The sequence below is a fragment of the Canis lupus genome, chromosome 5 (assembly GCF_011100685.1).
Source record: "Canis lupus familiaris isolate Mischka breed German Shepherd chromosome 5, alternate assembly UU_Cfam_GSD_1.0, whole genome shotgun sequence".
In the NCBI taxonomy this organism is placed as follows: Eukaryota; Metazoa; Chordata; class Mammalia; order Carnivora; family Canidae; genus Canis; species Canis lupus.
Genome location: NC_049226.1, coordinates 14,035,039 through 14,106,954, shown reverse-complemented (window position 1 = coordinate 14,106,954; position 71,916 = coordinate 14,035,039).

Below are 71,916 nucleotides of genomic sequence, written 5' to 3'. Positions count from 1 at the left end.
TCCTGGGATCGAGTCCCCCATCGGGCTCCCCGGCAGGGAGCCTGCTTCTCCCTCTGCCTGTGTCTCTGCCTCTCTGTGTCTCTCATGAATAAATAAATAAAATCTTTTAAAAAAATTATGCAGTGATATATGTAGTTACATTAAAAAATCCATGCAGTACGGATATAGCCTAAGCGCCCCCTCCCTCCCCCCACCCTCTCCCAAGTCTTCCCTAGTGGCAGCTGGGGGATTGGTGTGCATCCTTACAGCCCGTCACCTGTCTGTTTTACACATACACATGCACAAAAAGAAACATGCTGGGTCTTTGTTTTTTTATGTAAGTGGTAAAATGTGGTATTATGGCTTACAGTTCATTCTTTTCACCTTTTTGCTTAACCATATGACTTGGAGAGATTTCAATTTCACTACCTATAGAACTACCTTATTTTTTAACAGCTAAATAATATGACATTTTATATTTATGTGTATATGTCTATACTTTACATATATGTATAGATATTGATGTGTATATTGTTTGACATATATGCGGACATTTGGGGCATGTGTTTTTCCACTGTTAAAAACAACATAACAACAGAGCAGCCTGGGTGACTCGGCAATTTAGCGCCGCCTGCAGCCCAGGGCCTGATCCTGGGGTCCCGGGATCGAGTCCTGTATCAGGCTCCCTGTATAGAGCCTGCTTCTCCCTCTGCCTGTGTCTCTGCTCCCCCACTCTGTCTCTCATGAATAAATAAGTAAAATCTTAAAAAAAAAAACCCACAACATAACAACAACAACAAAGAAACAACCTAACAAAGGACATCTTTGTCCATGCTTTTCCATACACATAATTGAGGAATTCTCTAGAGGACACACCCAGAAGTAAAATTCCTGATAGAAAGGAAAGTGCACATTTAATTTGAATGAATCTTCTGCCAATTTACACTCCCAACAGCAGTGTTTCAGACTTCCCATTTCCCCACACTCTCTTGAACACTAGATATTATTAATATTATACTTTTTTGCCAAAATAAAATATTTCATTTGACTTGATTCGGATGTCCCTTATTTCTAATAAACATTTTTCATATGTTCACTGCTTATTTATCTTTCCTTTCCTATGAATTACTTGTTCCTATTTTTTACTTATTCTTATCATTTTTGTGGAAACTCTTTATACCTCCTGGATATTAATTCACATCTGTTATGCATGTTTCACGTATTTCTCCCAGCCTGTCAATTGCCTTTTAACTTTGTTTATAGGTTTTTTTTTTGTCAGACAGAAACAATTAGTTTTGACACAGTCGATTTATCAATTTTTTCTTTTATGGTTTTGTTTTTATTGTATCTTCCCTAAGAAGCTCTTTGCTACCCCAAGGTCATATTTTTTTCTAATTTTCTTCTAATATGTGTATTGCGTTCCCCTTGCTTATGAAGCCTGGTCAACTTGAAATTTATTATTTTGTTATGGTGGAAAGTGGGCTCTAACTACTTTTTCCAAATCGATAGCTTCCATTATTAGTGGCTCACCTATTGCTTATTTCCACTTTCCATAGATTTTCATTTAGGCATTCACCCCATTCCCGTCTATCCCTTGGGCTTTGGGGCTGGGCCTCTTGAGTTTAGGGGTAATCCCATACGTCTTGCCAAAACACCAGAGCATGGCGTTGCATTGGTCATGATGATTAGTTCAGGATCAGCAATATGACCAGATTAAGGTGAGGGGAAGTTCATTGAGTGCACCTTGGTGACATACTGTGCTCACTTCTAAAAGATAGCACTTGGAGGGGGGAAAAACTGCAATAACACCCTTTCTTCCTTTGGACACCATGGTTTGTGGCTATGGATTCAGGGGTTACTATGTCTCCTTGGCTACCATGAGAGAAGCCAACCTGAGGGTGAGGACACCTGCAGAGATGGGCATGGCTATGAATGAAGCCTGGAGAATGGACTCAGCACCACTGGGTTGAGCCATCCTTGAAGCCTTGCTACCACCGTATCTACCCCCCGGCCCTTTGGAGGTATGCAAGCAGTATGTCTCCTTATGATTGAAAACTAATTGAGTCAAGATCTGTGTTAAGGGCGACAGGCAGCCACTTGATACAACAAATAGTTGCTTCAGTGCTACCCGTGACCTGTCAGTCCACCCCCAATCATTAGTTAGAAATGCTATCATGTCATCATAGACACCTGTATGGGCGCATTCTCCAGCTGACATCTTGTCATTCTCAGGACTGTGGCTGATGTAATTATAATATATTTTCCACTGGTACAGTAGATCCCTCTTGCTCATACTCTTTTTCAAAAGTGCCTGGCTATTCTTGTTCTTCTCTCGAATGAAATTCAAGAGAATTTCATTGAATGGAATTGAAATTAAGTCGATTAAGTTCTATAGAATTCAGTTGGGATTTTGATGGGAAGTGGATTTGAATTTGGGGAGGATTGTCACCTACACAATGTTGAGCCTCCCCAGCCGGGAGCATCAGATGTCTCTCCATTTCTGTAGATCCTCTTCAGTGACCCTCAGCAGAGTTTTATAGTTTTTCCATAAAAGCCTTGTTCATATCTCACTGGATTCATTCCGTGGGACTTTAGAGGCATTTGTTGTTGCTGTCGTTGGTTTGGGGTTTCTATTTTGCATATCTGTTTTTTTAAGTGGTGGCATGGAGGGAAGCTTTGGGTTTTGGCCGTTGTTTTGATACTTAACCATCGTGCCGTAATCTTATTATTTAACAGTGTGTCATTTCGTTCTTTTGAATTTCCTAGGTAGATAATCATATTCTCTGAAAATAACATTTTCCTCATTTATCCTTCTTTTGTTTGTTCTCCATCCTTCTTTTTCTTCCCTTGACGCAACCTCCAGAATCTTGTTTGAACAAAACGGGCATCCGTGTATTGTTTCCAGGCAGAATGGAGATGCTTCTAATGTTTTTTGGAAGTTCTGGAATTAAGGAAGTTTAATTTTCTTCCTGCATTGCTGAGATTTCTTTTTTAAGTGAGGAAAATAGAATTTTATCAAGTGCTTTTTTGGTGTGTATTGAGACAACCACATAGAATTTTCCTTTATCATGCAGTGAATTATATTAACACATTTTATGATGTTGAATCAGCCTATATTAGTAGGATAAGCCCAAATTGTTTATGAGGTATAATTCTTCACTCATTGCTCAATTTGATTTGCTAATATTTTATTTTGGATTGGGGCAGCAATATACAAAAGTGAGATGAGTCCTTAGTTTTTCTTTGGTGGTTGTACCCTCCCTATCTGGTTCCAATACTTCCCGGACACTGCTTCTCAGTCCCTTTGATGGACCTAACCTGGCATGCTCTAGGGCTCAGGCTTTGATCCGCTCTCCCTCCACACCTGCTCCCAGATGATCTCCCCCGGACCTGTGGCTTTAGTACCACCTATATGCTGGCAGCTCCCAGATGTATAACTTCGGCCCAGTCTTTCCCATTTCCAGACTCCTATAACTAGCACTCATATCCACTGAGCACGTCCAGAGCGGAATCTCTAATTTCCCCTCTCAAAGATGCTCCTCCCACAACCCTTCTCAACCGCAAATGGCAACACCATTCCCTGGTTGCTCAGGCCAAAAACTTTGGAATCAATCTTAACTTCTCTTTGTCTTTCATACCTCACATCCCATCTATCAACAAACCTTTTGGTTTCACCAGGATCTGACTGCTCCTCATTGCCTCCAGCCAGCCCAAACTGCCATCTCATCTGCATCATTGCCATAGCTTCTAACTGGTCTCCCAGCTTCCATTCTTGCCCTCCTTCATTCTGTGACACAGCATGGTGTTCCCCAACCCCTCCATCCCGGTCACTCTTCTATCCATGTCGGCCTCCATGTTTTGTCTCCACCACGCCCAGCATGCTTCAGCCCCAGGGCTTTTGCACCTGCTGCATCCTCTCCCTGGATCACCATCTGTCTTTCTTCCTTACTTCCTTCTGGCCTCTGTTCAAATGATTCCTTATCCTGAGGACTTCCGCAACCACCTTACCAACACCTCACTTCCTCACTCCCTGCATGCCTCATACTGCTTATTTTTGCCCTGTGGCACTTACCTCCGTTTGACATACCATGTATTCATTTGTTTGTTCATTGTCTGTCTCCTCCAAATCAGATGTCATCTCCATGAAGGCAGAGGCTTGCCTGTTTTGTTTGGTGCTGTATCCCCAGCACCAGCATTATTCCTGCGCATAATGGGTTGTCTCATAAACATTTGTTGAAGTAGAGAATAATTTTTCTTTTGCATTTGTGGATTGACTTTAATGCCAGAGAATTCTACACGTATATCTCACTTTTATCCTTGAAAAATATTTGCAATGGAAACGGGGACAGAATCATAGAATCATGCTTTTCTTTTCTCTTCTTTTTTTTTTTCCTCCACAGATGTGAAAGCTGAAGCCCAGAGAGCCTAAGGGATTTCTCAAGGTCAAGAGCCAGTTGATGGTCGTGTTGGGGTTGAATCTGTACCTCGTGTAGACCTGAGGGACTCCCAGAGTATCAGGAGCTGGGGAGCTGTCGGGAGCTGGAAGCACGGATCAGGTGAGATGAGAAGACTCTGTGATCTGTCCTCCCTCACCTGCTGTCCTACTTTCCTAGAGATAAGCCATTAGACAAGCCATTAGAAAGAGCATGGGTGTAGGCTCTGGCTTCGTAATCAGTTGTTGACTCTGGGCTCTTGTAAATGAGGATGTTCCTATCTTGTGTGTGCTGACCACCTGCCGTTGGCCTCTCCGGGCCCCTCTCCACCCTTCTTCACCCTGCTTGGGCCCACCCCACCCCACCCCTAGGCTTGCCCACTTGCACAGAATCAATGAGCTTCCTTGCTCTCCGGTCCCTGATTGCTCTCTGGCGGGTGGCATCTGTACAATATTGGAGGACAGGAGAACAGTAAGGTCAAGGACTTATTCCCCAAATGCCTACCTTGCAGGATCCCCACATAAGGGCTGTGTCCCTCGACCCATGGCCACAGCTCCTAACACTACCCGAAAGCTACTCTCTCCCAGTGCCCAGTAACTATTCCCTCTGTTGTCCCTTCAGGTCCAGGGGAGGTGAGGGACCCTGCAGGATCCTTGGTTAGTTTCCTTAACCTGCCTGCACCTCTGTCAGCGGTTGTCAACTCTCTTCATAATATGGAGGTTGACTGTGTCACTGCCCCCTTGGGGTCCCCGACTGTCATTACAGCTCCAAGGACTCCACGAGGTAACCTAAGAGCCAGAGACAGCCCTTGACACAATGCAGAGGCTCTCCAAATGATAGTCCCTCCTCTTCTCTTCTGGGAGAGCCAAAAAGGATTGCTGACAGGCAGGACAAGGGAGACGAGGCCACAGTGGGACACCTGGGCTCTGTAGTGCAGCGTAGGCACCACGGAGGAGACATGACCACTCCCAGGGCAGCGCAAGTGATGCTCTTGTCCCCTCTTCCTCCTTACCTGTGTCCTGCAGTTGGGAAGACTCTGTAGTTGGTCTCAGGGCTGGAGGTGCATGTTGAGGGAGGCAGGTGGGGGGACAGGGGAGGGTGGAGGTAACTTCTAGCAACCTGCTCTTTTGCCATCTTATAGCAATTTACAGCTCCTCGGTCCCACTGGCCTTCCCCTAGGCCACCCCCCGGGCTGAGACACAGCTGCCCGTCCCCACCCCACCCTGCCCAGAGCAGTAGCCTGGCAGCCTCTGTCCATGCCCCAGCCTGGCAGCGGAAGACAGGGCTGTCAGATTGCATCACATCAGTGCTTGCGCTGGAACTCCAGCTGGGCCAAGTGACCTTGTAGGTTTTGAGGAACATGGGCGGCGGAGAAGGAGATAAATAGCCTGGTTGGATTTATAGCATCTTTCCAGGCAGGGGGAGGTGGGAGCCAGCCCTCCCTTGAACACCAGCCACCCCCACCCACCCAATCTTGCAATCACTCTTTGCCATCTGTACCTTCAGGGGTCTTGCAGCAGGTGGGAGTCAGGCTAGACTTCAGAGTGACCATTCTGATTCTAAAGGCGATAAAGCACTCGTTAACAAGGAAAGGAGAGATTTCTTGTTCAGAGTAAAGAAAGTTCAACTCCTCTTGGAGCCCGCATTTTCCGATGAGTGCCTGAATTACCACAATCTACTTCTGCCAAGCACTTTGGTGTTTTAAATGCAGGATCTCCCTTGAGCTTCACAACACCCCCACAAGGCAGGAATGTTTAGCTGTATTTACTATGGTGGAGGAACCAGAAGCCCAGAGAAAGCTAAATGAACTGTCCAAGAGGCAGAGGGGAGACTCAAATCCAACTTGGCTGACTCCATAACCAGATGAAGACTTTCCCTGCAGGTTATTTTCAGTGATGAGATCATTCATTTGCCCTTTTCTCCCTCCTCCCTCCAGCTCACTGATGGTGGGTAGCATGGAAACCAAAGCTAAGTCAAGATTTTGGTCTAATCTCATCTAGGTCACCTTCCTGGAAGAGGTGATAGGAAGGAGGTACCATTGAGAATAATGCTCTCTGTAGATGGGGGATCTTGAAAAGGAACGACCATTCTGAATCTCGAAGGGCTGCCCCAGAGAGGCCACTGATCATCCTGAAGGATGACCCTTCCCCACCTCGCCTCTCCCCTGGCACAGGCATCATTTTCCTTCCCCCACCTCTTTGGTGTCTTGGCAGCAGAAGGGACTTCAGTTAGACTTTGGGAAGGATTTCCCCATTCTTCCATTGAGAACCGTCTTATACAGTTGTATATCCACCCAGAGAGATCACAGTGCGGATCCCGTTGCTGTTTCTTGCCATTGTGCTTGGGTTCAGCCAGTTGTACTCCTTTTGTCTTTTGTTTTTGCTTTTTTATTCCTCCCCTAGTTGTCTACAGGCTTCCCTGATGCAGAGCAATCACCTCATGGAGCATGGCCCCGAAGCTGAGGGGTGGAGTGGAAGCTGTGTTTGGGGGTGACGGTGACATAATCTTGAAAAAGCTCCATCTGTCATCTCTGGCCTTTTACTGTTATAACAGCACTTATGGTCCTAGCCAACTGCTGAGGAATCTGTCTGTGGTTTAATTAGCCTATAACTCCAGCCTCCCCCACCATGCAAGAATGCAATAAACAGCTTCCATCCTCTTAGTGGGGCTGGGCAGCCACAGCAGGGGCAGCCACATGAGGCCTTGGGGCCAGTGAGGTCTTTGAGGGCAAATGAAGGACTCAGGGACCTGCAGGGAATGACTCTTGACTGGTGCCTCCCCTCCCTGCTTGGGCCACAGGAGACCAGTTGGTGTGCTCAGAGGAAACAACAATGACAATACAACAATCCCTCAGATCTACAGAGTTTTCCATTCAGCAAGAGCTTTCTCGGATGCTTTCTCATCACGTACCCCTCTGGACTTCAGTTTCTTCTTCTCTGAAACAAGGGCATTGGACTCAATGATTCCCGAAGACTTTTCCCCATCCAGGCTGTCCGTTGGTTCCATTATCCTAACAAAACCTCAGGGACAAGACTGGAGCTGGTGTCCATTAGCCTCATTTTATAGTTGAGAATACTGAGGAGCAGAGAAGGGAAGTGATTTGCCCTACGTCACTCAGAGAACCCTGCCAGGGCCAGGCCTGGCATGTAGTGAGGTGGGGAGAGGAAGGAGACACACCTTGACTTCTCAGGCAAGGAGAAAGGAGGCAGAGGTGTGCTTAGAGGCTGTTCCTGGGCCTGCCCTACCGCCCTGCAGGGGAGGGTGGCTGGTGAGCTCTGGGTGGTGCCGGGTGCTGTATCCCTACGGCCTAGAACAGTGCCTGGCATGTGGGAGATGCTCCAAAAATGCTGGTCAGTGAACACATGAGCAGATGGGCCTGGCCCCCGTGATCTCAGGGCCCCCAATCACAACGCCCCGTGGTGCTGGTGTGGGGCCCAGACACGGAGCCACGTGTGTACTGTCAGTAGAAGATGCTGGACCGCGGAGGGTTCCAGGATCAGATAAAACTCCCGCACTTCTCTGGCTGCATGGGAGCACCCCTTGACTTCCTGCTTGCTTCCCTCGCTTCACCCAGTCCCCTCAGAGCATGTGATGGATGCTCTGCCAGGGAGGAAGGGTTCGATCTGGGTTTCCAATCTCCTCTGGATACACCACCGCCAAAATACAATACACAATTACGGGGACACGATACATCAGTGATCACTGAGGGAAAGAAACCCCATTTGGGCGGCAGAGCTAACGGCTGGTATCTAAACTTATGACTAGAGTCAGCTCAGAGCCCCTCTGGTTCTGCTGCAGGAAGCCAGCAGTCGCCCACGGTGACAACTCAGCGCCCCTTCTCCAATCCCAGCCACGCCCTGGGCCCCACTCCCCTCCCACCCCAGTCCCTCCTTCCAGACCTCAGAGCCCCAGCTCTTTCCCTTCTGCTCTGACGGGGCTGCCACCACTCTATGCCCTGGGCTTCCCTGTCCTCCAGCCCGGCTGTTGCAGACCCTCAATCTTCCCAATTACCCCTCTTTGCTGCCTTCCAAAGCCAGAACGAAAGCCCCCCTCCTTCCAGGAGATCGTCTGCTGGGCCATTTGGAGAACAGATTGGAGGTGACCAAGATCCTACAAGACAAGAGGCAATTGTGCGGCACCTGCACGCACCCGAGGGCCACGGTTTCTGGCTCCTACCTGCCACCACTGGCTTCTGGCTCTGCCACCAGAGACTTGAAATCACAACCAGGGGAGCCCAGGAGATAAAAACTAGTGCCTACTCCAGAGTCCACCTGTCTCAGAAGCTGAGCGGCTTCTGGGAGGCCTCCTGCTCGGCCACACCTGCCCCAGTGGGGGTACACCCAGGATCAGTCCAACAGAGCAGTTCCTCCCTTCAACATCCCCTCCTCTTAGGAGCTTTGAAACCTGGGGTTCATGCTCAGGATGTGTGAACCCTTGAAACCGCACCACAAGTTGGGTACGTGTGTATGTCTGTACTTCTTCGGAAAGAGTTTTCATAGCCTTCATCAGTTCCCCCATCCCTTTAGAATAAAAACTCTGCCTATGCCCTATCTGAAGGTGAGCATGAGGGCAGAGCTACCTTAAATCGAGTAGGAGTTTTGAAGTTTATTTTATGGCCTTGAGTCTTGAGTTACATTTTCTTGGCATGTGGATGGGTCCTCTTTTTCTGGTTTGATAAGCACGTTGGTCACTTAGGTACATGCATAGAAGTAACCTGCCCCAGAGCCAGGGTCACAATTCAGCCCTAGAACAATGAGGACATGAGTTAAACAGCATCAAAGTGGAACCCAAGCCCCATCATGGCCCATCCAGCCCGAGTTCTCAGCATGCAGTTGATAACCAGACTGGACACCCACCGGGGATGACCGCCGTCCCAGGTCAGGGTTCCTTGGAGCACACCCTCTTTCTCCAAGCCTGTGGGCTTTCAGGGAGACCTAGCTGAGCCCCACTGCTAGCCAGCCCATGAAAACCCCAGGCAAATCTGCTCATTTGTTTATGATAAGGCCCTTCAGCTTCTGGAGTTTTCAGGAAGGCAGTGCTGAGCTCACTTGTCTCGCTGAGAAAACAGAAAGGCCTGTAGACCAAGAAGCATCCTCGAGGTCTGTTGATAAATACCACAGCTTTTCAGCCTGCTGAGACTGTATGATCTTTGTTGAATCACCTAATCTACTCGGCTAATTATGCCCATTTTCTCTTCTCGAGCTCTCTCTCACTCTCCCTTCCTCGTCACAATGTGGCACTTCAGAAACTCTCTCGGAGGAATTTCAAGGAGCCGGCTGGGTCTCTGTGGAGTACACTGCATTATCTCATTACCGTCCTGCCTGGTGATCGGATTCCGTTAGCTGACTCTCTTTATTAGCAGGCAAAGGCAAACTTATGAAATACCTTTAAACCTGGATTTCCTTAACAATATATCATTGGGGAACTGACAGCCCTCGCTCGCTTCCCTCTGCCAGAAAGAATTAAGATTGTTCCCAATTTAATCTCTCTTCCGCATCGGAGGCGGATATTTGTTGTTTTAGCAGTAAACTTGTAGTAGAGGTTCTGGGGGAGGAGGCTTCGGGTTGTCGCAGAATAGCTTTGATAGGTGTCCCATGTCCCTCTGTGTGGACGGAGCTGACCCTGGCTTCAAGGAGCCTGGACAGAGGTCCCCGGTTCCAGCCTGGATGGAAATGGTCACTGTCTTTGTAGTTCCAGGGACAGGTGTTGGCGTGGCGGCCAGGCTGTCATGGACACTGCTCACTGTAATGCCATCTAGTTCCTTGGCCTTCTGGCTTCCTGAGAACAGAGTCACCTGGCTGGCTCTTGATGGGGTTCAGCGCTACCCTGGCTGGATACCCAGGGGTATGGTGCAGGGGTTGGGTGCCCTGCTCGGATCCCCTTGGTTGGCCCGGTGCACTCACTCCCCCAGCTGAATGTCAGTGGCTAAAGCTCACAGCTGCCCCCTTCTTTAGAGAATGAGCCTTAGACGAATAGGAGCCACCTGACCCCAGAGGGTAACAACACCCTGCCCTAGTCACCTTGCCTGAAGCCATCAACTTCTGACTGACTCAGGAGCACAGAGGACCAGTCCCCCCTCCCTCCCCTGCCCGCCCCCCCAACCTCCCTGCCTCAAGGTGAGTCTGATTTTTCGGTATAACCCACACTCCTGGGCCCCAGGGGAACCAGGCTGAAGCTGATCTCAGCCCAGACCTCATTCCCTCATCTGCTTCTCTTCTGCTTCCCCAGTAACTCACATTCCCTGGGTTCAGCCTCTAAGAAATGGTTGCCTTTGGGCTGCTTGGGTTTCCAGGCTCTGCTGGGCCTCCTCTGGAATCACTTGGTGTGCCTGGCAAGGAGTCCCCCCCACAGACAGTCAAGGCTGGCAGGACCATGCAGTCAAGCCATGAGCAGTCACTGAGGCCTCACGTTCACTGCCTGAGCACCCTCTGGCCTCAAGGGACAGGCGTGGCTGGGAGTGCATGGACCCATACCGCCTGCCTGGCAGGGGCTGCCTAGGATGCTCTTCCCCCCTCTCCACCTGCTAGCCGAGCACATAAGCCGCCCTGGGAGGCTGCTCTGAACCATGGCCTGTTAGATCTGCGTGGCCCCACCAGAGCCGTGGAACCTGACCAGGGTGCACACTGCCAAGCACATCGCATCCCTCCAGGCGCTCTGCATGGAGATGTGCAAGGCTGCAGAGGAGAGGAGGGGAGAACTGTGTTGGAAAATCCTATTATCTAGCCAGGCCCCCATTGACAGCCCATGCATGAAACCCACTTACAAAGTGTTGAGTCAAAGCCTCACGGACCGCCTGTTCTCACGGGAGCCCGCCCATCACCCTGCCCACCGCCTCCGCACGCAGGATGCCAGGCCGCCCGCTGTCCGCGCTGGCTTGCTCTAGAGCTGTCAGTGCCCTGGGCCGGCCAGCCCCCTGGCTCCTGCTAATGTCGGGAGAATTTATTACAGTGACAGAAGAGAAACACTTTGAGGAAAGCATGATGGTTTTCTGATCGCCACTTTGCTGATGGCTTGAGTGCACCCAAGCGAGATTCTTGGAACTGTGAGGATTTTTTGAAGGTCCTACTGTCTGTCCATCTTCCGGCACCAGATGCAGGCAATGCCACAGAGGCTGGGGTGGCACTTGTAATCAGGGGGCAAGGCACTTAACCTCCCTGAGCCTTGGCTTCCTTCTCTGGAAAAGGGAATGCCCTTTCCAGCTGAGGTCAAGTGCCCATATTAAGTGCCCAGTGCATAGTAGGTCCTCAGATACACTTTTATTATTATTTTTCACCTCAGCCAAAACAGTTCATACAATGGGCCAGGGAAGGAGAGGCTACTGCTTTTCTTTGTAGACTACTTTGATAGCTTTTTTTTTTTTCAAAGATTTTATTTATTTATTCATGAGAGACACAGAGAGAGGCAGAGACACAGGCAGAGAGAGAAGCAGGCTTCATGTTGGGGAACCCGATGTGGGACTCGATCCCAGGACCCCAGGATCACGACCTGAGCCAAAGGCAAACACTCAACCACTGAGCCACCCAGGAGTCCCTGGTAGGTCTTACATGTGTAACAGTCAAGAAGCTCATTTACTTAGCCACAGTACCTCCTAATAGAAATTATTCTGGTCTCAAAAGAGACGACTACTACTCCTTCCAGCTAACTCCAGTATAGTCCTGATGGCGTGCCAGGCACTGTTCTAAGTGTTCTGCTCACATTAAACTGCTCCAGCCTCACCACGACCCTATATGCTGGATCCTGTTATTATCCTATTTTACAGAAGGAGAAAATGAGGAACAGCTATTGCCCAGAGTCAGAGCTATTAGTGAAAATGGAATAAGAAGATGTAGGAAAATGTTAACAGGGAGACACTCTAAGATGCTCATGGTAAATTTGTTTAGCTGATTCATGAGCTTTTCCCTTTTTTGTGGGACCAGGGTGGGAGAGTTTCTGCTCTGCTTCACCTTGAGAAGTGGACCCGCTGTCCCCTCAATACACTGCTTTGAGTGTATTTGATTAGATTGGCACAGAAATCGGGCCACCTCATCTTTGACACTTACCCCTTCCTAAAACGTCCTGGTGAAGAAGTGGGGAGGAGCTCAGGGAGAAGGGCTGGTCCAGGCCTGTAAACCTCATCTCCCTGCTCCAAACTGGGGCTCTGATCACTAGGCCATATTTTGCCCACCAGTCAACAAGGCTCCTCTTCCCCAGTCTCCCACTCTGGGGGTCCTGCTTCCCAGCGGGGTGTATCCATCCCCCAGGGAGAGGGGCTCTGGTGCCTTCCCAAGGCAATAAGAGTGTGTCTCTGATCTCAGCGCTGAGGATTCTGGAGCTGACACAGAGGAACACATTGATGAAACAGGCAGGCTCTTGACGCAAGGCAATGCCAGAGCCTCAAATTCTCCATTTGTGAAATGGGCATGAGAAAATAATAGTACTATTAGGGGACTGGGAGGATTTAATGTGTAAAATGCAGTATCTGGCACATAGGTTAAATAAAGCTTGGCTATTACAGTGGCCAGACTCAAGATTACAAACTGCCTTGGCTCCGCTGTTCGGGTCATCCAATTTATCCGTAGGAAAGTTCACTTTTTTGTTTAAAACAGCCTTAAAATTCAGTGCCTCGAAATCAGTGTGAGGCCTTTCTCTCCCTGCTTGGTGTCCAACTCCATGCCAAGCAGAGAGGAGAGGGGAAGGGAGGAGGGACTGGAGTGAGTGGGCAGGCCTGGGTACAGACGGGGGAGATGTCCTTGGAGCTAAGATGTTTAGCGGTCTCCAGGTGAGTCTGTGGAGACCAGAGCTTGTTAGAAGCCTTCGCCAGCTGGCAGCAAGCCAGGCCCCGTTACCTAACTAGGCCATCTCTGATGGGGCTTCCGGGGGGCGGCACTGCCCCGTCTGAGTGAATGGCATCCTCTAGATGCAGGTATGCTGCTCTGGCCCTAGATGGTGGTTTGCAGACTGTGGGTGCAGGACCCCCTCCTGGTCCTCCCGCCTCCCACAGCCACCTGGGATGGCCCAGGAGTGGAGAGCCCTCGGAGACTGAAGAAGGAACATGACTGCTGGCACGTTCCCAGCACCGTGACACTGCTCCGCAATCCACGGAACCGGAGCTAGCCTGGAACACAGAGGGGGCGCCTGGGTGGCTCAGTCGGTTGGGCACCTGCCTTCGGCTCCGGCCATCAGCCACAGTCCTGGGACAGAGTCCCGCATCGGGCTCCCTGCTCAGCGGGGAGCTGCTTCTCCCTCTCCTTCTGCTGTTTCTCACTCGCTCACTCTCTAGTAAATAAATAAATAAATCTAAAAAAAAAAAAATAGAAGGACCGCATCGCTGGGGGATAACAGCTTCTAACAAAGGGGATGCTGCATCCCTTCTGTGACCAGGGGAGATTTCCATCAGCCTCTCAGCCTGGTGGTCTGCCCCCAGAGCTGGGCACCAGCCTCTCTTCTCTGTCCCAAGGGCACTCAGAATGGACCCCCGACTCCATCAGAAGGCTGGCACAGACCTGGGAGACCTCGTGAAAGGTTGCTGACCTGGACGGACACCGTGGGCCTCTTTGTAAATAAGCCAGGCAGGCCTGGGGAACTCCCGGGGACCACCGAGGGTCATCTGACCCACATGAAACGTTGATCTGCTTTGAAAGGAGTTTTTCAGCCACGCAGACAAGAAGGCATTTGTGCCTGTGGCAAGCAGGTAGCTGAAAACGAAGGCCTCCACGGATGGCTAGCACGACTCCTGCCCCTCCTGGCCTTGGCTTTGAGGAATGAGAAAAGGCAGAGGACAAGCCACTGGAGACTCATCCTCCCTTGGAGAGTGCTGTGGCTCTTGCTGAGCTGAATTCAGAGCCAGCAGGTCAGAAAGAGCTTCAGAGTTTCTCTCTACCCGAGCAGGGCCCTTGGGTGCCTTCACACTCTCACAGGCCAGCCACCACCTATGAGACTGGTTGGAATTTAAAAAATACTGGGGGCTTTAAAAAATACTGATGCCTGGTCCCCGTCCAGAAATTCTCGTTTTAATTAGAATGAGGTGGGGCCTGGGTACTGACTTTTTTTTTTTTTTTTAAGATTTTATTTATTCATGAGAGACACACAGAGAGAGGCAGAGACATAGGCAGAGGGAGAAGCAGGTTCCCTGTGGGGAGACCCATGCGGGACTCAATCCCAGAACCCCGGGATCATGACCTGAGTCAAAGGCAGATGCTCGACCACTGAGCCACCCAGGCATCCCAGAGCACTGAGATTTTTTAAAAGCTCCCTGGCCACATTTAATGTATAGCCAAGTCTGAGAACCACTGGGGTCTACACACACATAAAGACAGCGAGGGTTCTGGATTCTGGCTTTGTAACAGAGTAGCTATCTCATCTCAAAGGTTGTCCTCAACTTCCCCAAATAGTGTCAGGATACCTTACTTAACAAGGATGTATTTTTTTATGAGATTATTTTGGAGGATATTGAAAAATTAAGCCAAGAAGGAATGCCTTTCATTAATAACAGAGAATTAATTTATAATAATTAAGTATATAATTAACTGTACTCAACAGACAACCTCTGTGGATTGTTGATGTCTCCAGACGGTGAGGTTAATGTTGGGAGACAGGTGGTCTGAAGCAAATCACAAGTGCACATCCTTGAGGCTTTGAAAAAACAAGAGAGTTTTATTTGTATTTATTTCTTTTTTGAAAGAGAGAATATGAGTGGGGGTGCAGAGGGAGAGGGAGAGAAAGTCAAGCAGACTCTCTGCTGAGCTCGGAGCCCAGGGGCTCCATCTCATGACCCTGAGATCATGACCTGAGCCGAAATCAAGAGTCAGATACTCAACTGACTGAGCCACCAAGGCACCCCCAAACAAGAGAGTTTAAAAAAAATCTATTTACTTTGAAAAAATTATGGATTCACATTATATAACCACATATAATATAAAAACTAGGAAATTCATTTTGGTGAAATCCACAGACCTTATTAAAATCACAGACTTTTTGTTGACCTTCAATTCGTTGGTTTCTTCATTCCTTCAAAAGACTTTTATCAAGCCCTGGGCATAGTTTTATCAAAGTGTGGTCTGTGGATCACCTGTATCAGATTCACCTGAGAAACTCATGGGAAATGCAAATTCCCAGGCCCCCAGGCTCAGACCTACTGAATCCGATGGCACAGGATTGGAACTGGAAAGTTAACACTTTTAGTAAGTTTCCCAGGTAGTTCTGAGGATCACAAAAGTTGGAAGGCCTCTAAGCTGCTCTCTGGTGGGCACTGAGCTTAGTACAGAAGATACACTTAGGAAAGACTAGTGATTGCCTTACTGGGTAGAGGAGACAGGTACTAACAGCAGTGACAGGGGCTGAAATAGAGCCATGGAATATAGCCATGTGTTGTAAGAGCATAGGGGAAATAGCTCTGGGTGGGGGGTGGATGGGCAGGAGCTATGTAGGTCAGGCATATTTAAGTTGGGTTTTGACAGATGAGTAGGAGTTCAAGAGTTGGTCAAGATTGTAAAATCACAACAAGAGCTTTGGCATATTGTCTCCCTTTGCCTTCAAGCTCATTCTCTGCAATGTGAGCTCCTTCATAGCAGGGAGGTGTGGTATCCACCTATGTCTCCCGGATGCCTGGTACACTGAAGGTGCTCCATAAATATTTGGCGAATCAAAGCATGAAAGCTCTGGCTGGCTAGATAAACAAGGGGCAGGAGGATGGTGGGTGACCAAGTGGACAGGTAGATGAGTAGCTGGGGGGTGGCTGGGTCCTTGCATGAGCAGCGAGAGTAAGGGTCCTTTCCGGCAGCTGGAAAGAGCTGTTTTCTGGCCTGAAATGCTCAGTGGTTCTGTCCCCTGGAGCCCTCAGGGGAGGAGCCGGAAACCATGTGAGAAGATGCAGCGGGGCTGTGTGCAGAACAGGCTCATCCTGTACAGTTAAGCCCCGCACACCCCCAGAACCCATGGAGACAGCTGGCTTTGAGTTTGAGCTAAGTGGCCTTCACCCTGGGGAAAAAAATAAAAAAGACATTTACCCTGAAAGCACTCTTCTGCTCCTTAATAAGTATATTAATTTTAAATGCCAGAGGCAGACTCGTAAACTCTTTCTTGGGGGATTATGGCCACAGCCCCGCTTGCAGGGAGATTGCTGAGCCGGCCACTCCTGCTCCCATTAGCAGAGAGAGTGGGAATCCGCTGTTTTACAGGCAGCCTTGCAAAGGTCATTCCTGCCATGTGTTGGACGTGGAAGGAGCAGACGAGCTCTGCTGGCTCTTTATCTCCTTTGCTGGTCTTCCCAGGCCCGGGGAGTTGTGAAGGAGTGCCTCTGGGTTCCAGCACTGGATCAGAAGATGCTGGGAGGCGGAAGAGGAGCTCTCTGTTCTGAGGAACCCAAAGCATGGAGCTTCTAGAAGATGCAAACGTCCTGCTCTTGTCTGCAGTGCCACTAGATCGGATGCCTGGGGGGTGGGCACCCCAACACCGCTTGTCTGCCATGCTTCTCAAGTAAATCACAGGCCCGCTGGAGTTTGAGCTCTTTGCTGGGGAGACTGTCTCACCAAGGCTCTGTCTATACAGCCCCAGAGGCAGCTGAGTTTTCCAGCAAAGGATGCAGGTTGTGAAACCAGCACCCCTCAAGCTTTTCTTTTTTAAAAGATTGTATTTATTTATTCATGAGAGACACACAGAGGCAGAGACACAGGCAGAGGGAGAAGCAGACTCCCTGTGGGGAACCCGATGTGGGACTCGATCCTGGGACTCCAGGATCACACCCTGGGCCAAAGGCAAGCGCCCAACAGCTGAGCCACCGGGGTGTCCCCCCCTCAAGCTTTCTGAGACTCCATTTATCCATCAATAAAATGGGAATAATGCTCCCAACCTCAGAGTGTTGCATGCATATTAGGGGGAAGTTCTGCGCAGAGCGCCACTGCAGAGAGACCCCCAGTGTGAGCGGAGACTGGGCCAGGTACTGAAAAGTACCACTGGTTCCAGTGCTGGTGACTGGACCTGCAAGATGCAATGTGAGTTTCAAGAAATGTATGCAGTGCCCCCAGACGCCCTGAAATTTGTGATCTGCCTTCCATACATTTTTTTTTTTTTTTTTTTTTTTTGCTAGCTGGGTTCTCTTTACGGATTCTGTTCTGTAGGTGATCTATTCCCGCTTGACCCCAAGCCACCTACTCGACATTTTTCAATTAAGCGTTTCATTAAGCGTGTTGTTTTACTTAATGATCTCGTGTGCTTGGTCTAGGAGGGCCCTGGTGCCTGACCAGTAAAGAATGTAGGAAGTTTTGTTGCGATGTGCAAAGCCCAGGCGCTTCTCTGATGAGGTTCCTGCAGGGAAAGAGAAAGAAAGAAGGAAGGTTTCAACAGTTATTCCAGTGAAAAGTGTATTAACCGTCAAAAGAGTCTGTGTTGCTAACTTTTTGAGACAGGTTTATTGCATAACATATTGGGGAATGTTATCAGGATGGTTTATTTGCTTCATTCTTGTGCCAATCCCATTGCTGAGTGGAGGACACTTGTCAAAGGAACTCACCAGAATGCTTTCTCAGCATGGAGAGGCCCATGGGGTTGGATGCCATGTAATTCATTACCTTCTTTTTTTTTTCCCCTGAGGAAATCTGAACACAGAGAGCTTAAAGCTGTGGGGGTGAGGGGGGGGTTGCGGGGAGACTTCTGATTTATTCTGGGACATATAGACATTTAGACTCAATGGGGCCAAGAGGATTGGGCAGGTGACAAAGAGAGACTGTACTTAATTCCCATCGATGAAATGCCCAGCTCAGTAGAATCTCATATTTTAGAGAATTGCAGAGCTATTTGGCAATAATAAAGTCACAATTTCAGAAGCGATTCACAGACTTGGATGAACGTGAGGCGTGCTTTTAGGTTTTGGGGTCATCCTTTGGGGTCCAGCGTCAGGACATTCTGATGTGTCATAGCTTGTCACCAGGACTCCACAGTATCTCCAGAACCGTGGACTCACTGTGAGGTGCTGAGGCCCATCTCTGCACAATGGCAAGTTCTAGGAAAGCATCTTCTTAAACCTAGAGGCAGAAATGAACGCATTCCACCATTCTTCTAAGAGTTTCAGGCATTAAAAAACAATATTCTCAGCAGCTTGATCAAAACTGATCGATGACCCGCACCAGGCCTATAACTGAGCACTTCGATAGGAATAAAATTAATTAAATGGGGTGTGCGTTTTTTCACCCTTCAACATTTGTATTGCTGCTAAAAATCCATACTTTTAAATATACTTCATTGTTATTCATTAAAACTGCGTGCAATCTGTACTTACAGCGCTTCAATCACATAGGCTGTAACCGAAAAAAACTGGGCATCTCGGGCTAATGTGCCTCCAGCAAGCAGATTGCTGTGTTCCCCAAACTGAGCAGCATTCAGCTTGAAGAGACAGAGCAGTCATAAGGCTGGGCTGAGCTGGCTCTTTCATAAACCTGGCAAAACATGATCAACGGACCCCAGAGGACTCACTGTTAAACTGGGTCTGCAATAAAGTGGCGGGCGTAAATCAGTGCCAGGGATTTAGAGAGGTCGCTTTCACATCCCGTGATGGGCCATCATTCCCCTCCTTGCAGCTCCTGCTCCCTCCCTGGCCTGCGGCTGCCCCTGGGTCCCCAGCCCTCTGCAGGACTCTCAGTACATTATTGTCCCTTAGCCCTTGCTTTAGGCCCTCCCATCCCACATCCCCAGGTCCTCATTATTCTCCAGGTCTGGCCCCTGTCCTAGCAGGTGCCCCTCTCCCCTGGCCGGCCTCCTCTAGCCTGTGCCGGCTTCTTCCATCCTCTCCTCTGAGTCACTTCCAGGATATTCGCTGTCTGGGGGAACGTATCCTTTGATGCTCTTGGTTTTTCTAGGATTCTGTCAAAGATGAGATAGAGGGATCAAATACATGTGGTCACAATCAGAAGAGAAGCTCACAGGCAAAGTGTGCCCCAGAGAAGCAAAGCCTAGAATGATCCATCTCAGGCAATGGATTAATATCCACGCTTGCTCTGGGCCTCGTGTCCGAGAGGGAGAGCATTCCTGCTGCACTGCGCTTGGTGGTTCAGCGGATGCACGCCCAGTGACAGCCAAGCAGGAAGCCCGACCCAGAGATCTGGGGCTGTAGCCAAAGAGTTGCTAGCATTACAAAGAATCTCTTTGATGTTTCCTATTTTGCCTTTACAATTCATTAAAATGATACACGTGTCTCCAGAATATCTTTGTGGAACGTAATCCTTTCCTCTAAAATCTTTGGGTAAAATTTTATGCTTTGGGAAAAGATGCACCTCCCACCCTATCACCCTGTAGGCCCAGGGTCAGGGCTCCCTGTTTGAGAAACATAGACGTTCATTATCAAATTAATCTTCACCAGTAATTGAGTCGTGCCCATGAGGTGAGTGAGAGAACAGAGACTCGTGAACATCAAATGACTTTTTTGAGGTCATCCAGGGCTTGGATTAAAAATGTAGTCCCAAATCCCTATGCCCACCCATTCCCATCCAACTGAAGTACTTTGCTCTCCTGTCTGGTGAGCTGCCCTTGTCACTTGAAGAAGCAGCCTCAAACCTCGAAGCTGCTCGGGACATCCAGTTTTCAGAGTGTGGAGTGTGACCCCCACCCTTGCCTCCACCCCAAACCTCCCTGCTCCACATGTCCCTACAGCTACACTGACAGCACACAGCTGGCTTGTCACTTAAGAGCAGCAGCTGGAAGTTCAGAGGGAACGGAGCCTCAGTACCTCCCCATCCATATAATTGGATTGTGGATTCAGCTGTTGCCATTCAGGAATGACAATTGTCAGAGTCACAGGGGGCTGGGTAAGTGGGGTGGCCTTAGCAGAGAGGGGCTGTCTGGAAGCCCTGGGGGCCCCCCTGTGGAGGCTCCAGCAGTCCCTGGCAGCCTGGACCAAAGCCCAGGCTCCTGCAGGCGGGAGCCAGGTCACGGCTGGGGCCCTTTCTCCTTCGGACATTAGCCTGGGCAGGGCCAGCTCGGAGGGTGAGGCAGGTGGTGGGCACAGTGGAGGCCGTAGCCGGGGGCCCCCTAGGACTGACTCCCTGGCCGCGGTCTGACATCAGGCAGCAAGGAGGGAAGCAGGGCCAGCTCTGGGACTCCCTGTTCATCCCCATCCTCCAGGGCAGCAGCCTCCATCATCTCCATCAAAGTCTTGATGAGGTTCAGGAGGACGATCTGATGTTGTCGACTCCTGGCCATCCTTTGATGGATCCCCCGCCCCCGAGGATGCGGTCCAGATAGATGCCTCCTACTGACTTCCACTGCGGCTCACTGCCCGCCCTTCCTCTCCTCCCTGACCCTTAGCCTGCCCCAAACCTGCACTCTCATGTTGTCCTTGTCAGTACTGGTACCTGCTTCTGCCCAGAACAGTGTCACTACTGGGACTGCCTGGCTAAGCCCCACTTGTCGGGCAAGATTCAGCTTGAGTGCTGCCTCTCCCAGGAAGGCCCCCCCTGACCATCCCAGCCTGGGCCAGGCAGTTGGGCACACCCACAACTTTCACCCCATATCACAGCCATTAGCTCCACTCCTCTGTCTCTAGCGCTGGACTTTGAGCTCCTCAAGACCTCTTTTTCTCCAGTGCTGTGTGGGAGGTGCTGAGTAAATAGTTTTTGGGTAAATAAACTTGCTGGCACATGGGACTTGGCCAACAAGGAATGGTGGGCGGGTGCCAACAATAGCCATAATGGCTGCCATTTATTGACTGCAACTGCATGCCAGGCACTGTGATGGGCAGGTGACACACGCCAGCTCATTAAAGCCTCAGCACAGCCCTGCGGTTTGTCATTCCCATTTTCCAAGTGGGGGAAATGGAGCCTTAGTTTGTTGAGGTCACAAGGCAAGGGGGCTGAAAAGCCAAGATTTCATCGGAGGCCTGTCAGTTGGAAAAGTCTATGCTTTAGGCCAGCAGGGAACTTAGGCGGGTGCCCAGTGGTCCTGGACTTCCCGTACCACAGCCTGCAGCAGGGGCTTGACTTGTACAACCAGTGAAGGCCTGGGACCCCAGGAGGCTCTCGAGCATCCTCCCTGGGGAGTTGCCCCAGCAGCAGTGTCTCTGTGACTGAATTGCCCAGTGTCCTCTGCTCCGTCTCGTAGCTTGTGTCCCCACAAGCCCCCAGCCACACCCCACCTTGCTGCAAGAGAGGAAGAATAAGTGTTGATATTATATGATCCGTGATGGTTTGGGTGACAAGGAGTCAATGTGTCCCTGGGTGGACTCATCGTGGCCTGAGCAATGCTGGGCCTTGTCCTGTCCGTGGGGCACTGACGTCGATGAATGAGTCTTTCCAAGTCAGAAGCCACTTCTCCCACCGGCGGTGGCCAGCGCCGATCCACAGCTCTGCCTGCAAGGCTGTGTCAGCCAGGCTGGACGCCACCTGAAGCAGGTCTCAGAGGAGCAGAGGAGGGAGGGGACACGATGGGCCTTGTCGCCGTGTCCCTAAAGTCAAATTACAATGCTTCCTCCACGTTGGGCATCCCTGGCTTCTCTGTGTCCTTTCTGCTCCTAACCACAGCCTCTAAGGGGGCCCCTCAGCCAGCAAACCTGGGCCAGCCCTTAATCATCTGTTCCAACAGTGGGGCTGCTGTGTGGCCTGGAGAGTCTAAAATGCCGATCATCCAAACTCCCTACCACGTCTTCTTTGCACTGCGGTTACTCGGTTTTCAGTTCATGTCTGGACACTGGCCGCCTTGGTGTTGACAAAGCTCAGAACGTAGCCACTCTTTGCAGAAGATGACAGCTGCCATCTCTGCTCCCAGACCTCCCACTCCTGGTTTGCAGTCTATACTGGGGTGCGGCCGCCTCAGGAGTAGTGGAGAGGAAGACAATGTGCCATGGGTTATTAGTTGACAAATGGACTTTCACTATTGCTTCATTGAGGCTCCAAGCTGAGGACAGTGGGTGACAAGTTCCTGCACGTTGTGGAGACAGAGGCATGTACTGAATATTCCCCCGATGTATCCCTGGAGCGCAGTTCTTCTCTCCCCTGGTCCTGCCAGGCTGACTTCTACAGGCAGCATCAACTGGCCTCCTTTGACTTGGGGTTTGAGGCTGAACCCAGCCAATGGGAGGCACCTGCAGGAGATTTGAGGGCAGAAGGAGAGAGGTCACTGTATTTGTTCCTCTGGTTCCTCTCTGCTTGGTCATGCTTTGTTTGAGAGTGGCTGGATCCTTCTAGTAAAGTCTGTGGCACTAGTGTGACAGCCCTAGATCTTCTAAGGTTCCAAAAGCATCTCCGTTCCATTGTCTATTACACTCAAGATGTTTCTCAATCCCTTGTAGTTCCCTGAACTCTGCCCACATCTTTACAAACAATCTCTTCAATTCTCTTCAGTTGCCCCTCTGAGCATGCCATCTGTTTCCCGCCATGACCTGGCCCAGTAGACCTATTGCCAGACATAGCCACAGACTTACCAAGAGAGGGGGGGAAACAGGCTCTGTAGGCCCATCCCATGAGCCACCCTCCTTGCAGAAAGAAGAAGGTCTGAGACTGGGAATTTTGGAAGGGAGCTGGTACTGTGAATTTCCCTTCCTCTGTCTATCCCAAGCCAAGAAAAGGAAGCTTCCAGAAAATCACACATAGAAAAAAGATTTTGTCTACTAGCAGGAAGAGTGGCACTCACCCACCCTTGCTGGATGCTTACACTGTAGAAACTCAGAAATCTGGCTCTAATTCTCCTGGAGTGGAGCTCAGAAAATGACCTGGGAGCTACCTGGGTGCACAGAGTTTGGAGGTACAAGGTTACCTCCTGAAGGCCAGATGGATCATTGCATGTTGGTCTGGCTTGAGCTGTCTTGAAAGGTGCTACAAAGAACACTGGCTGGAGGAGGAAACCAGGCAGGCTGTGTGGGTACACCCCTGAGTTGCAGATGATGGGGAGTCATGAGAGATCAGTGGGGAGCCCACCGCTCCTGTCTTGTTTGCCAGAGAATAGCTCAAAGAATGCACAAAATCCACCCACAAGAGACCAAGCTTGCATTTGGGCATCGACAAATGCAAGCTCATTCAGAAGCCAGAGAGCCAACAACAGCTCAAACCAAGTAAAAAGATTGTGTTGTCCCTGTTTTGACTGTGGAGGAGCCAGAGGCAGCACAGTCAAGGAGGAGGAAGAGAAGGGCCAGGAGGAAGAGTAAGCAGCAAGCTGCTTCCCATCCCACTGCAGGGTCTCAAGCCTGGCACAGGTGGGGCAGGGGAAAGTGGGAAGAACTTTTGATTGGGTAGGAGACTGCAGTTTTTATTTGGGTTGCAGTGGATTTTTTTTTAATGAGTAAAAATAGACTGTTAACAGACATTGATTGAAAAGTTATAGGATCATATGGTAGTTCAATTTTTAATTTTTGGAGGAACCATAAATTCCTCCGTAGGAATACTACTTTCCATAGTAGCTATAGCATTTACCATGTACAGTGTACAAAGGTTCCTTTTTGTCCACATCTTCACCCAACAGGTATGAGGTGATACCTTGTGGTTTTGATTTGCATTTCCCTGATGATGAGTGATATTGACCATTTTTTCATATACCTACTGGCCATTTGTATGTCTTCTTTGGAAAAATGTCTATTCAGATTCCTTGTTACCTTTTTAATTGGATTATTTGCTTTTTTTTTTTTTTTGCTATTGAGTTGTATAAGTTTGTTATATATCTTGGATATTGCCTTTTCTATATAGTTTGTGACTGTCTCCTCCCATTCCATATGTTGCCTTTTCATTGATTGTTTCCTTTGCTGTGCTGTTTAATGAGGATATATCTGAAGGAAGTAAAATATATCTGAAAGAATTAAAATCAGTATCTTAAAGAGATATCTGTACACCCATGTTCACTGCGGCACTAATCACAATATCAAGCTATGGAAGCAACCTACATGTCCTTCAGTGGATGGGGCACCTGGGTGACTCAGTTGGCTGAGTGTCCCACTCTTGATGTTCCTCAGGTCTTGATCTTAGGGTCGTGAGCTCAAGCCCCATATTGGGCATGGAGTCTACTTTTTAAAAATGTCCTTCAGTGGATGAATGGAAAAGAAAATGTGAGATATTCATATATATAATATATATCATGGAATATTACTCAGGCATGAGAAAGAAGAAAATTCTACCATTTGTGACAAAATGGATGAATCTGGAAGGCATTATGCTAAATAAAGTAAGCCAGAAAAAGAAAGGAAAATATTGTACGGTATCATTTATATATGGAATCTTAAAAAAAAAAAAATAAAGCCGAGTTCCTAGAAACAGAGAATAGAATGGTGGTTGCTAGAGGCCGGCGGGGAGGAAGACATGGGGTGTTATAGGTCAAAGAGTACAAATTTTCAGTTATAAGAAGAATAAGTGTGGAGGATGTAATGTATAGCATGTGACTGTAGCTAATAACATGATATTATATCCTTGGAATTTGCTGAGAGTAGATCTTAGTATTCTTACCACACATGCACCTACATACACAAAAAGAGTTAATTATGTTAACTATGGGAGGTGATGGATGTGTTAATTATCTTGATCTTGGCAATCATTCTATGTGTATGTACACCAAATCTTCACATTGTGTACTTTAAATATGTACAATTATATTTGTCACAAGAAACAAAAAAAGAAAATTTCTAGAATCTGCTTCCTGTGGTGTGGGTGGGTGTGCAGGGAGAGAGGACATCTGAGAGGACAGGTCTGAATGCAACAGAGAGGGGGAAAGGCTATGTCCTGATTTTCCCACCCAGCCCAGTCATTCAACAAATTGGCTTTAAGGTCATTGAAGTCTTTGGGATTCTGCAGGACTGCAGACTAAATAAAAATAGGAAGGTAGTTACCAACACAGAACTGAAACAAGTAGAGCAGGTGGTGATGTTAATACAAAGTTGAAGGGAGAGTGACAGGTCACACCTGAGGACAAAATGCAGGTGGAATCTGCATTCATCTCCATGGGTCTTACAACCTGTACTGGGCTGGTGCTATGCTGGGCATTATTGGGGGACGTCTGTGCCTGGGACAGAGATGCAGACGTGAATGCCATCCTGGCCTGTAGGAGCTCATGGTCCGGTGGGATATTTCATTAATCTGGTCCTTTATTATTCTATAATTATTCCCTTTGTTTTCCCCAAAGTAGTCAACTCCTGAGAACAGAAGCCACAGCAGACACTCAGTGACACATTTCCTGCACATCTACCACAGGCCAAGCTCTGTACTGGCCACCTGGGCAACCAAAATGTCCTAAGTCACATGACTCTTAGCCCATGCTGGGCTCATGGCAGACATGCAATCAAAACTTCAATTTACCTGCATAAATATGAAGGATAGCAAGCAAACCCCTCTAGGCAGGGGTATGCAGGGTCTCTTCCAGGTGAGTCCTTGGTTTGCTCTGGTCTGACTTCATGCACTTGATGTCTATTTTCCAAGTATTGCTCAAATTCCTATTCTATACTAGGTATAGGAGAATGTAGCCATGAGGAAGACCCAATCTGTGCCTTCAAAGAACCTGAAATGCAGCAAGAGATGATAAGTAAGCCCTAAGAGCAATCACACACGCGAGGCACCATGAAGAAAGTTGGGCTGCAGGGGAGCGTGGAGAGGACAGGGATGGGTTGGACCGGGTCCAGGGAGGCCAGGAGAGGCTTCACATTGAGACAACCCTTAAGCTGAAAAAGTGAAGGAAGGGCAGAGCATTCTAGGCTGAAGGAGCAGCTCAGGGAAATCCCAGAGTGCACTTGAGAAACAGTGGGTGCCGGGAGCTAGGCCAGGGGTACCCCTGGAGCAGTAGGCAAGGCTCACGTGGGGCTTGTCTTGCAGCCCATGCTAAGGGGTTTGGATGTCCCTCTTAGGAAACTCCCTGGAAGTTTTAATTTAGGGAGGCACTGGCATCAAATTTGCATGTTGGAAAGAGATCATCTCACGGCCCAGTGGAGCATGGGAGTCAATGAGGGCAGAAAGTAGGAAAACTGGTCAGGAAGCTTGAAGCTGTGGTAACAATCCCATCAAGACATAGGATGTAGAGGTGAGGCCCGGGGCCAGAACTTTCAGGACAAAGAATTGACCAGAACTGGGGCACCTGGGTGCCTCAGTCGGTTGGACGTCAACTTTCTGCTCAGGTCATGATCCTGGGGTCCTGGAATGGAGCCCTGCAATTCGGGCTCCCCACTCAGTAGGGAGTGGGGATCTGCTTTTCCCTTCCTCTCTGCCCTTCTCCCCACTTGTGCTCTGTCTCTATCTCTCAAATAAATAAATAAGATCTTTAAAAAAAAAAAAAAGAATTATCCAGAACTAAACAAAAGAGTTAGGAGAAATGGAGAAGAGGCCAAATGGTTTGGCAGAGAGTTCGGGGAAGCCTCATTCCAGCTGGTTCTGATCTGTCCACCCTCCTGGCCAGTCATCGACCCCCGGGAAGGCTAGGACCCCGCCTCTGTGCTCAGAGTCAGCCGGGCCAAGCCCCGGCCTGGGGCCCAGGCCCGGCGTCTGTGGCCCACGCAGGCACCCTACAGGACCGCTGCCTGGCCCGGCTCCGTCTCCAGGCCTAGAGGCTACCGCAGCGTTCCACAAAATTACATTTTCCTCTTTGAAGGCAGCCTTTGCAAACAGAGCATTACTTAATCGAGAAGATATTTAGATCTGTGTATCTCTTGTAAGGTACACGGCTCCCCATGGTGACATCTTAATGGCCAGGGGCATGGAGAGGAAGGTAAATAATCTTTACCTTTGCTGCAGCCTGGGAATTCTCTTCGTTTGTCAGATATGATTAGCTGTTACCCTTCTGGTCTCTGCTTGTTATTCAGGTCCCCGCTTGTCACAGTCACACCCCTTTGGATGCTCACGCCTTGCTTTCTCTCCAGCTCTCTCTCCCTCTGGTGGCACCCTGACTGGCTAGTAATTTATGTATGACAATATGAGACTAATTCGGTTATTATGTCAAAGGGAAATTGAATCTAGGGTTTTAGTGCCGCATCTGGGAGAAATCTTCAAATGAATCTGGAGTGGAGAAAAAAGCCTCTGAGTTCGATTCATCCGCTTGTCACCCTGTCGGCAAGATTAAGTCATTATAGAGGGCTAAGCCAGGGCCAGAAATGCGAAAGGAGAGGAAGGAGATAAAGGGAAAGCAAGCGGAGGGGGTAAGGGAGCCGAGTGCAGGGAAGGGAGGGGAGGAGGCCGAGGCTGGGCCTGGGCCTGGGGCTGCTGGAGCCGAGCCTGGAGGCATCGGGCCTGGGAGGAGGAGGGCTTCCTGCCTCTCTGGGGACTCCCTTATTTACCCACAAAGGCGGTCCTAGCTGTGTGAGAGCCAGGGGACAGATGGACAGGGAGGAGGTTCAGTGGGAGGGCATTTATGCAAACATTAGCTTGTCTCTGCTCTCGGGTGTCTTAAACATTGTCTGAGTTAAAATCTGCCTCTCCTGCCTTCCGGGATTAGAGCACTGTGCTCCGGGAGGCAAAGCGGGATGGGAGCATTTCTCTTAGGGAGCACCTGAGCTCAGGTGAGGGAGCAGGGGTTCCCCGGCCTCCGCACAGTGGCGGGGCCCAGGGGCCGAGGAGCAGGTGTATGCCATGGGCTCGCACGTCTGGGGACTGGGTGCTTGCTCTCAGTCTGGCGAGACAAGGGGAGGTGGATGGGGTGGGTGCCCGGGTGCCTGGGTTGGAATAGTGGGGGAGAAGGATGTCACAATGTGCCTGTGACTTGAATATAAAGGGATCTGATTCTCAGGAATTATGAGGATGTTTTATAAGGTTGTTCTGCTCTCCGAGACAGATACTCAAACCCTGCTTACATTGGTCCAGTTGTTAATTAGATTTATTTTCTCTGCCATGAACTATTGTCTACTCTTGACCTTGTGGAAATGCTTAGGTTCACGCTCACTGGTGAGTAGGTTTCCTTTCTCTCTCCCATCCTGTGGCTTCTCCACTCTGGGTGAACTTGGGTCTCTAAGTAGGTCCTTCTAGTTGCTGGTCCCTCCTTCCCCACGGGAGAGTCATGGGGGATTTGGCGAAAGGAGCCACCTTCCCACCAAGAACTTGAGTCGCCATGTTGGTTTCCATGTTGAGTCGTGGAGATTTCGGTGCCCAGATTTGAGCGTCTTCCTAAACTTCAGATTCTGGTTCTTATAAACCTGGACCACCTACTCACATGGGGAAACTGAATCCCATGGATACCATGACGACAGGTCTCCCCCTCACACCCCTAAAGACATCATTCTCGCCTCTTAGACTGTCCGGGCCAGGATTCCCCTGGCCCCAGAAAAGGATTCCAGAAGGTCCTCTTGACCATGCAGCTGCCTCCAGGCAGGATTTCAGGGAGATGACTAGGCCAGAAATGAATCGAGGCTCAATCCTACACTCATCCTTCTCTACCGGCCCTCTTCTCTCCGCTTTCCTGGCCTATTCCATAGAAAAAACAAATTTTCCCCCAAGAAAAAGGAAGAAGCTCAAATTAAAAAAGAAAGAAAGAATTCAAAATAACCCTCAGTTCTTAACTCACGTCAATTTGACTGTTTCTTCCACCACCCACACATCGGCTTCGACCAGACACCCACCTACCAGTACTTATGCAAAAGATATTGGCAGCTTGCTACTAACCCGAGAAACGTCTCAGCAATCAGGGTGGCTTTGTTACCATCCCTCTCTCGGGTCTTTGTATGTCGGGGGGCCTTTTTCCATTCTAATGAGGGTCCTAGTGCCCTCAGAAGGACCCTGGGCTGCTGCAATCTTGCACCCTCACCTCCTGAGCAAGCAAGATGTGTACGCGTCTGTCCCATCTCCGACACCCACCACCACGCTGTTTAATACCAAGCTTCTGCTCATTGGCTGTGTGATCTCAGGGATGGTTATTTATTAATAGATAATTCAGAGCCCTGGACGAGTTCATCACTACAACCCGAGGATCTGAGAGAGGCCAAGGAACAGATGGGTGTTGCTGAGCGTCAGAGGCAGGGTCTGTCTGAGTTCCGGGCCGACCCTACCTTAATAGTGGTGGAGAACAAAACCCTTATAATCCTTGGAGGGAAGCTGTCTCCATCCATATGAAAGCGAGCTGTCCGTGTGGCAGGCCTGCCCAGCGCCATGGAGGGGCAGGTATCTCCTTAAATTCATGGACATCCCAGGAGCCCTCAAGTCCACATTCCCGATGAGCTGACTGTTCTGAGAAGGGCAAGTTCTAGGGAAGAGCAGGTTTGTTGCAACCACAACACTCTGTGACCAGTCTGATGGGTCCTGGCAAGGGCTTGTCATTAGGGGGCATTTAGTTCCTTCTGCTTTTGGGCCCAACTACAGATAAAATAGCCTGACAAACTAGTTGGGGAAAGGAGCTCTCTTCCTTCTAGAGTCTTCTGGGGAAAGAGATGACACGGCTCCCTACTGTCATGCACAATGCTGGCAGGCCCACTCCTGAAATCCTCCCCAAAGCCTCATGCTGCAGATTTAGCCGGAAGAACCAGATGGTCAGAGTAGTCTGAGTAGACAGGTAGGGGGTGGCAATGACTCCCCCCGCCACCCCTGCCTCCCACCCCGGCTGCTCACTAGCTCCGCTCCCGGAATGTCCCTGACAGGAGACTGAAACCAACACCCAAGCCACCTGTCAGTGTAGACACTCCTGAGTCCATGCAGGTCCTTGGAGAGTTCTTTCAGGCCACAGGGCAAGAGGGCCAAACATGGCATTTCTGTAGAGCCTAGAAGAACACACACATGTCTTTCCTGCTGTTGCTGGGATGGGGCCACGGGTCTCAAGGACCAGTCAGGGCTGGTGAACCAGTAGGACAAGTGGGAGATAGAGCCCTAGGAGCAGAGCCCAAGCTGGGCAGCAAAAGCTAAAGGAACAAGACGAGAGGCACTGGGAAGAGACCCGGTAGAGAGACTATGGGTCTGTAATAAGCACTGGACTCCAGGGTTGCTGGCTGTGGGACACAATTCTAGGACAGAACCTCGGACCCAAGACCTCTGCACCCTCCCTGCCAGCTTTTGGAGGCTGGGTTGAGGCTGGCGGGTGATGCTGGGCCTGCAGGTGAAAGCAAGGACTTTCAGCAGAGGGAGAAGGGGCTAGGAGGGGGGTAGCAAGGAGCCACACAGGCCGTTTCTGAGGCGGACCAGAGCCCAGCCGAAGAAAACCCCAAATAAACCAAGGCTGGATTTAGGGATGAACTGGTTTACATCTTCTTAGTGGCTCATTCTCTCTAGCTTTACTTTCCTTAGGAATGTATTTAATTTTTAATTTTATGAGTAAGACATGAATACATTCTTGTAAAAATTCAAAGAATACAAGTGAAGCAAAAAGTCCTCATTACCTTCCTTGCTTCTTCCCCCCTCCTTGAAAGAAATCCCCATTTTTTAGGTCACCCTTTAGATAGGTGGGTAAGGCAGGTAGATAATCGAGACAGGGAGACAGATAAGTGGGTGTTTATGTGGCTTGCCTTTTTCACTTGACCATTTCCTTGCTGGCATTTCCATGCCAGTGAAGAGGCCCCCTCCATTCACTTCACTGTTGCGACGTGTTCCATCAGTAAGTGGTGCCAACATTTAACTGGAAACTTGTCGATGGATATTTGCTTTGCTGCTGTTGTCCTCTTATTGTTTCCAATAAGCATCCTTTTACATGGCTATGGTGGAGTTTAAGATGGGTTTAGGAGTGACCAGTGGGGACAGGAGGCCTTCCGGTTGCTTGGGGAGCCAGGGGATATGGGGAAACCAGGCTGGGATTGAAACAGGCCCCTGAGCACTCTCCAGACCACTCCTATGCCTTGGATACCTTCTCAGAGTGGCTGCTCCCAATGGGGCCTGTGTGGCTCATGGGGTTCGGTCCCATTGCTGTCCCTCAGTGGCCACCCGGAGACCCAGACTATAGCTGATGCAAGTGACCACGTTCCACCACGACTGTCTTGTAAGACACCTGTCAACCTGTAGCCCAGCCTGCTCTGGGTGGTTTAGAGCTCAAGCCGGACCCTGGCAGGAGAGCCCAAGAATCATCCTCTCACTGCACTGATTTCCGACAGCCTGGCTCTTTCTCAGGGAGGATCCCAAACTGTATTCCTGCAGCAGCCCCAGCTGAGGGACAGGTGCTATTTTGAGCTGTTTTCAGGAGTTGGTTAATGCAGGGATGAGTGGGAAGGAAGGTACAAGGAGGGGTCTCTCTGGATGCAGGGCTGACGTCACAGGTGAGTTTACAGAGATGTGGTTTCCTGTGTGGTTTGGGAACAGTTTCTCCCCTGGTCATGTGTCTCTGGAACAGTCGGGGAGGAGGTGACTTCTTTGTTCTCAAACCTCTCGTGCAGACTCGGGTCACCTTGACTTTTGGTCTTGGTGTGCCATCTTAGCCAAAGGCAGGTGAAAGACACAGGCAGCTGGCCTGGGGGGCCCAGAGAAGAGCAGTGAAGGGTGGGGTGTCTCCTCGTTTGAGTGCTATGAAAAGAAATCTGCTGCAATCTCTCTTCTTTCTCCTGCACCCCTCCCACCTACTTGCCGATTAATGGACCACCTCCTAGATCTCGTCTTTCTCCTGCCCCCCCCCCCATCTACTTGCCGAGTAATGGACCACCTCCTATCGCCAAGGCCTAGGGCAAGATGCTGTCCATGCTGCTGGCTGACCTTAGAGAGGGAGGTCACAGTACCTGGTAAGAGCAAGGGCTCTAGAGTCCGGCATCAACTGAGTTTATATCTTGCCTCGAAATCTTGATACTTTACCTCTCTGTGCCTTGATTTTTCCATCTGAAAGATGGGTGCAATTATTAACATACTTCTCTCCGGAGGGCTATGGTCCAGGCTTGGTGAGAGGGAGCAAATATATCAGTGAGCACAGTGCCTGGCAGATGGCAAATGCATAAGCGCTGACAGTCAGGATGGCTGTTTATTACATTGTGTTGTAATGCTCTCTTTAGCTTTCTGTTTCTTCCACCAGATTTTGAGTCCTTTCCAGAGATCAGAGTCATCTTCCTTGTCTCCTTAACACAGGTTCTCAAAATAGGTTTAAGGAAAGGAAGTGCAGTAGGGGAAACATGGCCTCACTTTCTCCAACTGAGGGTCTATTTCCCTGCTCCTGATATGGGCGGGCCATGCGACCTGCTTTGACCAGTAGAACCCAGCAGAAGTGATGCCACCTGACCTCCAAGCCAGACCTTACTTGCAGCTTCTACGCCTTGGCTCTTGCCGCCCTGTGGCTACCGTGTAAGGAAGCCTCCTCGAGGGTGTGAAGCAGGTGGGGACAGGGGCCAGGACACCATCCCAACCATCCTTGCCACTTTGCTTGCCTCCAGGCATGTGAGCGAGGTACCTGGAAGAAGCCTGGCCCCCAGCCATGCCTCTGATGGCAGCCTCAAAGGTGAGCCCCAGTGAGACCAGCAGAAGCCCAGCTCAAACCACAGAATCATAAGCAAATAGATGGTTGCCATTTTAAGCCACTGAGTACTGGGATGGTGTTTTATTTATTTATTTATTTATTTATTTATTTATTTATTTATTTATTTATTTAAATGTAGCAATAGATAAATGATACAGGAAACTTGAGGCAAAGCCTTCCTAGAGTTTATAAGCAATGAAAGGAAAAGCTAGGTAGACATAGTCAGAATGGACCACAGAATTTCAGAAGGTAGAGTTGCCCAGGGTCAGGGAAAACAGTGTGGGTCCCATTGGCAGAGGCTGTACAGGGAACATGGTTCCAGAGAGCTAAGAGGCTCCCCAACACTGAGTTGGGACCCTGTGGTCATTAATGAGGCTGATGGGGAAAAGGAAGGCAGTGTGAAGGCAACACCCCGGTGCAGGAGGAGCTCTGTGGTGAGCTCAGGCTGTGAGTGGGTGGGGCATGTCCAAGACTGAGGGCGGTGGGGAGAGAGGAGGGTCCACATCCCAGGCAACCAAGAGCCATGGGAAGGGTACCAGCGACACCACAGTCCCAGGTGGGCTGGGAACACCAGCGACAGTGGGTACATTAAAGATTTTTGAAGCCCATTACAAGTGAACGAGGCCCATTCTTTAGGGAGGATGTTATAACATTGAGAGAGGCCCAAGTGAAACAACATTCCCACCCTGCTTGTTTCCTATTTAGGAAAACATTCAGCGCCCCAGTTGCAGGAAGCATTATAGAGGCAAGGGGCCCCTGGAGCAGTGAGTGGCGCCCCCACACTCCTTCCCGGGGAACTGCACTCAGCCTCTCAGCCTCCAGCCACCATAGTTGTGGACTGTGTGCGCATCAGGCCTTCATCTCGATTTCTTTTGTGCATCCGTTAGTGAGATGTGTCCTAAGGTTTGAGAAAAGCCTAAGAGAGGTTATTTTTTGGGTCTGGGAACACCTACACACTTTTCTACATCAATGGATGGTTAACGGCTTCTTTGCTTTGCACCACTTTGACTTACAAAAGTTTTCATAGGATTGCTGCTTTCCGATAGCAGGGGAAACCTGTATTGGGGAAACCTGTATTTTGCTTGGGATTTTTATTCCCAGGCCAATGTGTGTTTCATCCCAGTGCTCGGGAAAAGGTTCACAGCAGGATGGACACATCATCATCCTTTCGGGGTGGTCGATCCACTACCATCAGAATGCACCTGGACACTCCCATTGAGAGCAGATTCCTGCCCACGGACTTCTCTCACCGGGCCTCAATCATCAGTTTCTAAGGTTGGGGACTGGTGACATCTATTTATTTGGCCAACACATACATACCACTTACTGGTACTGTTCTAAACGATTTATATACATACCTCTACTTTAATCATCATAACGATTCCACGTGGGAGATCCTCTTGTTACTTCTATTTTAGAGATAAGAAAGCGGAGGCCTGGAGAGACTGAGTCACGGAAAGTGACAGAGCCCAGATTTGAGCATGGGCAATCTGGCTCCTGAATCCACCATGCTGTGAATCACATGCCATGCAACCACTTGTAGATTTTAAACACTCTCCATAGGTATCCCCCCTGCACACTTACATTTGCAAACCACTGCTCTAAAGGATCCTGGGACTAGAAGAGGCAAATGGTACCCCCATTTACTTTAGAAAGGGAGATGGGGGAAGATCTTAGAGACTGTCATCCTCGGTAAAACTCCAGCATTGGTTTTTAAATAATAGATGGTTTATTTGGACACTAAGGGAAATGGTGAACACCAGGAACCAACATGGGCTTGTGAAGCAGGGCCAAGCCAAAATCATCTCATTTATTTCTCAAGAGCATGGCTGGACTTGAGGATCGGAATGTAGTGAACATATTCCGACATCCATTCCACCCCCAGATGACTGGTTCAGTTTGAGGCAGACCTAAAAGAACTGAGCCAAAGAGACACGAAGACAGACTTGCTCAGAGCTTTGGAGAAGAGAATCCAGTTTGTCTCTCCCTGGATAGGAGCAAGGTGTGTTGCTCCAATTACTCTGGCCGCCACCTTTTGAGTGTGAGGGTAATCGAACTTAAGAAGCTAATGCTGTGTGTCTCTTCCATAAACGGTGTTGGGAAAACTGGACAGTAGCATGCAAAAGAATGAAACTGGACCACGTTCTTACACCATACACAAAAAATAACTCTGAATGGATTAAAGACCTAAGCATGAGACTTGAAACCATAGAAAATCCTAGAAGATAACACAGGCAAATAACCACTTTGGCATCATCTGTAGCAACTTCTTTCTAGATATGTCTCCTTGAGGCGAGGGAACCAAAAGCAAAAATAAGCTTATCAAAGCTTACTTTCACTATATCAAAGTGAAAAGCTTCTGCACAGCAAAGGAAACAATCAACAAAACTAAAAGATAACCTACTGAATGGGAGAAGATATTTGTAAATGACATATCTGATAATGGATTAGTAGCCAAAATATATAAAGAACATGTAAGAGTCAACACCTCAAAACCAAATGATCCAATTAGAAAATGGGCAGAAGCCATGAATAGCCATTTTCCAAAAAAAGACATGCAGATGGCCAATAGACACATGAGAAGGTGCTCGACATCACTCATCATCAGGGAAACATAAATCAAAACTACAAGGAGACTGTCAGGTTGGCTAAAAGCAAAAACACAAGAAACAACAGGTGTTGGCAAGGATGTGGAGAAAAAGGAACCCTCTCACACTGTTGGTGGGAATGCAAACTGGTGCAGCCACTCTGGAAAACAGTATGGAAGTTCCCCTAAAAGTTAAAAATAGAACAACCCTATGATCCAGCAGTCGCACTACTAGGTATTTACCCAAAGGATACAAAAATACCAATTTGAAGGGATACATGCACCCCTATGTTTATAGCAGCAGTATCTGCAATAGCCAACTTACAGAAACAGCTCAAGGGTCTATCAATTAATAAATGGATCAAGAAGATGTGGTATGCATGTATATGTCTAATTGATGGTTATCAGAAAGGAGTGGGGTGGAGGGAGGGGTGAATTAGGAGATGGAGATTAAGGAGTGCACTTGTCGTGATGAGCACCAGGTGATATATGGAAATGCTGAAACTTATTGAGACTAATATTACACTGTATGTTAATTAGCTGGAATTTTTTTTTTAATTTTTTTTATTTATTTATGATAGTCACAGAGAGAGAGAGAGAGAGAGGCAGAGACACAGGCAGAGGGAGAAGCAGGCTCCATGCTCCGGGAGCCCGACGTGGGATTCGATCCCGGGTCTCCAGGATCGCGCCCTGGGCCAAAGGCAGGCGCCAAACCGCTGCGCCACCCAGGGATCCCAATTAGCTGGAATTTAAATTAAAACAAGCAAAAAAAAGATAAAGCTGTGGACAGCAAATAAAATGGATAGAATCTGAGCCTCTGGGAGACGTCATCAAGCTACCAAAGTAACCAGTCCCAAAGCTGCATCCATCTCTGGGCTTATGGTTACGTAAGACCAACAGTCTCCTTGCTGTTTAAACCGATTTGATTTAGGGGTTTCTATAACCTGCAGGGGAAAAAATATCCTAACTGATATAAGAGGAACGAATGCCTTACATACGAAACACTTCAATTTTAGAAAGTTATTGACCACAGTTTTCATCCTTATGGCAAAATGAAGAAACAAGGGCTAAACGATATCCTCAAGAAGATTCACAACCAGGAGATCTAAACTTGACCAGAGGCCAGGTATAACAAGGCAGGTGGTACCTTTAAAGACAGCCAGGTGCATGCTCAGAAAGGTTGTGTATCTGTGCCTTTAAAAGGAGCCCCCCGCATCTTCTGGAATTCATTTGGACATTGCCTAAAATGACTCATTTGCGTCTGCAGATTCCTAAGCTTGGTGCATGCCTCAGACTCTAACTTTGGTGTGTGCTCCCCTGAGCTCTTGACGTTTCCAGACCTGATGCCACGACCTGGCACCCTTGCCTCCTGGACAGGTGTGATTTTTTGGCATTTCTCCCCTTGCCCTCACCCTTTTCTCCCAGATTGGAATTGACTTTTTGTCCTCTACTTTTCCCAAAGTGACCCCCGACGTGCCTCTAGTCTTAGTCCAAATACAAAGCTGTAACTGGCATTTGACATTGGAACTGAAGTTATGCCTCACAGATGAATGTCACCAGGTAGGTGGTTGCTAGTAAATGGTACGAGACACAGACCTTGAATCTTGGTCCAGCTTAGACCAACCACTAGGCATAGAAACTCAGTTTACCCAGTTTGCAAACACCTCCAAGCTGCAAAGCTAAAGTATCACCTGACAAACTCTACTTCAAAACGATCTTAAACATAGCTGGAATAATAAGTCGAAAGCGTTTTTTTGTTTGTTTTGTTTTTTTAAAATCTCAACTACAGAAGCAGCTTGTAGTAGTTTTTGTGAAGTCAAATGAGCTAACTAAAGTCAAATAAAAACCCGCAGTTTGTTTAAAACTGTCAATGATGTGATGTTGCTGCCCAAAAGGCCAGTCGCATTTTAGGGATGCACCCTCCAAGTAAGGTGTCCCGATGATGGAGGTGATATGCCACTGAAAACAGAATTCTTTTAGGGGTCTGTTTTTGGAAAAGGGCATCCAGAGTGCATCAAAGGACAGAGAAGGAGGAGGTGCAGCGGGGCAGGAGGGAACCTCTGCAAAGCTCCAGCTCAGGTCTGGGGTCAGTTACAGGAAAGCAGAGTTTGGTTCATCCTGAGCAACAATTTCCTACACAATATAACTTAAAGCAAGTTGTTAGTGTGACCCTGACAGGGCAAAGACTATGGAGTCACACGGCCCTAGGTTCAAACCCCAGCTCTGCGCCACCCTAGATGCATCACCACGGACAAGCCAGTTTTTATGAGGCTCGGTCTCAGCTCCCATTAAATGGCGATAAGAATGCCTACCTCACTGGCTCATCGGCCGCAGCCCACCTCGCGTGTTTAGCATAGCACCAGCACACACAGCGCTCGATACACGGTAGTTCTTAATCACAACAGTCAGATGGGGTTCCAAGTCGGGTAATAGGTTCTCCATCACTGCGGTGTTAAGCAGAGGCTATATGTCAACACGTCAGAATGTTAGAGAGGATTTTTATGTTCTAGGTTGGAGGTTGAAATAGCTGATTTGTAAGGCCCCTTTGAACTATAATTCTGTGATTTTAAGTCATTATGAGAGCCCCGACTTCTGGTCGGGTCAGGGACAGTAATGTATTAGTGGGATGGAAATCCACTGGTGGCCCCAGGGTAGAGAAATTTCACTGTGTGAATTACTGTTCAAATATGTCATGTGTGTGCCCATGCATATCCGTGCGGGGTGCAGATACGCAGTATCCGTGCGCATTGGAGCATTTGTACACACGGGAGTGTGTGTTTGCGTGTTTGCATGGAACCGAGCACTGCCCCAGATGACACCCATGTATGGCATGTGAAAGCACCCTCCCTGATGGCATAATAAAAGTAGATTCCGCTGTGAACCGGGCGCATGTCCATCTCAGCTCCTCTGCCAAACCTACTCGCAGGAGACGTGTCGCTCTTTTGATTTCTGGGATGTTTGTAGTTGCAGGGGAAGCTTATCAATAAGGGCTGTAGCACCATCGATTCTTTCCGACCACTGAGGGTCAGCCCTGGGAGCTGGGATCTGATCGCTTGGGGTTGGTACCCTGGGCTATCCCTTCCGAAAACCGTCTTCAAGCACCTGGGCTTTGGTTTTGGCCTCATTGATTCCCTCTCTAGACTTTTTAGACTTTCCCTTCAGCCCTATTGATTCCCTCTCTAGACTTTTCTCCCTTTAAAAAGCTTTTCCCGATCCCATCTGAGGCACCCTGTACAATCTGCTATCTCAGCTCCTCCTTCCTGGAGGAAAACCTTTTGATAGACAAGTCATTGCTGGTGGTTACTGCCTGAGGAGACCCACCTTTACCCACGGGGTCACTTGCTCACTGAGTACCAGTGCGCGTCGGGACTGTGCCTACTACCACCAGCAGCACAAGGGCTTACCACTCACCAGGAAAGTCAGAGGTAAACAACCCCATAAGCAAAAAACTGTTTCAGCCACAGCTCAGAGGCCAGGTTAGGGAATAGGGAGGAAGAAGGCAATCCCACCTCCCCTAGGAGTTCCAAGCAGCTCTGCCTCCGTGAGAATGAAGGTAGGAGTGCTGGTCCTGGGGTAACTTGAGTGTGGCCAAAATACCTCGGAAAAGGAGGTGTTCCTGGGATACTGCCCATGCTCCCATGTGGGTAAGTGTCCAATAAAAACTGAATGGTTTGCAGAAAGCTTCTGCAATCTTCTCTCAGGTGATATCTCATAGCCACAAGTTAGCACTGTTGCCATTTTGCAAACCCGAGGCCCAAGGCTCAGGGTGGTGGTGTGACCTGCCCATCACCAGGTAGGATGAGCCAGGACTTCACACCAAGTCCTTGAATTCCACATCCCATGTCCTTTCCAGCACATCTGCTATCTCCAGGAAGCTGCCAGGGGATGGGCCCTGGCTGTGGCTGGTGCACCCCATGCTGTGAGATTTCTCTCTTCCACCGCCCCCCGCCCAGGCTCTCTCACATATGGCTGGTAACTGGCTTGAGGGCCCTTGGGTGGTATTTCGCTTGGCCACATCTTGTGCTTGTTGGCACCAGGCACTACCTCTGGGGAACTACTTTAGCTTAACCTATTCACTGGCTTCCCGTCCCAGCTCCTGTCGCAGCCGGGTTCCCTTTGGAATGCCACCTGGAGGAGTAGGGACCGCTGGGCAGGCGGGCCATGCAGCAGGGCGGCCGCTCCCCACAGCAAGCCGAGGGGCTGAGTGCATGTGGACAAGCCCAGGAAGCCTCTCTCTGTTTCTGCATAATCTGGCCCTGCTGCCATGGGGTCCTTTATAGACTCTCTCCTGAGTTATTCCCTATTTATTGTTGTTATTACTATTGATCCAGCCTCTAAATAGCGGAGACCCCAAGGCTCAATTGAAACCACCAGTCACATCGATAATTCCCTTATTTGTAATATTGTCACTTCTGAGACTCTTTGGATGCCTCTCGATATCCTGGAGAGGTGAAGGAACTGGAGGAGACGATTTCTCTGTGGGAAACTGAGGCACAGAACAGGCCCCAGTCTTCTGATGCTTGGCTTCCTTGCTCAGCAACTGGTAGTCTGTCCCCCCTCCTGCTATGGGGTGTTCTGAGCTGGGTTGAGATTCTCAGCTCCATCGAAGATTCCCCAGCGCCCCCCATGAGGGTGAGGTGCCCTTAACAGAGTGTAGGTCCTCTGTACCTGTCTCTATTCCCCCAGGCCCTGGAGGCCCTCAGCCCTGCCTCCCCACCTTGTGCTCCAGCCTCAAAAGGGAAGAGCGAAGAGCTTTCCTGTTTTCCTCCACCCCAGCCCCCCAGATATTGTGAGCTGCTTTGTGAAAGCCGCAAGAATCTTTTTTGTAAATAGGGTGGGGGGGGGATGTTGGGGGTGGATGTAACATCACAGATGCTTGCCTTTTCCATTCTGAGAATATTGGCAGGAGAAGAGGAGTTAAGGTGGTACGTGGGTACCCGAGTTTCCTTATATGCACAGAACAATGTGTCTTCCGGTGGGGGCATGATAACCTCTTTCGGCAGCCAGTGGGGAGCGGTTCTCTTCCCCGGGGTCCACGGGCTGGCAAACAGTGGTGCCACCCCACCCTCCTGTTGGGAGGTTGAAGCTGCTGGCACATGTGGGCGATGCTCAAGCCCGGTTATTCAGCTCCTGAGGTGTCTCTAGCAGCAGCAGCCACGACAGCCTCCGTGGAGGTCAACCACCACCAAGTACGTACCTCTTCTCTAACGTACTACTTCGCTCTTCCTTGGCCCTGTTTGTTGGGGCTCTCGGGGTGTCTGTGCCCCTTTCCAGCTGCGATGCCCTTCCCCACGCCCCCGTTCCAACCTCAGGCCACGGGGACCTCACCTGTTGGCAGAAGCCAGCATGAGTCAAGCCCCCCATTTGCAATCTTCCGGGCTCATAAAACTTGCCACTCGGTGCAAGATGGGGCGGTTCATCCACTATTTCATCTCTGGGGGAGCGCAGGCACCGATGCTGCTGATGGATGGGAAGTTTAGAAAACGAAGTCTTGGAAATCGATAGAAGAATATACAAGCTATGTATCATGTGAGCGCCTCTTGTCTGCTCTGCAGTAAATCAAAAGTAATGAATGGCAGGCTTCTGCAACCCAGGACCCCTGCCTCTCCCTGGGGGGGGGTTGGCTGCGGGGTTGGGTTTTCATAGTCTGAGCACATATTTTCTACTTCAATAGGCCTAAAAATAAGGGCTTTTACTGATTTTTTTCCCCCTTTTATTATCTCTGCCCCCACCTCAGGCCCTTTCCTCTGTAATTTCCACTGTGCAGGCGCTCGGCGTCCCTCGTAGAGGAGCGATGTATTGCAAGATAAGCGGCCTCGGTGGCTCCGCGAACGGACGGCTCATCCCCAGGGCTGTGTTACTGCGATATTAGCAACCTCTGATCCTGCTGCAGTCGGGACACCTCAGCGTCTCCAAGATGATTCTCTCTCAGCTTCCTCAGACACGAGGATGCGGGCAGCACTGGGCGAAGGAGCCACTTCGAGGAGATGCTCGAGGGGCTGGAGGAAAGGGGGGGCAGCTGGAGGGCCCGGGGCCCTACCTGGCCTGAGACACCTGTGGGCCAGGTGGGGTCCAGGCCTCTGGCTCGCCATCGGCAGTTCCCTCCCTCCACGCACCAGCCTCCCTCTGCCTCTTCTTTGAACGTGCCCTTCCCTCTTTTGCTAACTGAACCCCCTCTCTGTGGCTTCTTCCTGCAGCCCCCCCCCCAACCGACCTTGACACATAGGGGGTTGTTCTCTGTCCCTCCATCCTGGGGGCCGAAGAGGGTCCCCCTGGCTCCTCGAGGCTCAGCTCTCTGCCAAAATCCATCCCTCCTCCTGAGAGAAATACCCAGATCTGAATCTCGGGCCGAAGACTCCACCACTTTGAATTTATGATCCCTCAACTCAAGTGGGTGTTGGCTGATGGCTGGCACCGTTCATCATTTCTCTGGTCCATTCATTCTCCCATTCACCCTTCCTCTCTCCTTAAACCTCCAGCACCACCACCACCCCCCACCTGCATCTTCATCTCCACTCCGGACTCTGGTGATGTGGAATAACCTTGCTATCTACTCACGGGAGAAGTGGGAAGGGATTGAAGACAATCACATACTCTCTCCTCTACAACTGCTCTCCCACCACCGCTGTTTTCATTTTTTTTTTAATTTTTTTATTTTTCCCACTGCTGTTTTCAAATTCCGGGCCTCACTCCTCTGTGCCGTGGATGGACTGTTCCTGCCCTTGGCCGTGTGGCCAGCCCCCCGTCCAGCTTGTGCTCCAGCCCCCACTGCCCCCACCACAAGGTCATCACCTGAGCACCTGTCCCTGCCCTACCCTACCCTACATAGCTAGCTTCTCACTCGCTCCAGGGCCACTCCTATCAGCCTGCAAACCTGCTGTTATTTCTCCCACACGGAAAGAAAAGAACAAAAAAGAAAAGAGGAGAGGCACTCTGTGCCCAGCTTCCTCCTCCAGCTGACAGCTACACTCCTTGAAAGAGCTGTCCACCTTCACGCCTCTGATTCTTTTCCTCGGTGCTCCTTTAAGCATTCAGAGGCTCGTCCTGCCAGCCTGCTCGTCAAGGCCACTCTTACCTTCCAGAAAGCTGCATTCACCCACGAGCTCCCAATCCCCACTCTACTTGACCCATCAGCAGTGTCTGGCAGTATTGATCACTCCCTGCTTGTTCAAATACTCTCTTCACAAGAGTCCAGGACCCCACACACTCCTGGTTTTCCTCTTTCATCGCTGGCTCCCCCATCTCCTCTGCTGGCTTCCCTTCATCTTGACATTGGAGGCGCCCAACACTCAGCCCATGTACCGCTTCTTTTTTTCCTCTCTGCACACACAGCCTCTTGGTAATCTCATCCAGATACATGGCTTAAAATTGCCTTTATATGCAATCTATATGGTGGCAACTCTAAATTTATGTCTCCTCTGAACTCTGAAGTTCGCCCTGGACAGGTCGGCCTAAGCCCATCGGTGACTCTTGCAGCCTGAAGGATAAAACCCCAAAGCCTGAATGGGGCATAAAGGCTCCTATAGGCTTTGCCCCACTCCCTATATTTCCCATCCTTAATTCCTGGTCTGGCTGTGCCCTGTGCTTTGTGACACTCTGATTCTGTGGACATGCCACACTGTCACTCACTCGGGCCTTTGCACACTCTTGTGCCCACCCAGAGCCCCAACGATGCTCCTTCTCCTCCTTTGCTTGTCCAATTTCTACCTCTACTGGGGTGCTGTTCCTGCCAAGCCCTCCAGGGTGAGGGTAGATGTCCCTCCTAAGCTCACACAGTATCCCAGACCCTGGACTCTGGTGATGTGGAAACAAACAAAAGCGCACCCTCATCAGGCTAACTCTCTTCGATTACTTCTCTGTGATCCACTGCTGAGCACAATCCTAACCCAAACACACCCCCAGCCCTGGCTGTGTTCCTGGCACCTGGGAGACATGATGGTGTGGTGTGGGACCAGAAGGATCCACCATTCTCCAAACCCACACTGTACTGTCTGGCCTTTGCCTGGACTGTCCCCCTCTCAGCCCCTCTTCTACTCCCATTTTCACCTATTGGAAAGAAGTTTGTTTTTCACATCCCAGCAGGAATGGCTTCTCTCTCTCTCTCTCTCTCTTTTTTTAAGATTTATTTATTCATGAGAGACACAGAGAGAGAGAGAGGCAGAGACATAGGCAGAGGGAGGAGCAGGCTCCCTGCAGGGAGCCCAACGTGAGACTCGATCCCAGGACCCTAGAATCATGACCTGAGCCAAAGGCAGACTCTCAACCACTGAGCCACCCAGGTGCCCCAGGAATGCCTTCTCTTTAAGTTTGTGCTGATCCCCTCCATCCTCTGTGCTCCCAGATTTATTAATGTTTATCACCCACCTGCTGGTTCAACCCCTATGATGGGCATTGTGGCTACTCATGGCTGATTCTGAACTTAGAAGGCTCTGAGGAGTGAGTGGTTATGTTTATTTACCCCCTACGTCCCCCACCCCATACTGAGCCGAAACCCCTGCCTTGCATATCACACATCATCCAAGTGTTCTTTGGATCATGGGTGTGGCCGTTCAGTGACTCAACCCACCTTCTCAGGGAAATCCTTCCTGACCACAGCACCCACTTCCCGCATGGCTTTTTCAGTGACTAGTTTCTGTTGCCTAGAAATACACTGAAAGCCCAAGTTTGGCAGGAAGCACATCCAATTCTATGTCTGTTCTCTTTTCCCCATTCCCCAGGTATTTACTGCCAGTGTTTCCTAGGTGGTGGGGGATAAAGCGTGCTCAGACTGAGGCCGAAGCTGATGATTGCTGCTGGTGGTGTGGGTACAGAGCCTACCCCCCTCTCTGTCTGAAGGCCTTCCAGACCCATCAGATGGTTTTCAGAGCCTTGATTCCTCAGACCCCATGCAGAGATTCCAGAAGCACTCTGGCGCCTGGCTTCTATTTCTCAAAGCAGACTTCCTATAGCTCATGCCGGTTCTTGGTGGCACAGTTTGTTTCGACCCACCACATGCCTCCGATTTGTCCTCGGGTCTATCTTCTCTCCACTGCTTCCTCTGGGGCCCTACTTTTCTCAGAGGATTCTAGGTATGAGGGTGCTTCCCACTGGGGGGTAGACGGGGTGGATTAATTCTAAGAATCTCTCTAGGGGCCTCCCTGAAAGTATAATTTAAGACAAACTGAAACCCCCAGAACCTCATCTTTTAGAGCCCAGAGGCAGGAGAGAGTCCCCAGGAGCAGAAGTGTTTAGCCAATGAATCTAAGGAAGAATCTGTGCCCTCAGTTCTTGGAAATATAAGCCCATAGACTGATTGAGCAGAGGACGTAAGAGATCATTTGGTTCCGGAGTCCAAAATCAGGTGTCACAGGGACCAGAAAGGGGATGTGAATGAGAAAATGCAGGGTTCTGATGATAAATGACAGCTGACACCCGCCTTCAGTGTTGGAGATTGTCTTTGCCTGGCTTCCCCCAGAAAGCAGAGCCTGAGGCAAAGGCTTCTGTGGCATGATTTTATCAGGGAGTGTGAGCATGAGCAGCAAGGGGAGCGAGGCAGGGAAGGATGGAGAGATGATATGAAAGTGTGTTATCAAGCTGGTCACCACCATGGGTAACTCATTGCTCAATCTTGAAGAACCACCCCCAAGGACCTGCAAAAACCATCTGTCCAGGACGAGAAAAAGGAAGATTTAGCCACCAATTCCAACAGCCTGTTTGTTAAAGGTTGGCCCCACTGAGCACTAACCGCCCTTCCCTTCTGGACCATAATCCATGAGTGCCTGAACATACCCCTTGGCATCCCATGTCATGGCGTCAGCAGTGCCAGAGGTGAGGTGAGAGGGGTGCAGCGGGAAGCACAGACAGGAGGCAGGCCCTCTAGGCTAACACCCGCATGGTATCTGTTGAGTCCATGCAGAGATGCTCATCACTGCAGCAGGAAGAGAGGTGGGTCAGGCCAAAGGCATTTGAGTTAGTGCTTAAGAGATGTAGATATAGGCTACTCCGGGCCGGGCTCATCTGGACTTTCCATCATATCTGGCGCTCAAAATACAAAACAAGACCTCCTTCTTTTGCCTGCAGAGAACTTCCCCTGTTTCTGAAGAGGGAGCATAAGCACAATCAGTCACAGAGTCTCCCTCAAGATGGTGTCCAGATACAATTTGTCAGAGACTAAGGCGAGATTAGTGAAACAAACAACAGTCCTCACTGCTAACGTCTGGTCCTAAGGGTGTCATGGTTAGTCACCATCCTCTTTCTCCATTTTCCATCCTAGATTTGCCTCACTCTTGGCCGGCACCTTGGCTGGTCTGGGTTGCTTGCCTAGGGGCTGCTGGCCTTTCATTCCTGAGGAGTCGGGGCTCCTAATGGCCTTGTCCCTGTTCAGGTATGGTTGTCACTATGGAAACACCAAGAGATGCTCCCAAGTATCAAGGTAGTTGACGTAACTTCAAGTTTAGGAATATCCTTACTTTGTCCTCTGGCAGAAGCATTCATCACCAGGAACCAGGAGGCACAGATTTCTCAAGTGGGTCACTAGGAGTCATGGTGAGAGGACCAATTCTACTTCTACCCATCGATTCCCAGTTCTGTGCATTCTAGCTATTGGGGACCCAACACCATATATGGGTCATTCTTTCAGCACATATACTGTTTTCCTAGAGGACAGTACCCCAAGCCTCAGGGTATTGTCCCTAACCTGGTACCTAAGCTTAATAGGACATTTTACTATTCTTTTAGGCTGCCTGCTTCAGGGTGACAAGCACATGATAAGACCATGAATCCCATGAGTGTGAGCCTATTGGTGACACTTCCCTGGGTGACTTGGATTTCTTAGTTTGGGGCAACATTATATGAGATATTGGGTATTTTGTACATGTTCAGGTGCTGGTACTAATGGAGGTTGGGCAGACAGGGAAGGCAGACCTAGGTCCAGACTAGTATCTGGCAAGGATGAACTGCTACCCCTTCCAGGGCTGAAGGAAGCTGGTACAATCAACCTGCCAACAAGTGACTAGTGTCCTTAAAGAATGGCGCCATATTAAGGGCTCTGTGTCAGTCTTTACTGCTGACGGTTTGCATATCCAGCTGTAACAGTTGCAAGTTGGCCCACGCACGGCCTCTATTCCTGTCACCATTATCAGTCTGTACCTGCTCCCGGATGACTGACCAGAGAGGCAGTCTCCAGGATGACTCATCCTTTCTACGATTGGTGAGAATCAACCATAGCTGCTTCTGGTGGCACAAAGACGGCATATTTGTGCCCATCACCATCGGTCCAGCCATACACTCTTTCTCAAAGCTACTTTGTCCCTGATATTTCAATATTATTCTTTCTAACCCTCTGACTCAGCAACCAGGCCACTTGCCGCCACCCAGGAGTCCATGTGTATTCATACTTCAGAAGTATATTCATACTTCCATATGTTTCCCTCTATAAGGAGTGGACAACCAAGCATACTTAGTACTTGTGGCTCTGCCCAAGGATAGGATTTTCCATAACCACTGATCTTCAGGGCCATCTTCTGTTTCTGCCAACATGATGTGCTAGACAATTTGCTGTCCAGGTCCCAGTTCTTTCTGTCCCTGTTGGTTGGTTGTTTGGAACTCCTGCAGGAGTCCATAGGTGTGAGTTAGGGGAGAGGTGTTGGCACAATAAAGGTCATTGACATGGGAATCTGCTTATTTGTTCACTTATTTGTGCCTTTAGGTCCTGTGTGGGCCTGTTCCTGAATATACCATTCCCACCATACAAGGGACTATGTCTGCTTAACGCCATGACTCAGTGGACCCGGTAAGGAGCTGGCTCCTGATGAGAAGCTTGAGTCTCACAATCACTCGTTATTGGGTTATTGGGTCTCTACTGGGACCGAGGAACAAACCAAAAGGAGCTTCTGAAAGCATGGCTGCGGTCCTGAACCCCAGGGGGCATGTGCACTGCAATTCCCCTTCCAGGGCTTTGCCCAAGACTCCTCACAGCCTCCTTCTGTATCACATATACCTGCAGCACCCTCTGGTCTGCTGGGACATACAATCCCAGAGCTGGGCAGCTTGCACCAGAGGCAGAACCCCTCGCAGAGCCCTCTTTTGTTTGACAACCCCCCCTTCAAAACTGGTAGCTTTTCAAGTCGCCCAACAAATGGCTCAGGGCACTATTATTCCCAAATGTGCTGTATGCTGCCTCAAAAGTCCGAAGAGACCCACTAAGCACTATGCCTCTTTCTCAGTGGCAGGAGGTATGCAATGCAACCCTTTGTCTTTTACCTTAGAGAGGATGTTCTCGAATATTCCAGACTCCGAGAGATCAGCCATGTGGCAGATCCCCGGATTTTTGTCTGGTCATCTCCCACTTGTGGTTAATGGGGGACTCCCCAGGTACAATCTGCATGAGGACATCATTGCAGTGAGGCGGTGTGCTGTTCTGCAGAAGTCAAGATGATTGGGGTCCCTTGGACCACATTGTGACCACATTGTGACCACACTGGGAGAGAACCAGAGCCCCGGGGGAGACAACAAATGCATCCCAACTGCTTATGATCCTCCCTATGGATGCAGAAATAGGCATTTGCTTGATCAATAGTCTCATGCAAATGCCAGGGGCTATTTGACCTCTCCAGGAAAATGACCACATCTGGCATGGAAGCTGCAGTCAGGGTTGCCACCTGGTTAGGTTTATGCTCGTCCACAGCCGTTCCCCATGATCAATTTGGTTTTGGCAGGGCCAGAATGGGGAGCCGAACGAGGATGTGATGGGGAGCACCAGTTCTATATCCTCTAAGTTTTTAATGGTGGCACTAATCTCTGCAATTTCTCCCACAATGTGGCAATAATTCTTTTGATTTACTATCTTGGCTGGAACTGAGCTGGAGGGTAGTTTCAGAGCCTCCCACTTGGCCCATCCTACCGTAATGGCCCTTCATTCACATTTGTGGAACCAAATGTGAAGCTTCTGCCAGCATCTTAGTGTATCTATCCCAACTATACACTCAGGAACCAGGGAAATAACCACAGGGTTGGCCCATGGATCCACTAAAAGGCAGTCTTGGCCCAAAGTCCCTTTGCCACCTTTGCTCCAGAAGCCCCCACACTAACTGGAAGCCCACAGTGGCAGGCAGGTCAAGCCCCTTGTCAGCGTTGGCTCAGATCCAGTACCCAACGGCCCCTAGAAATGTGGGTAACATTGCCCTTTTCTTCATGCACAGTCATTCTAGCAAATGGCTGTGGGTCCTTTGGGAAGAGATTGGAGGAGTATTTATCATATGAACTTGTGGTGGCCTTGGATGGTCCTTCCTTAAAAAGGACTCTCTTCCCTTTCTATCAGTGGACCCTGGGTCTGGCCTTAGATCTGGAAACCAAGGGAGGGTCTGATGTCATCCTTCTGCTTTACCATTTCTTGATATTTTAAAATATTACATAAGTAACACCCTTGCCCACTGTCCCTTTTTCTCACATGATGGCTAATTAGTCACCACCAAGTATTCCTGCAGGTCAAGGCACCCTGGTTACTACTCTAGCCTTGCTGCCCATTTTGTCTCTGATACTGCAGTGTCCCTACCTGGCCTCTGCCCTTCCCAAATGCCCATTAGAAACGGGGAGCCCAGTTTCACCATCAGCTCCAGTTGGGGTGTTCCCCCCTGCCCCAGCACCACCAGGGCATCCCTTATTGTTTTGGGGTGGGGGTGTTTCTTCTGGGCACTCCTGGAGTTTCCAGGGCTGCCATTAACAAAATACCAGAACCAGGTTTAAAACAACAGAAATTTATTCTCTCACAATTCTGGAAGCCAGAAGTCTGAAATCAAGGTGTTGGCAGGCTCCCTCCAAAGGCCCTAAGGGAGGATCCTTCCTTGCCACTTCCAGTTCCCTGGACTGTGGCCACATAACTCCAGTCTCTGTCTCTGCTTCTCTGTGTGTCTGCTCCTCTCCTTATAAGGACAACAGTTACATTAGAACTCACCCTAAGAACCTCCTTGTAACTTGATTGCATCTCCAAAGACCCTATTTCCATACAAGATCACGTTCACAGGTCCTGGGAGTTATGAATTCAACATATTTTTTTGGAGGACATAGTCAACCCTAACAATCATCAGCAACAGTTTCCAGGTCCTACATAGAAAATCCATTCTAGAATTCTCTCTGAGCCTCCTGACCCCTTCTTCAATGCTATGCCAAGAAAGTTCTGATATCTCGACTCAATTTCTGTAGCCCATTGTTATGGCCGAGCTCTAAGAGGCCATCTCATCATACTGTGAGGACCAGCTCCTGACCTGACACTAGATCTTGAGTCTAGGGTGAGTGCTCCCACACTAGAGTCTCCCCTGGGCGGCTTCCCCTCCTCCCCCACCACCCTCTACCCAACCCGGTCAAGCCCACATCCACCTGTGCTCATCCAGTCCCGGCAGCTAGTGCTAGTCAGGACCTGCCATCATTCAGCATATAAGCTAGTTCCTCTGGTGCAGGACTTTCCAGCTCAGGCTCTTTTGAGAACTAACCCTGCTTGTTGGCCTGGAGGCAACATATGATGACAGGGCAGATTTTGAGGGAAACAAGAATTATCTTGAGAGGGAGGCCCCTGTCTCAGGTGAAGTCCTTACATGCTCTCCAGGCCAGGGGAGGCTTCTCCCTCTGTCAGGGGGAAGGTGAATCCATTTGCCAGCCTGAAGCAGCCAGGGCCCTGGAAATTCTAGATTCTCAGGCTCATCCATATATTCCCATCCTGGGTTTCAGGGTTCTGTGCTTGAGTTAGCAAGAGCCTACCCTCTTTTTTTTCTCCAAGGCTTTCAAAATGCAGTTGACAAAAGGTTTTGTGCTACAATCACTACTATTACTATTGCCCCAATATTGTTCAGATACCATGGCCCCAGTGTATCCCAATGCCTTACCTTCCACCTGCACGTCTACCTAGGATTCCATAGAAGAGAGCTTTACTGAGTGATGCCTCTGCATGCCAGGGGTTTCCACCCAGCTAATCACCAAGCGATGGGGTTCTTAATGCCAGACCTCAGTGAGTAACCCAACTCCAAAACCTGACCTTGAGGGGCAGCCGTCTAGGGCCACTCCCGATACCGAGGTCTTGGCTTGGGTTTCCGGAAAGCAGAGCCCGAAGCAACAGCCCAGGCACTAGCTGCTTCTTTATTAGGGAGTGCAGTCTCAAGAAGGAAGAGGAGGCAGGGAGGGGAGAGCCACTAGAAGGACACATTACTGAGCTGGCTGCTGCCAAGTGCAACTGATTGCTCAATCTTGCAAGACCATTTTGAGAAGCTGTATGTCTCAGGAGCTTCTGTGGTGAGGGAGAAAAGGAAAAATTTTCCACTAGCTCCCATTTTCCATTGATCAAAGTTTTGCCTCACTGAGCATGAACTCCGCAGCACTTTTAGGTTGCACAAGTATGGGTGCCGAGAGGGGTTCTTCAGGGTCCTCAGCTCGACGTGAAAGGGAAGCCCAGGGGCATAAGGCTAGGGGCCAGTGCACACGGGGCAGGTACCAAACAAGAGCCTGCTTATTGCACCTGCATGAAGGCAGGTGGAGCCCACCCAGGGCTGGGAGCAGCAAAGGCTTTGAGACTGGAGATGGGCGGGGCCGAGAGGGTGGAAGGTGGTGCCAAATCCGGGCTCAGGGAGGGATTAGGGATCCCTGGGGCAGATGGCACTGTGGACCAGGTTTGCCTCCCAAGGGAAGCAGCTGTATTTAGCCCCAGCTGACTGCAAGATCTCCTGAATGTTTTTCAAGGAAGCGAGCAAGCTGGCTGCTTTTTCTTTCAAAGTTGACCATGGAGTCAGATTTAAAGCACGATGTGCGCCAACACTGTGCAGGTCCAAGAAAACACGTCCGATTATTGCCCCTGGGGGGTGGGGAGGTCTGCTGGTTTGCCATTTCCTGTTCTCTCATCCTGTGAAACCAAAGCCACGAGGGGATGGAGGAGATCTGGGCCTGGTGCTGGGCCTCCTGCTCCCAGACCAGCATTCTTTACTTCTGCAAGGTGCCCTCTTGGTGCTCAGGACCCCTAGCCTCTAGAAAGATCCCTCATCTGCCTTGAGCTGCTTTAGGGGCCTTTCCCCCCAACACACACACCTCCCTCCCCGGGCCCTAACTGCACAAGGGTGTAGCATCTTTTGGCCGCAAAGTGATTCCACCCCTGCCCCGCCCCTCACTGTGACAGCCCCTTGGCCTCAGGTTGGCACCGGGACCCACGCCCCCAGGACTCTCAGCCTTGTTGGCCTGGCTAATGAGATAGAGCCCGTGGCTTCCCACCACACCGCCAACCTGAGAGCCGGGACCCATCAATCCTGCTTCCCCATTGCTGAGGACGCCCCGAGTGACGGATGAAGGGCTCTGGCCATGAATCATCTCCTTACCTTTCCCCATCTCCCGGCCAGCCTCACGGAGCTGGGAAGATGAATGTCTGCAGAACCTCACCTGCTCTCCTGAATAATTTCCCTTTAAAAGAGGCCACTTATCAGTAATTCATTACTCGCTTTTGTTAGCATAAACAAGGCCTGGGAGGTGGGGAGTGGGCGGGCGCTGCCCCTCCTCCCCCCAGCCCTGCCAGCCGGCCTCCTCGGGCCTCCGCGGGCCTCCGGGGCCCTGTGACGTGCGTGGGCCTCCAGCCTCTCCTTCCTACTGGGGGGAAGCAGAGCCAGGGTCTTAAGGAGAGCTGTTCCAGCTGGTGGTACCCACTGTGGCAGATGGCATACAGCTGTTTCTGGTGACATCTGGATGAGCACAATCAGCTCCAATGGACAATTTCTTTTAATCTTGAATTAAATGTCACAGGCTGCCTCTTCCTTTTATGGCCCATATTCACCCCTGTCTGTGTTGTCTGTAGCCACAGCATAAGATATTCTAGGCCGGGGACCACTTCTTTACAAGGCAACCTTGTCCCTCCGTAGCCTCTGTTTGTCGGCTGGAGCACGAGGAAATACCTGGGACAGTAGGAGTGACCCCGGGAAGGATGAACATCCAGCCACAAGGGAGGTCAGTCCGGGCTGGGCCTGCTCCCCTGGGGACCCTCTTCGGGGGGTGGGTACCTGGAGCTGGTGGTGGTTTGTGCAGTAGGTGCCTATCAGAGGTGCGATTCCAGGGGTGCCCCAAGGCGGGGGGGACAATTGGCAGGAACCAGGGCAGGCCCAGACAGGCAGGTAGGGCCCCACCCCTTACTCCACACAGAAGCAGAAGCGGAGACAACAAGAAGACCTCAGATTGCAGCTCAGTTCGTCCCCCTGTTAGGGACTGTGGCTAACTTTTTTATGTCACTAGCAGAGGACCAGGAAGCAGAGATGTTTCTTGGGACCTCATCCCTCAGACCCAACTCCAGCTCCCCCACCACCCTGCCCCGCCCCGCCCGGCATCTGATACCTGGCAACACCTGTCGCATCCCACAATGACACCGGCCATTCAAGGACACTATTTTTATAGCTCTCACCTACTCCATCCATTCTCCAGCAGCTGCAGGGCATCTTGAAGTCATAAATCTGATCATGCCACCCCCTCGATTAAAAACCTTCAATGGCTTCTAGTCACTACCTTCAGGATCAAGCCCAAAGTCCTGAACATGGCCTGCCATGTGCCCTGGCCTCTGCCTGCCTTGACTCTCCTCCTCTTCCTTCATTTCCTCCTCCTCTTCCTCCTTGCTCATGCCACACAGGTCTTCTTGCAGCTGCTAGGGAGCCTTTTGCTTCTACCAACCCCAGGACCTTTGCACTTACTAGTCCCTCAGCCTAGAATGGACTTCCACTAAGGTAACTCCTATTTATCTTTTAGGTCTTAGCGTAAGTGCCAGGGCCCCAGGACGCCTTCCTTTCTGCCCCAGATTAGACTAGACGTGCCTTCTTCTCCTGCAGCTTCTCGATATCTCCCTTTAGTCAGTGCACCTAAAAATGGTTTGCTTATCCATTCTCCCCACCAGACCACATGTCCACAGGACGAGGGACTATGTCCTGTTCCTGCTCCTTCCCCAGCCGTGAGTATGCAGTTGGCCACAGAAGGGCCCCTTGTAGAATGAATGAATGGATGAGGGAGCGAGGGAGCGCACACGCATCAGAGAATCGAACCCCAGGCCTGACAGTTATCTTCATGGCAGTGTCCCCGCAGACCCACCTCTCCCAGGCTCTGCCGGCACCAGCCTCTGGTCCTTCCTCCACCATCAGAGATGTCTGCCCACTGTTCAGACTCCCTCGGCCATAGCCATGTCTCCTTGTCCTTTCTGGTTCCTGGAAGCGCAAGGTCCTGGCTCTGACCTCAAGCCCACCTCCTCTCTGGTTTCAAGATGAAATGGCTTTTTAAGGCCAAGGACCCCAGCCCCACTGGTCTCTTCCTCTGGGGGGATGTCAGGCTGCAGCCTCCCCACTGCACCCAGCTGTGTCTCCTCCTCCCTCTGGGCTCTGAGGCTGCCAAGGTTGGCTGGCTGGCTCCCCACCCCCCCACCGCCCCCACCTGCCTCAGGGAAGGGCCCGGCCAGAGCTCACACTGCCCATCATCTGGCTTTTTAGATTCCACTCTGGGGTCAGAGTTCATCTCAGACAACACTGGCATAGATTAAACAATACAGCACATTTGCAATTCAATCGCCACTCCATCCTTTTGTCTGGGCTGACCTGAACTGAGTTCCAGCTCCAGCATGATTTTAGGGAGGCTGGAGGATGTTTGCCACAGGATGGTGGAGTAATGACTGGTATCCTTGCTGCCAGTGGCGGGTGCTAATATCCTTTCTCTGGGAACGCGCAGAGTGGTGCCGTGACATCATTTGCATAGATTTGCATATCCTAGGCGGCCTTCTCTCCTGGGATCTGCAGCCTTGGGCTGGGCGGCCAAGCTGGCCAACAGGCTGGTGTCCTTTGGCAGGCAGACTGAAGGCCCCCACCCCGGCCATTCTTGCCATGGACTCTGCTTCTACACCCTCTGTGCCCCTCTCGGGTCACTCAGCTGGTGGCTCTACCTCTGACTCATCAATAGTCCCTCGGCCCATGCCCCTCCCTGCTGTCCCCTGTCCCACCCCCAGTGGAAAGGGCTTGGTAATCCAGCATTGGTTGGTTCATGTGCTATTCCACAGACTTCCTGAGGCTTTCCTTTGTGCCAAGTGCTGTGCTAGGGACGGGGGATATAAAGAAGGGGCCATCCTGAGACGCTAGCTCCCTTCTTCACCTCGCCTGGGGGTCCGCAGCCTGGAGCTGGGTTCTTCCCATTGTCCTTACTGTGCCATTCCTCACGCTGGACCTGAAGTCTCAGCATCTGGCTTTGCACTAGCTCCACTTTAGCAATGTCACCACCCCAGCCTCTCAGGGGTCCCCAGTCCACCCACTGGCACTGGAACCTGAGACCTCTCCCAGGAGGACAGGGGCCCTTCCTTTTGGGAGGTCACACCCAAATAAGCCTCCTGGAACTGACCCCTGCCCTTCCTTGGGAGCAGAAAGGGGTTACTGACTCCCCAGGGGCAGGTTGGGGTCTTTATAACAGTTTTCCTCTCTTGACTTCTGATCCCAAAATGTGGAAGGCAGACAGGGCAGCGAGGAGGAAAACTGACAGGGTTAGCAATGGGAGAGCCAAGTTCCAGAATGGGCTCTGTCCCAGGGGACTCTTGGGAGACCCTGGTCATGGCCCAGCTTTTCTGAGCAGGGTTGTCATTTGGCCAATCCCTCTTGGGGACACCAGACAACAGTTCAAAGGCTTCGACGGGCAATAGGAGCTTCCCTTTTGCAGGCCTACAGAGGTAGAGATTTGTCAACATCTTTCCTCCTGGTGCTTTCTCCTCCCCTGATCCCTGTTTCTGTGGGAGACCCCTGTGGCCACCATTTCCCTAGGCTGTAAGCCTGACTCCTTTTAGGACACTGCCCTCCCTTATATGGTGGCCCATGTCCAGAGCATCACTACGTCCTGTCCTGTTCCACTGTCTCTGCTACCTTTGAGCTAAGGTGGGAATGATCTTTTACTGGAACCACTAATGCAGCCTTTGGTCTCCCCGCCCTTTGATCCCACGGCCAGGTTAAATTTCCTAAAACAAAATCACGTCGGCACCTTTTCATTCAAACGCTTTCACTGCTTCCCTAAAGCCCACAGAATAAGGTTACTTTCCACCCTTGGGCCATAGGTTTGTATTTGCTTTTTTTTTTTTTGCAATACCTAGTGCAGTGCCAACTACACAGAATAGTAATGACGGCTAACAATTTGGTATAATTACTATGTGCCAAATACTATTTTAAGTGTGTTATAGATATCATCTCTTGTAATCTATTCAGCAACCTGAGAAGTAGCTACTAATTATTACATCTGTACAAATGAGTCAGCTCAGGCCCCAAATGATTAGAGAACTTGCCCAAAGTCCCATAGCCAGTAGGTGATAGAGCTGGGACTTGAAGCCTGTGGTCTGATCCCAGAGACCCTGCTTTCAGCCATGATGCAGAATGCATGACCATACCCAGAGATGTGCAGTTAACATTTGTCTTGTGAATCCACACATGCATTTATGAATCAGTCAGTGAAAAAAAAATGAGTGAAGGAATGAATGAAGTTACTCCACCTGTAGGTCAGCAGACAAATGTTCTTTTTTTTTTTTAAGATTTTATTTATTTATTCAAGAGAGACAGAGAGAGAGAGAGAGAGAGGCAGAGACACAGGCAGAGGGAGAAGCAGGCTCCATGCAGGGAGCCCGACGTGGGACTCGATCTCGGGTCTCCAGGATCAGGCCCTGGCCTGAAGGCGGCGTTAAACCGCTGAGCCACCGGGGCTACCCCAAATGTTCTAAAATAATCTTATTCTGTCCCCTTCTGAGCAGAGATAGTATAGCATCATGGTTAGGGACATGGGCTATGGAGTCAGACCCTGGGCTTGAATCCTGATACCACCATGTATTGGCTGCGTCAGATGGGGCAAACTATTTAAGCTCTGCAAGACTCCATTGCACATCTGAAAATGGGAATGACGAGAGCATTTACTGTGAATGAGATGAAATTAGGGGTCTCTAGCATGTCACCTGGTACTTGGTACACCGTAGGACCTCAATACTTGGTCACCAATATTCCCATGGGAAATTGTCCCTAGTGCGCACTGCTCCTGTGGACAGTCTGGGTGGGAAGTCTGAAAGGTATAAAAAGTGATTTTTCTCTGTTGGCTAGAGGCAGCAGGTAGGATGGGTGATGAGGAGGACACCCAGAGGCAGAGAAGGGCCGTAGGATGAGGGTGACCCCAGTAAGATTCAGGACAGGGCCTTGGCTGGGAAGGTGGATAAAGAGAGAGGAAGCACCATTCAGTGCACACCTCACACAAAGAGGGTTCTGCAAAGCCTCTCTCCTGTCCTTCTCCTGGTTAATATGAAACACAGCAAGCATTGATGAAGTCATTTTTTAAACCATAAAGCACTGCAAACATATTTGTAATATTTTGCTTCTGTGCCATGGGTAGTGTTTGCGTTTTTCTTTTTCTGCTGCTGCTGCTTCTTCTTTCTTTCTTTTTTTTTTTTTTTCCAGATTCTCTGCTGTTTAGCAAACCCAAACTGTCTTCTCCAAAATGTAATTCTTTCAATGGACACACTTAAGAATGTTATGCTCTGGTCAAATCCTTAATGGCTATTTTTTTCTATTGATGACTCCTCGTTTCAGTGAGTCACTGCCAAGAAAATTCACCTGGAGGCCAGAATTGACTCTAATGGTTAGTCTAAGACAAACATCCCAGCTTCAATCCTCTCCCTCCCAGGTGGTCAGCTGCCTGGGAACCAGGATTGAGTCCTTCCCATCTTTTATCTTGAGAGCCCCACGCCATGTCTGGCCCAGCTCAGACCCTCAGGGAAAGCCTGGGGGATTCTGGTTCTGAAGCTCTGTTACTCACTGTGTGGACTTGGGGAAATTATTTCATGCCTTTGTGGCTCAGTGTTCTCATCCATAAAATGGGAATAATCTTAGTAACCTATTTTATAGGGTTATTGTGACTGCTCCCTCTCTCCCTCCTTCCATTCTCTCTCTCTCTCTCATCCAGTTGGACCCAAACAGTTGCTCTCATATTCAAAATCCCATGTGTTCCTATAGCACGCTGCTGTCCACAGGGCCTCTCAAATACATTATCTCATTTATTCTGAAGTAAGGGAATAAAGGAATCTCTCAGATGAGGCTACTAAATCCAAGTATGTGGCCAAGACCATATGGTTAGTAGTTAGCAGGGGTAGGACTCAAACCAGGTTTTCTTACACCAGGTCTCGATTCCTTTGGGTTAAAAGAAGCCGGGCGGTAGTTCCAACATAAATGACATTTACTCAACCCGATTCTAATACAGCTCTCAGATAGCCTGTCATTTCACATGGGGAGAAATCCGTCAAAATGGATGTTTGACATTGAGGGAAGCAAACAACCAGTGGAAAGGCTGAATTTTCCCTTTTTCCCCCAGGGGGTTTTGGGGAGCAGGGCTCTGGGGAGAGCCTATGGAGGCCAGGGCTCAGTTTGACGTCCAGCAGGAAAGAGCTGCTGGTGTGCCTGCAGGTGACCTCTGTGAACCGGCTGCCTCAACGTGCTGGGTTCCCCAGGATGAAGCAGTGAAGGAAGGGGACACTCACTGAGGGACTTCCCTCAGACAAGTGTGTATCCACGTGGGAGCACCTCTCACCATCCCACTTCTCACTTTCCTAAGAAGGTAAGATGGTGAGTGCTCTGGTTTCCATTTTTAAGATGGATAAACTGAGGCTTGGATTGGTCAAGGTCACCCAGCTAGTAGGTAATGAGCACACCACCAGCTGGGTGCACGCTTTCTCATCCTGGCTGTTTCTGGGCTTGAGAAGGGGCTTCATGGAAGCCAGATGTCTCCAGTCACCAAGCGAGTCTGTGAAGGGTTGGGCAAGGAAGCTAGGTACGCGGCCTCCCGGCCCCATGCCGCCTCTTCGACCTCCCTGGAGGGTTTTCCGCATCGAAGAGGGAGCCCAGGCTACAAGACCCAGGTAGTCCCGGAATCCCAGCTCTACCTCAGAAGGGAAAGTTGCCGCCTGCCGAGAAAGAGCGAGGCTCCTGAGAGGAGTGAGCTTCTGGGGCGGCTGCGAAACGTCTGGTGACAATATTTGTGTCTAAAAATACAGCAGCCGAGAACCAGCTAATTACAGCCTCTGGAGTCATTCATAACTTGGCGTTTCCCTGTTAAACCCAATCTCTCACACGGCTCCTCCACAGCAGCAGCCCCTAAGGAGGCCACCTGTTGGTGGAAACCCAGTCAAGAGGGCCCAGGATCGGCCTCAGTCCATCTGTCCTTCCACCCAGGAGCCCAGCCTGGTACCTGGTACGTAGCTGGCACCTGCTGATGAAGTGCAAGAGAGCCGGGAGTTTCTCAGATCAGCTGAACACCCTCCACACACACATGCACACACAGCTGCCCTTGGCCACTTACCTGTCGGGAGTCTATCCCGACCTGCTGGGACCCTCCAAAGGTCAGTGGTCTGGGTGGAACCTCATGACGGATGAACTCCGCAGAGATGCTCGGGGCTCAGGCAGTGTGGTGCTGGAGGGCCTCTCTCCTGGGGCTGACGCAGGGTCCTGAGGCTCTGTGGGGCTGGCAGGTGGGCTAAGCAGGCATCGGGACCCTACACCTCCCTGCTCTGGACCCCCTCTCTCCCAGGGCCTCTCAGATGATTTGAGCCTCTCCTATCAAGAGGCAAACAATGACTCAGTTGCAGAAAGGAACAAATGATCTGAGACGAGACCAGGCACAGTCCTACTGTGCCTCATTCCTGCCTGAACGCTCACAGTGGACACAGGTGACAGCAGAAATGGGAGAACAAGTCCCATGTGAGAAGATGCCCTCACCCCTCCCAGAGAAGGGGTTTGTGTGTGTGTGTGTGTGTTTAATCAGGGACGCATTTGAAAGTACAAGACCTAACACTTGGAGGGTACGTTTCACTTGACTTGCTGCCACACACATAGTGCTCTGCGGTTCCCATATTAATTAGATGAAGCGGTATCTATGATTGTGTCCACTATATAGATAATTAAAAGGAGAGGTAGAGATGCTAAGTCATTTCCCCAAGGTTACCCAAGTAACAAGTAGCCTTGAACTCAGGGCTCAGCCTCACCTCCGAGAGTCTTCCTGCTGAGCCCGCAGCCCCATCTCCTACACCCCATGCCCACCTCTGAAGCTTGGATAGCCGGCCTGTGGGGGCCCCAGCTTGCAGAGCACACCACACTCACTGCTCCCTCCACACAGCACCAAATGCAACCTAAATCCAGCGCCACCTCCCCCTGTTTGGCTCCTGAAATACATTATAATCTCACTGGGAAGCTGGATCCATTAGCCTTTGACCTAAAAGAATAAGCCAGAGCCTAAGAGAAAGCAGGCAACGAGAAAACGGGCAAGGAGGGAAGGATGGCAAGATTGGTCCAGGGTGAGGCCACCTGCTTGTTGGCCAGCGCCCCTGCTGGGCCTGAGCCAGGTCAGCTGGGGCTCCGAGGGGCCAGGAGAGCGAGAGGACTGGTCCCTGGCTGGGAGAGGCAGGGCTGTGGGTGAGACCCCACCACGCACCGGTCAGCAGCCCTGCGCCCCGAGAGCAGTGCCCCAGAAACAGGTGCACCTCACCTTCTTGCTGGTCAGCACGGGGCGGGGTTGAGCACCTTGACCTTCTTGCGCAAAGGGACAGCTGGACCACGACACAGGGCGCTGCACGAGGAATGAGGCTCACGTGGAATCCCAGGGTCACAGAAATTACAGATGAGAAAGGACGCCGGGGTCAGAAGCACCCGTCCCCAGGGCCCTCTGGCAGGTCCTCCTCAGTAATAGACTCCTCCTGATTCCTCCCGGCTGGGCCGCTGCCTCCTCAGGTCCGCTCTCCCCGTTCGCCAGACAAGCCGTTGTTCATAGGAACGAGGGACCTGCGCCGATCCCTCCAATGATTGGCTATGAGATTTAGTAATCATTCAGGAGCTGGGGAAGAGGGGAGAACCAAGGGTGTACAGTGCCCAGAGCCACGGTGCCCGAGCAGGGCGAGAGGGAGCGCTGGAACCCTCGGGAGCTGGCTGGAGCCCTGGGGTAGCGGGGCACAGTGTGGCCTCAGCACTTACTTGCTGTGCAAACTTTGGCAAAATGCGAACCTCTCTGAGCCTCAGTTTCCTTATCTGCAACTCTAGGCTGATGAGGTTTAAGCACAAGGCCGCAGGAAGACTAGGGGAGTCAGTAGAGGAGAATCTCACTTGTGCCTGGCCCGTGTGAACTACTCCACACATGATTATTATCACGCCCCTTCCCTTTCCAGATCCATCTCCGTGTCTGTAAAACAGAGCTAAGCAGGCTCTTGGTTTGGCTCACTCCACATGCCACCGACTTTTGCAGAGACGCTCCTACATGTCGCACTCACAGTCGTGATGATGGAGACAGACAGGTTCTCTGATCTCACTGAGCTTCCTGCCTTTATGAGTTTCCTGGAAGAAAGTTGCTAAGAAGCTAATAAGGTTGCTTGCCATCTGATGTGATGGTTGTCCTGCACAGGTTGTGACCCTGTGACTCTTCGGGGGCAAGGGAGGGGTCCCAGAAACAGGACAGCATTCCAAAGACAGTGTGGAGCTTTTCCCCCTCCAGGGGCACGACTCTAGCACCATCTTAACCCAGCTGGTCCCTTAGGCCCAGGGCCCGAGGTCCCAACGTCACCATATCCCCTAGTGCACCTCTGCCGGCATCAGCCAGAGGATGCTTCTGCACGGACACATACACACATACACCTTCTAGTAGCATCGAAACCGGTCACTCTTAACCTTGCTGCACATTAGTGGTCCCGACCCATGGCAGACTCCCGGCCACACCCAAATCAACTAAGTCAGAATGTGTGGGAGTGGGACCCAGCTGTCAGAATTATTTTCAGGGGCACCTGGGTGGCTCAGTCCATTAAGCGTCTGACACTTGATTTCCGCTCAGGTCGTGATCTCAGGGCCCTGGAACTGAACCCCACATCAGGCTCCACGCTCAGTGTGGCAGAGTCTGCTTGAGATTCTCTCTCTCCTTCTGCCTCTGCCCCTTTCCCCCTTTCTCTAAAATAAATAAATAAAGCTTTCCATTTTTTAAAAGAATGATTTCCAGCATCTTAGTAGAGACCCAATGCTCTAAGCAGTTGTGCCTGTGAAGGACTTGGGCATTGGACCTCTGCTCCTTATCACTCTTTTTGATACAGCTGAACAGCCTCAGTTTCCCTGATCGGCCTAGAGACGACTAATACCTCTCTCATCAGGCTACAGCGAAGGTGATACCAGACCTTGTGCGGGTGCTCTGGGGTGGCCTGCAGGGTGAGCGGTCTCGGCCCTGTGACCCTCCTGGCAGAGGCTGCCTTTGGAAAGGCAGCGGGCACGAACATTTCCTTGGGGGCTCAGCACTGTGTGTACCCAGGGCTTGTCAGCGGGTGCTGGGAGGGTCACCTTAGTGAATGTCCCATGCAGAGTTCCCCTCTGACTCATCAGCACAGTGGGACAGTGGTCCTGAGGCTGAACTGTCAGCCCCAGGTGTCCCCTCCTCCATCCCCTTGCCTGGTCCTCTCTCCCCTCCTCCACCCAGCCCTAATCCCACTATCTCTAGATGCTGCATTTCCAGCACCTTTTGCCCAAGAAACATTTGTCGCTGGCAGGTGTCAGAGCCTGAAAGGGGCTTGTATTAATCACAGTGAGATACACTCTGCCGAGAGCGCAGCCAAGGTCCTTTGAAGAGCCGTGGAGGGGAGGAGCTGGGGAGGCAGGACCCATCCGCCATGCCACCGCCAGCTGCTGGCCACCGGCCGGGCCCACCAGACCAGCTCACGGAGTCTGTCTGTGGCCTCAGGCCTGGGCTGGCACCACGAGGGCTGCAGATGCAGTATAGAGCAGTCCCTGACCTCACCTCCTTTATAACCTATATCGAGAGTGACGCACACCAGGCTTGAAAATGCTTGCAAAGCAACATGCAGACAAGTGCAAAGTAGTGAATCAGGGTTGAGGAAGTGGTGAGGAGGAAACGATTCAGGTGAGAAGCAGATCTGGGGGGTGGGAGGGTGGGGTAGGAAGAGCCCTAGATATGGAGTATCAGTATCAGAGGAGCTATGCCCTGCTAGTGGGGAGAGAAGGGGGGTGAGATTTGCAGATAGTGAGGGAATTATTGTTTCATGAACCTTGGTTTTAGTTTTGTGGGATGTGTGTGGGTGGGTGTGTGCACGCCCGCATGCATGTGGGTGGACTAGGCCCTGATAGAAAATGTATTTCTTACTGCGACTTGTGGTCTAAAAAGTGTACGTCACGGGGAATCGAAGCTCTGGGTTTGGGATGAGCACGGTCACCGACTTTAGTCCATGTGACGTGGACAGAAAGCCCTTCACCTTTCAGCACCTCCCTTCCCTGCCAGAAAAATGTGAATGCCCCTCCCTGCCCCACTCTTTACCTTCCCGGATCGGCTGTGAGGCTGAAATAATGTATACGTGGAAGTGCTTCGTAAATTTTAATTCCGACTAGGAAGATGCCATTCTCGTTAGGTGACATCACTCAGAAACCTGTTCGGAAGAGGTGGAGAGAGGGCTGGATTCTGAAGGAGATGGTGATGATGACCAACAGCCCATCCTCAGACGGTGCTCGCTAGGTGCCCGCCACTGTGCCGTGAAGGGCCAGAATGTGGTCGGTGGGCAAGGAGGGGGCCGGGGCACTAAGACCAAGCCAGGTGACCAGAAAGCCTGGGTGCTGGGCCAGCAGCACAGGGTGAGTCACAGCCAACAGAAATGCCAAGGTTGGGTGCCAGGTGCCCCTCTGCACAAGGACGGCTAACGTCCCCAGCAGAGGTGTGCTGAAACAGGACCATGGGGTTCCCTTCCTGCAGGAGAGACAAGAGCCACAGCCTGACTCAAGCATGGCAGCCTGACTCCGCGAGCAGAGAAGGAACCGTTAGCTGTGAATCCTCTTTGAGCCGGAGTCCGCGTCCAGGAGGTCCAGCCTCTCCTGTCCTCAGAAAAAACAGACACATCGCTCTGGACAGACAGGTGCACCTGCATCCGGGGAGACACTCTTCTTCCTGGCCAGAGGCCCGTGCCCACCTCGGATGAGCCTGTGAAGGAGAAACCCAGGCCCCAGTGGGAAGGTTGTGATCAAAGAGCCATTGAAGACTTGCTGCAGGAAATTGGAGCTGCCAATCTCCTAACAATTGGGGTATTTTTCTACACTATGCATCTCACGAACGTATGGTAAGTGCTTGGGCATCACAAAGGTCCTATAAGTGCTCTGTATTACAAGTCAAATCCTGTTACCGCAAGTACCATTGCAATGAAACTTTCTGTATGACAAAAGCAATTTCCATGTCCTAGTCGATGGCCCACTTATTTCAAACAATATTCAATATGCCGACAGTGATAGTTCCCTTCTCTGAGCACTCGGCTTGCTGATTGTCCATTCTGCTCACTCTGTAATGCACGCGTGTACCAGCTTGAACCATTCACCGTCATTGGATGCTTATTATTCTTGCCTGCCCATCTGGGTGAAGAAGTCCTCAAGGACGGAGCAGGTCCTGCCCTGGGGACCAGCGTGTGTGGATGTGGAGACTGCTAGGCCTTCGTTGGTTCCTGACTATATGTTTCCTGCTCATCCACTACAAGCGTTACACCAGCTATGAGATGACCATACTGGTAGGGTGCAGGTCCTGATCTCAGGGGGCTCCCAGGCTAGCAGGGGGAGCAGACAACTAATTCAGGATGAGAAGCCTGTCCTATAACAGGGCTCAGAGCAGAAATACAAGGAAGTGTCACCTAATGCAGGTCAAAGGGATCCAGGAAGACTTCCTGGAGGAGGTGACACCTAAAATACACCTTGACAGATGAGCAGGCAGTGGGGGAGGTGGAGGGTCAGGGCAGTGGAGGGAGCTGGATTAGAACCCAAGGGTTGCATCAACACCACAATAACAGCTCACTTTTATTAAATTCTTGCCATTTCCAGGCTCGAAATACAGGCTATAAAGACTCTATTTTTATTTAAGCCTCACATCGACCTGACTATCCCCGTTCTACAGGTGAGGAAACTGAGGCTTTAAGAGGTTAAATAATTGGCCTAAGTAATTTGCACAATCTGAGTATTAGCTGTCCTTATTATTATTATCATAATAATCACTGTCAGTGTTCTCTCCCAGCCTAAATTCACCTCTTTTGGTAAATTAGGTTTCTGATTAACCTCACCTACTGAGAAGGTCCCAGTGCTAGTTGAGGGGAGGCTTTGAACCCAGTACTTAAGGCTGCAGAGGTGAGATCAAGAACGGCAAGAAAGGGCCAACCTGGAGGGGTGGGTGGGCTGGTGGAGAGGTGGGCGGGATTGGCCGTGAGTAGCAACCACCCAAGGGGTCCAGGTGGGGAAGGCCGTGCCAGTCTGGGGCTTTACAAAGTGTCCTCTGGGTTCACTATGATGAAAGTATTTCAGGGGCGCAACCAGAAGCAGGGAGACAGGTTAGGAGCTGTTTTCTCATCTAAGCAAGAGATACGGGCCACCTGCATTCAGGCCTCATAGGCATCAAGAAGAGGGAGCATTTCAGGAGGAGGGCCGGTGGCGCCCCAGCCACCGGGACTGGTGAGAAGAAGGCAGCGTGGACCAGGGAGGAGACCCAATGACAGAGGTTGGCCCTGGAGGCGGGGAGGGCATCCGGAGGGCCCACTGTCCATGCCCAAGGGCACTGGAGAGGCAGAAGGGGCTCCGGTGGCATGGTGGGCATTTGGGTGGCAGGTCATGCTCACAGCCAAGGGGCAGTGGCCTCTGGTTCTGCAGGAGCAGCCCCTTCCCCTGCCCCCAGCCCTTGGCGAGGGCAACGGTACACACCAGATACAGCCAGGCAGGCTAGTTTCCCAAATAGTCGGGGGTCAGAGGGTTAAGGCCAGAAAAGAAAGACTAACTGGATCACCATGGACAGGTTGGGGTAGGAAGTGTTAGGGCTGCAACTCCAGGGTTTCAGGGGTGCCTGGTGCGCCCCACAGATAATGACAGGGCTGCCCTCGTGGTGCACCCACGGCAGCCGCCACCCTTCCTGAGGACCTGGGCACCAGGGACTCCAGCTGGCTGGGCCGACGGGGGCAGCATCTTTGTCCTGCCCAGCCCAGAGGTGGGGGCATGGTGGGCACTGGGCAGATGCAGGCCAGACCCACAGTCTAGCATCATGTTCCAATTCGCATCCCCCATCCCCAACTTTTGAAGTCTGTGGTGTTGACACTGTGTAGACTTTGGAAATCCTAGAAGGAGACAAAGCGCTCAAGGGGATGATTCTAAAATAGGTAGTGATGCTCCCCAGCCAATATTTTGTGTGTTGTGGGGAGAGAAATATATCCAGAGATAGTGACATCAGAACGCTACAGGAAAGCTCTAGAGAATTTAGTGCCGCTGCGTCTCTGCTCCCACTCATTAGGAGAGAGCAGCGGTGTTTTAAATTCTTTAAAGTGGCTCTTCAGTCAAGGAGGAGTTTATAAAAATAATTTCTGCAGCAGAGAGGACAGCGGGTGACAGGCAGCAGCTGGGCGAGGGGTTGAGAGGGCCGGGGAGGGAAGCCGAGGAGGCCGGGAGGCAGTTGCTGGTGGGTAAACAGGGCAAAGCCCTTCACCCCAGGGTGGAGCAGAGCAGGTTCCATCACAGGCAGCGGTACCAGCGGCAGGGAGAGGCTCGGCAGGCTGTGGCTGGGCTGACAGCTGGCGGGTCCCCACCTTTGGCCTCCCAAGACCTATCGGGGCTGGCCTCAGGTTGGTCACTCCTTGTCCATACAGACCCTTTCCAAGTGGTGGGGCTTGGAGAGCCCCCTAGGCAGACGCAGCTCTGCCCCAGGATGCAGGCGGGGCACAGCTGGATCTTAGCCCCTCGGCCAGGTGCCCTGGTGCCACAGTCCAGGGGAGAGAAGGGGCTGCATCCATCCTGCTGATGCTTCGGGAAAGAGAGCCTGCAAGCCAAACTGGAAATCCTAGCAACCCAAGAGGAATGAAGGCATTAAAAAAAAAAAAAAAAAAAAAAAAGTACATTTTAAGATAAAGGAAGCAGAGAAGGTTCCTGGTTAGCCAAGGCAACAATGGGGCAGGGGGCAGGGGGCAGGGGGTGGGGAAGGCCACAGCGGTCCCTTCCTTCCCCAGCTAGAGCAGGCTGCCAGTGGCCAGGTGCTTTGCTAGCCGTAGCCTCACTAAATCCTGGCGGAAGGAATGCTGTAGAAGAGGGAAGCACGACTCGGGGGTCTCATGATTTCCCAAGTTCTTTCAAGAAATGGGACTCGACCTCAGGTCACCTGACCTCAAACCCAACCTTTGTCTTAGGCAGCCTGTGCGGTGTGGCAGGTTGCAAAGACGGCCACCAAGGTGTCTCCCCTCGCTGTACGCGCCTGTCCCCTCTCCATTAGGAAGCTGGATTTCTTTCCCTTTCCCCTTGACCGAGGCTGGCCCTGTAACTTGGCTTTGGCCAACGGAATGCCACAGAAGTGACATGGTGCCGGGCCTAGGCCTCAAATCTGGTTGCCATGTAGAGACGCAAGGGCCTGGCTGGTGGCTGCCGACAGATCACAGGGCTCAGTGGGGCACAGGGACGGGAGAAGCCGGCAGCCCTGCAGCCACCCCACGTCCCAGACTCGGCAGTGAAACCATTTTCAATGCTCCAGCCCCGGCCAACTGCAGCCTCGGCAGCGAGCAACCTGGACACCTGGAGTAAGGAAGAGCTGCCCAGCGGAGCCCAGCTGCCCCTGGAATCCTAGAAAATGAGAAGTCATTGATGTTTCTAACACTGCGCCATATAACTGAGACACCCAATTAGCGCCACACTCTCCCCGTGGGGTGCTGGTATTGGAAGGGTGCCCGGGCTGCCTTCCTGGCTCTGATAATTGAACGACACCAACCAGGAATGATCTATAGCGACTTGACTACCATTCGTCTTGTCCTTGTTTATCTAGAGAGACCCTGCCCTGAATCTAGGACCATGTCTCCTCTGTTCGTCTTCCTTTATGTCCTAACACCCACCTTGGGCTGGGAACCCCACAAGCTCTGCTTTCTCTCCAGATGTTGGGACAATTCTCCACACAGAAAAGTGCTCGGTTGTGATGTGGGCCCATTCATGTGCCCATATACCTGGCTGACCATTAGGGTAAGTGTCCAGATCAGACTCCGCCGACCATCCACTGGAAGGGGCTGTCTTATTTAGTGCCTCTAGTGGGTGACTTATTTCAGTGGGATGATTCAACTTCAGTCTGTACTTTTGCTGCTAGCCCGGAGAGCTTGGTCCAGCTGAGGAGGGCATGCTTTTCGGCTCTTGCTGCATAGTCTTTGCTCTGTGGAAGTCGTCACAGGCAATTCAGAGGTTCTGGAATATGGCCCCACTCCCACCCAGCATCCTCTACCTGGAGGTACCTTGTTATACGTGCTGTGCCCCAGCTAATAATGTGTTTTCACATAAATTAATTATAAAATGACTAATGTCAGTTTCCCTTTCATCGGGGAAGGCGGAAGGACTGGGGACCTGGGGAGGGAATAGGAGAACTGTAAATGGAGCCACATCTTTTCCTTGGAGAGATAACTCCGCAGGATCTGGGCACTCCCAGCATTTCTCCACCTCCAGCCGCCTCCGTGAGCCTCTGCAGGGAGATTTTTCTGAATAATGGAACATTTTCCTGTTTTAATCAGATGCAATTTTGCAAGCAGTTTTTATGATTTAGCAAGTCCATTAAAACTAGCATTTGTTCTGCTCTGACACTCGGAAGGGGCTCCACAGAGCATAAACATTGGAAATTACTTGTAGGGAAAGACAATATTAAAATTCCCCAGCCTGGGCCTGTTGTCTGAGAAATTCTGTTATCAAGCATCATGCCAGCTACCATCAGAGGCGCTTGAGATAGATGCTGCATCCTCTTTACGCACTAGCTGGGGGCGCTGGAGCTCAGGCAGCAATAAAGATGGGATGTTGTTATCTTTCAGCACTTTTGGGCATCAGGAGGCGAGTGGGTTTTAAAGGGAACTCACTGGAAGGGCAGGTCACAAAGTGCAAAACCTCAAGGAAGAGGATGGGTGAGCACAGGCTTAAGGGCAAGCCGGGAAATTGCTTTCCTGCCCACAGTGAATGAGAGGGTGTGTTGGCACGTAATTAAGAAGGTCAGTTTATCAATTTCACTTGCAGTCAGTTCTCAATTATCCGTGTACCGACAGATGACCGGGGTCAAGTGAAAACTCTAATGAAACTCTCCTATCACTCTCCCTGCTTCCCGTCGTCAGCCCTTCTCCCCCACGTCTTCGGGGGAGCATTTCTGTTCTTTCAATCAAAGCAAAAGCAATAGCAGAAAGGTAAAGCCTGGCAGATCAAACTACGTAAAAATAAGAATTTATGCAAAAACCAAACACTCTGAAAAAAAACAAAGAGCGCCAGGCCAGCACAACAATAATTGATGTCATCAACCCACTACAGTACAGTATTAAAAAAAAAATTTTTTAATTTAAAAACAAGACTACGGGTGCCTGCGTGGCTCAGTGGGTTAAGCATCTGCCTTCAGCTCAGGTTGCCATCCCAGGGTCCCGGAATCGAGCCCCAGGTTGGGCTCCCGGCTTGGTGGGGAGTCTGCTGCTCCCTCTGCCCTTCCTTCTGCTCCTGCTCTCCTCTCTCTTACTCTCTTTCAATAATTTAAAAAAATATTTTATTTATTTATTCATGAGAGACACAGAGAGAGAGAGGCAGAGACACAGGCAGAGGGAGAAGCAGGCTCCACGCAGGGAGCCCGATGTGGGATTCGATCCTAGGTCTCCAGGATCACGCCCTGGGCTGAAGGCGGTGCCAAACTGCTGAGCCACCGGGGCTGCCCCTCTTACTCTCTTTTAAATAAATAAATAAAATCTTTGAAAAAAAAAAAAGAACTTAAAAATATTAAAAACAATACTAAAGAAAAATATCTGCTTCCAGTCTTCAGGCCAAGTGTTAATGTTTTAATATAAATAATTGATATGTAAATTAAAGGAACATTCTAGGGCAGCCAGGGTGGCTAAGCGGTTGAGCGCCGCCTTCAGCCCAGGGTGTGATCCTGGAGTCCCAGGATCAAGTCCCGCGTCAGGCTCCCTGCGTGGAGCCTGCTTCTTCCTCTGCCTGTGTCTCTGCCTCTCTCTCTCTGTGTCTCATGAATAAATAAATCAAATCTATAAATAAATAAATAAATAAATAAATAAATAAATAAATAAATAAAGGAACATGCTAGCAGTCAAGATGGCATAGGGATGGGGTAAGGAGAATAAACACAAAACAGGTAGAGGATGTGAATGGCAATACAAAGATTTTTTTTTTTAATGAACATATGTTAGAAAGTGCAAGCTCACTTGTAATTAAAGAAATGTGACGATAAGATATAATTTGGACTTCCAGCTAACCATGGAGGATTGAGCATGTGTTTATTTCCTCTGCCTTCCAAATCCCACTGCAATGAAAATAAAGAATAAATGAAAGACATAAACTCACAAGAACCCACAGAATGGGGGTGGGGGGGAGGTGGTGGAGGAAGCCAAACACTAATAAGGATCTGCAGGAGGATGGACAGAAGCCTAGGGGTTCACCGCAGACCCCCAAAGCTCTGGAACTGGAAAGCGCTGAGGCTCAGGATCCGGCCAGAAAAGACTCAGAGGCAGATCAGAGGCTCCATGAGCTGGAAAGAAGGATATAGGGGTGGGTTGTGGTAGGATTTAGGGCTCAGGAAGCAGGGGCAGGACCCTTAGTTCAGCAGTGGGATGGCCTAGAGAACTAGATGCATACCCAGGACAAAGACTTAGGCAAATAGCCCAACTGACTTTTAAGAAAATAAGAAAATTCACCCTGGAGCCAGACATAAGAAACGTGGAGCAGGAGGCACTTGAATGGACACAGCAGCAATTGTGCGACTTTGCCAGCTTCAGTGACCCAAGGACGTGGAGTTAGTGCTCATGTGAGGCCTAACGACTAGGCTTTGGGCCTTCTCAGAAGGAGCGTTAGAACTGAGGTCCCTGCATGGAGACTTGACCCTTAAATGGTTACACTCGAACCAAAGAATGGGATGGAAAAGTCTACCATTGGTGGGGAAGGATGACAAGGAAGTTACAAGAGTAGAGTAGAGGTCTCACCTGGTAATTTATAATCTGGGACTAATTCCTCATGTGGAATTGGTCTTTGACTGTATGCTAGCCTCATGCCTAGAGATAAACAAGCTGATAATTTTATATTAAAAAGGGCCCTGGGTTATGGGGATAGATTTGGGCCTCCTAACATAAGCAAACACAAGCTGTCCTTGAAAGAAAATTTTCTCATCTGGAGTTGCTTAGGATCCTGGAGATGGAACGCTGGGAGAGATGAGTTTACAACACAAGTTAAAAACCCAGGAAGAGTTTAGTGGTGGAAGGAAGAAATGGAAAAGTGTTTGCCACAGTGGAGACCAGACTGGGAATGTTTGGCATGTCTCACAGAAGTTAAAGGAGGGCAGGGTAGGGATGTGGGGGAAGATGGTGATGGAGAGTTTGCCGGAATTTGTGAAGAATCCCAAGTAGGATAGATGAAACCAAATGCACATCAAGAAACATTACTATGAAATTTCAGAGCACTAAAGGCAAAAAAGATCTTTGAAATCAGCAGAGATAAAAGACACAGATTATCCAAAAGAACATTTGTATTGAAAATAGTGGAATATTTGTCCAGAAAATACTGGAAGAATATATCTAAAGTTTGGAGAGAAAATAACTGTCAACCTTGAATTTTATACAAGCCAAGTCATTTTTTTCAAGAGTGAGGGTGAAGTAAAGATATTCTCAGATATGAAATGATTGAGAGTCTTTAACTGCAGAACTTTTTTGAAAGTACTGCTATGGAATAAATGCACAATAGCAAGCACAGCAAAACCATCTTAAAAATCATGGTACAGGGCAGCCCGTTGGCTCAGCGATTTAGCGCCTCCTTCAGCTCAGGGCCTGATCCTGGAGACTGGGATTGAGTCCCGCATCGGGCTCCCTGCGTGGAGCCTGCTTCTCCCTCTGCCTGTGTCTCTGCCTCTCTCTCTCTCTGTATCTCTAATAAATAAATAAAATCTTAAAAAAAAAAATGAGTTCTGAGATCCTTGTTTTATTTCAGAGGAAAACAGACACCGATTAACTTTGGATTTTATGTTACATATAGATATTAAAAATTTAAGAGCATATGCTTTTTTTTAAAGATTTTTATTTTTTTAAGGTTTATTTATTTATTTATTCATTCATGAGAGATACAGAGAGAGACTCCAGGACTCCAGGATCATGCCCTGGGCCAAAGGCAGGTGCTAAACCGCTGAGCCACCCAGGGATCCACTTTTTTAAAGATTTTTAAAATGTTTAAGTCATCTCTACACCCAGCGTGGGGCTCAAACTCACAACCCCAAGATCAAGAGTCACATGCTCTACCGAATGAACTCCAAGGGTACACACTTAAAATTCAAAATAGAATGTGTAACTTCCAAAACCATGGGCAGAATTAAAAGGATACATTTTTAGAAGCCCCAGCTGCTGTCATTCCAACAGGAGGGAAGAAAGAATATTTTCTGAAAATGCCTACAACAGTATTTTTAATTCCACATGTTCTTCTAGAACATCGCCACTCCCACCAAGACGTAATGTATTCCTCCCCTTGAACCTGGGCAGGACCTTGTTATTACCTTGATAAACAGAATGTGGTGGAACTAATGCTCCATGATTTCGGAGGCTTCAGTATAAAAGGCAACATGCCTTCCACTTGGTGCTCTCTCTCAAGATTCTTGGCCTTGGAACTTGGCCACCAC